Source organism: Odocoileus virginianus, chromosome 9 (assembly GCF_023699985.2).
Source record: "Odocoileus virginianus isolate 20LAN1187 ecotype Illinois chromosome 9, Ovbor_1.2, whole genome shotgun sequence".
NCBI classification, from domain to species: Eukaryota; Metazoa; Chordata; class Mammalia; order Artiodactyla; family Cervidae; genus Odocoileus; species Odocoileus virginianus.
In genome coordinates, this window is record NC_069682.1 from 43934203 (window position 1) to 44006291 (window position 72089).

At 40.9% G+C, this 72089-nt stretch overlaps 1 protein-coding gene and 1 pseudogene across 1 annotated transcript; both read right to left on the reverse strand.

Annotated features, from left to right (window-relative positions):
* Window positions 1–2840: 2840 nt before the first annotated feature.
* On the reverse strand, window positions 2841–15083 carry PROKR2 (prokineticin receptor 2). The gene is made up of 3 exons (XM_020883697.2): window positions 14994–15083; window positions 12208–12808; window positions 2841–5988 (listed from the first exon to the last, which is right to left on the reverse strand). Exons 2-3 carry the CDS (start codon window positions 12663–12665, stop codon window positions 5292–5294), a joined length of 1155 nt encoding a protein of 384 aa, XP_020739356.1. The 5' UTR covers window positions 12666–12808; window positions 14994–15083; the 3' UTR covers window positions 2841–5291.
* Window positions 15084–59802: 44719 nt separating this feature from the next.
* On the reverse strand, window positions 59803–60231 carry LOC139036497 (large ribosomal subunit protein P1 pseudogene; annotated as a pseudogene).
* Window positions 60232–72089: the final 11858 nt, after the last annotated feature.

The window sequence follows — 72089 nt, forward strand, 5'->3', positions numbered from 1 at the left end:
CGGTCCCATCACTTCATGGAAAATAGATGGAGAAAGAATGGAAACAGTTGAGAGACTTTATTTTCTTGGGCTCAAAAATCATGGCAGATGGTGACTGCAGCCATGAAATTAAAAGATTCTTGCTCTTTGGAAGAAAAGCTATGACAAACCTAGACAGTGTATTTAAAAGCAGTGACATTACTTTGCCGACAAAGGTCTGTCTAATCAAAGCTATGGTTTTTCCAGTAGTCATGTATGGGTGTGAGAGTTGGACTATAAAGAAAGCTGAGCAGTGAAGAATTGATGCTTTTGAACTGTGGTGTTGGAGAAGACTCCTGAGAGTACCTTGGCCTGCAAGGGGATCCAGCCAGTCAATCCTAAAGGAAATCAGTCCTGAATATTCATTGGAGGGACTGATGCTGAAGCTGAAGCTTCAGTACTTTGGCCACCTGATGAGAAGAACTGACTCATTTTAAAAGACCCCGATGCTGGGAAAGATTGAGGGCAGGAGGAGAAGGGGATGACAGAGGATGAGATGGTTGGATGGTATCACCGACTCAATGCACATGAGTTTGAGCAAGCTCCAGGATCGTAATGGACAGGGAAGCCTGGCATGCTGGAGTTCATGGTGTCACAAAGAGATGGAGACCACTGAGTGACTGAACTGAACTGAACTGAGGTGTTATTTAAGATATATATTTAATCCACATATAATCTTATGTTGCAAGTACTATGATCATTCCCATTTTACAAGTAAAAAGGTAAGAAGTAAAGTGAAAGTTATTAAATAAGCATTACTATTTGAATATAATTCTTATTGTGAATCCAAGTCTCTTTCAGTACACCTCTTTTTTCATCCTGCTCTTTATCCTGCTGCCAGTGTTTGTTCTCCCCTAAACATCTATATTCTGTATGTCTGTCAAATCAAACTATTTGTTGTTCCACTTATATTCTATCTCATTTCCTCTCTTTTATGTCTTTGCTCTTTCTATTCTCTTTGTCTAGAATACCCTCTCCCCACCATTCTCCATCTTCCAGAACTCTGCCTAACAACGTCTATACTCCAAACCTTTTCTGATTCCCATGGTTGGAAGGAATCTGTCTTCTAAATCCTCTCCATTTTTGTGCTTACAGTGTCTCTGCTTCAACATAGAATTAATCATGTATCATTTTGAGAGTCACTCTCAGATGTAGACTTGCACCCACACCTTTGTTCCTACACAGCAGTCAGCACAGAGACTAAATAAGTGAGTGGGTGGAAGATCTTCTGCACACAGTGGACCATTCCTGCTGCAGAAGTCAGTCAAAGAATTGTATCAGGAACTTGCCTGGATCCAGAGCTGGAAACCTACAAACAGCATTACATGAGATCCTGGAGATGACCTCTTTCATCTCAGACTGTGACTTACATGTGGAAATTCAGTACAAGGAATCAACAAAGGACTGGAAGGACCTTGTGTCTATATGACCTTCTGTTTCAAAACTGACTTCCTCACTTCCTGGAGGCAACCCCCCTGCCTACTTTCCTCTATCTGACGATTATTCTTTTCAAGTTCCAATGAATCTCTCACCTCCTGCCAATTTGTTATAGCTGAAGCAAGTGCCGAACACATTTTACCCCCACACCTCTTTATCGCTTAGAAAAATTGTCCTGTATTTGGAGCTCTTTGAGCATCTGTAAAGGAGTAATTGGTTCAAGCGACTCTAGGAGGTGATGTGTGGCCTGGGAGGTGTACCTCAGGAGAGAGGCTGAGCTGGTGACCAGAGGCATTTGGTTCCTGGGAGGCATAAAGAATGACCACTGCTCACCACTTGTGTGATGATTACACACTCTGGCCCTGGACTGCTTTGTCTTCCAATCCGAGAAAGCCCTTTTCCCCACCACCTACTTTTCCTGTGGCCAAGGCCTCTTCTCATCATCATCTGCTTTCCCACATGGCTCCAGCACCACATCCAAATAGCTCCATGTACATTCAAGCTAAATGTGCTCAGACATCTCCCAAAGAGGGCACTTCTCCCACTAGGAGAAATGAAAGGCAGGAGCACTAAAGTCGTCCTGGGGTAATTCCAGTTTCTCTGGAACCCTGGAGTCTAGATGATGAAATCTGTTGGATGGGATGCACTCTGCTTGGCAGAGGAAAGGAAGGTATCTTTTGTGCAGTTTAAGATTCTCTCAGGAGGTCAGGAACCATTTTAAATGGCCCTCTAAACATTCTTAGAGGAAGTCCTCTCCTTTGGATTCAGAAGGGCAGTTACTGGACCAGACTGAGACCTTGGGGCACTATTTTGGCTCCAGCAAGTGTTAGCTGTGCATCCTTAAGCAAATCACTTCCTCCTTTGGAATTCATATCTTCTCATCTAAGACACTAGTGAGTTGAATTACATGCCCCCAAAGGCCTTTTCCTGCTTTGACGTCCTGTTGAGGGGGGTGTGTGTGTGTGGGTGTGTGTGATCTTGAGTTCAAGGGAGAGATAATGGTTAGACTGAGGAGATATGATTCAAAGCCGACACTTCCCCCTAGAGATAGAACTCACTTTAAGTTTTATAATCACTTCCGATGTGTAACTTTTTCCTTCATAAGTCTGGAATTGGTTTTTACCCCTGAAAGGCCTGAAGCTATTTTTTAATTTCTTAAATTTGAGAATCAACTTATTATTGATGTTGGATGCTAAAAGAAAAATCTCTAATAGCTTCATCACAAAGCCATCCTTCTTTTACTCTGGCCAAGGAAATGGATCTGTCTTGCTACACGAGATTAAATTTTCAATAGCCCCAAATATAAAATTATATATAAATATTTCTATATCTCAGCACATTAAAATATCTTAAGCTTAGCATTAATTAGTCTCGAGAAGAAAAGGGTAAACACAAGTGCTATTCATTTATTACCTTAACTCCAGTTAGATCAATGAACAGTCTCCATGTAAACAGCATTATTCATTAAACAAACAAGATGATTTTAAAATGAATGTTTTTTTTTAAATTTTTTTATTTTTAAAGAATGAAATAAAGGGGGAGCGTGAATGTGAATGTGAATGTGAACATGGAGTAGTGGTTCTCTGACTGATTTGCATGCATGAGTACTCTCGTGGGCTGCCAGCTTGAGAGATGTGACCAAGATGAGACAGGTTGCTGGTGTGAGCTACTATTGTTCTAAAAATGCTTTTAAGAACTTCCTTCTCTGTTTCAAGGTTTAACTGTTTAAATGGCTATTACTTCACTGATATCTAAATATACTAACACGTAGAAGATTAGCAGGGAAAATGCTTTAATAGTGTGGTTAAGATTCCATATGTTAATTATTTCATATGATAACAATGTAACACTTTCATTCACTGGAAACTCACAAATCACACTGATATTTACAAAAGTTGTTTCCATTAAATTGAAACAAAGAAAGTTTAGTATGTTTTAATATAAAAAGGAAAAAGGGGGCTGAATTCTCTTCACAGACACAATTGTTAACAGTCTATTGTTAAAGAATCATATTATTAGGAGAAGAGTCAGGATAGGAATAATAAATAAAAATGCAGTTATTACATTTGTGAAAATGCAGATAACCCCAAATATTTACTTGCTTGGCTTTAGAATAAATCATGTAGTTTTTTAAAACCAGAATTTATAAACAGTTTGGCTAGCCTAATGTTAAAGTGAGTTTACATTTTCGGAGGGTACAATAATTGGGCTGAAAGTGAGTCTGCTGTGTGGTGATAGAGGAAAATGTTGGTTGAAACATCACTGTTGGATAAAACACCAATGACTAATTAAACACACATACACACATAAGCAAACAATTAAATAACACTTTAACTACAGAAAGCGGGAACTGTCCAAATGTGGGTCATTTGAGTCAATCCCAAATCAGTTCCCATTTGTATAGTCTCTGCTTCAAAATGAATCCAGAAGAAATGAGGATAAATATATACAATTACCACAGATATGTGATAATACAAACAGATTTAGGCAACTCTGGGGCATGTTGTTTGGCAACGTTCAGGGAAGATTGTCAAAACACTTCTATGATCACAGGGATACTGAAAGTCAGGGGAGGGGGTTACCGAGATTCTGAGGTCGAATCTTCCTGATTATAACCCAGGACAAGGATACTTTTTTTTCTCCTGATGTAGAGTTCAGAGATCTGCAAAGAGTTCAGGGCTCACTGGTTCATAGAATAAGGACGAAAAAGTGGGAGTGTTTCTTCATAATAAGCCACAGTGGATGGGGTCCAAACAAACTGCCCAATGTCAGTTATCCATTCTCGTCACTTGTATAGCTGAAAATCACTTTCATAAACTATGACTTCAGTGGTCTCTCCCAACAGTCTTGTAAGGTAGTCTTGTTTTATTGAACAAAACTGAGATGCAGAGAGAATAAACACCTAGGTCACGTGATTTAGAACTTGAACCCAGGCCTTTGAATTCCAAGTAGAGCTCATCTTTGAAAAAGACAGTGTGTTCTAGAAAAATGGCTCAGGCCTTAGCAAAATGGCCACACAGATCACATTTGTTGCCAGTGGCAAACTGCACCCCTTTGTCCTTGATACTGGAGTTTCTGACATCACTTACTTTAAGGTGTCAGGAACTGGATGTGTTCCTCATTTCAGGATTGTCTGTCTTCACCCAAAAGAATGATGAACTTTCAAGGATCAGAGGAAAAGAAATTTTTTGGTTCTTTTCTTTGAAATGACACCATTATAGATAAATAATGACCTGATTATGAGAAAAATTCTTTTCTGGCAACCAGAGTCCAAGAGAATGTTCTAAGGAAATCATAAGATCTGAGTGAAAAAGCTCATTGGGATGGCGTGAACTGTCTCCCCATGAGGCTGTAAACCCCACACTGTAACTCATGCTTTTATCTCCATTGTTCTATATTCTGTTGGCTTTTGACTCTCCTGCACTGACTGGATACAGAATGAGGTAAGATGAAGTATGAATCTAGAAGACCAACTGCGGCCTCTGACACCTAAATATCTAGATATAACTCAATGACTCCAATGACTTCTGCCAATTCATTTTGCTATTTAAATATTTTTACACATAGTAGGTAATCAGTCAGTGTCGGCTCCTGTTGCTCTTTAATCTCGCTGGTGTCCTTGTGTACAGTACGTTGAGCAGGTATCAGTAAATGTTAGCTGCTGTGGTTTGTGTCAAGCCGCACTGCATTTTATGACTGCAGAAGCATCCAGATCCTTGAGAGCAGCGAAGTGTGAAAACAGTTGCCCTTTCCCCATGCAGCCTGTGAACTTGGTTATTGATAAACTGTGCTCCAAGTACTGGCTTTTGGATTTTCAATTGTGAAATACCAGTGGGTCACTTCAGCCTGATACAATCCACCTCCTCCGTGGCCGGCAGGCGACTGGTTTTGAGGTCGAGGTCAGCACTGGACTTACTCCCATGGTGGGAGGGCCGCCGGTGGAGCAGCAGCATTTTCTTGAAGTACTTCATGGTGGTGTTCTTCACTGTCACGAAGCACACGGTGTTGATCATGCTGTTGCTCATGGCGATGCACTCCACAACGTAAAAGGCTGTGAGGTAATGCTTTTCCTTCACGAACACAGTGGGGAAGAAGTCGCGCACGATTGTGAAGCCATAGAAGGGCGCCCAGCACAGAACATAGGCCGTGAGGATACACATGAGTACCAGTACCGTCTTCCGGCGGCAGCGCAGCCGCTTCCGGATCTGTTCAGTCTGGACACCCGGGACTGCTTTGAACCAGAGCTCCTGGGAGATCCTGGCATAGCACAGGGTCATGGTGACCACGGGGCCCAGGAATTCGATGCCAAAGACAAAGAGGAAGTAGGATTTATAGTAGAGCTGCTGGTCCACTGGCCAGACCTGGCCGCAGAAGATCTTTTTCTGGTTTTTGACAATGAAGAGGACGGTTTCCTTTGTGAAGTAGGCTGATGGGATGGAGATGAGAATGGATACCATCCAGACCAAAGCGATCAGGAAGGAGGCTGTTTGATAATTCATTCGTGGTTTCAAGGGGTGAACGATAGCGAGATATCTGGTGGGGGAGGGAAGCATCAGTAGCAATGATGTATGCTGATATATGCTTGTAATTATTATTAGTTTTAGCTAACCCAAACACCCACAGTAGCAGACAAAATGGCACAATGACTCCCCACGTACCTATTTTCCAGTGTCAACATACTTCATTTTATTTTAGCAACATCATTTGGCATTTGGAAGAGAGGAGAGGTTTAGTGGGAATAGCACAGGATTTGGGTCAAACAGAGAATAAATCCTGGCTTTTAACCTGATTGGCTTTGGGGGTCTAGAGTGAATCAGTCTCTCTGAGATTCCTTTCCTCAAATGCAACATGGGATAAAATGACACCTACCTTGCAGGGCTGCTGTGAATATTAAATGTTACAATGTTTGTGAAATGCTTGGCATGTACTAGATATTCAGTAAATACATGCAGTCTATCATGATTATAAATCCTATTGATACCAACTGACTTTTCAGCTTGCCATTCTGCCTAAGAATATAATTCTTTCAAAACTTTTCAATTCACATATCTCCTGGTGTAGAGGCAAAAGGTCTGTGGACTAGGACTTTCTTTCTGCTGACACCCTCAGGTGTCATTCTGCATTACAGAGCTGGAGGGTAGGGGTGGTTTAGGGTGGAATCTGAGCAATCTAGTGAGATGTAAATGACTTGCCCAAGCTCAGTTGGTGCAGGGAATGGAATGTAGGCTCCTGATACAATTTACTCCCACCTCCATGGGCTGTCTCAAGCTCAGATTAGAAGGTATGTAAAGTTGCCTTGACATCATCAAGCAGCATATAGCATAAGGCTTTTATCCTCATTCCAATCAGCAACACTGCCTGGGAAAGAGGTTGGAGCCCTTAGTGGGAAATGAGCCCAGTTGTGTAGGTTGAACACCTCCTTTCTAGAGAAACCTAATAACACCTATTTAGATAATTTAGTGCCTTGGAATCATTCTTGTGCATTTTATGGGTCAAGAGGAAGAGGTGGTGGAGGAAGATAGAGGAAGAAAAGAGGCATGAGGGGTTGGGAAGAAGCAATTCAGTCTTGGAGATGAACATATACCTCATACCTGGAGCTTGAGTCAGGTTCTGACCAACAGCAGGAAGACACCCATAGATTTCTATCTAGCCTTCCCTGGTGGCTCAGATGGTAAAGCGTCTGCCTATAATGCGGGAGACCCAGGTTGGATCCCTGGATCAGGAAGAGTGTCTGGAGAAGGAAATGGCAACCCACTCCAGTATTCTTGCCTGGAAAATCCCATGGATGGAGGAGCCTGGTAGGCTACAGTCCCTGGGTCACAGAGAGTTGGACACTGAGTAACTTCACTTTCACTTTACACTTTTTGGTAACTAGACCCTTTGGTCACCTTTCCAAGTTTCTGACTTGACCAAGAAGGCCTTCTGGAGTTCTATTTTTGTCTGTCCCTGGCAATAATCTGTCATGAGGTTGTTTTACCTGTTTTTGCCTTCCCCTTGCCCACCGGCAGCTCTGACCTTAGACTTCGATTAGGAGATCTCATGGCAGCCTGGTTCACCCCAGGTTGCAGCTTTCTGAAGACCTGAGATAAAACTGGATCTCATCCCAACCACTGGCTGCACCCTAGCTATATAAATTAATGAGCAGTGCGTGCTAGATTTCTTCATCCATGGGTCCCAGTTTTTCCAAGTTAACCTGCATGAATTGCCTGGATAGTAGAAGGCTCACAGGGCTGGAGATTGGGACAAGTGGGTTAGCTCATTCTTCACTGGGGCAGGGACATCTCACAATCATTGTCTCTCTGTGATGCCAAGTGTATCAGTTCCCTATTGCTGCTACAACAAATTACTACAAACTCAGTGGCTTAAACAAATTTATTATCTTATAGTTTTGAAGTCTTAAGTCTGACATGTATCTTACTGGGCTAACATCAAGGTGTTGGTAGGCCTGTGTTCCTTTCTGGAGGCTCTTAGGGAAAAATCTCATTGTTTTTCCTTTAGGGCTGCCTGCATTACTTGGCTTATGGCCCCCTTATATGTTCAAAGCCATCAATGATCAGTCAAGCCGTTCCCACAACACATCACCCTGACACTGACTTTTCTGCCTCCCTCTTGCCCATTTAAGGACTGTTGTGATTACACTGAGCCCACCCAGATAATCCAGTATAATGTCCTTATTTTATGATCAGCTAATTAGCAACCTTAATTCCTCTTAGGCATAACATGTTCTGGGGATTAAGATGTGGATATCTTGGGGGTCATTATTCTGCCTCCCATAGTGAGTTCAAAGTCCTTACATAATGCAGAACTAGTTCAGGACTTAATAACTCTCCCAATCTGATTCCAGCATGAAAAGTATCTTAGTAACCAATGCTAAAGAGAATTTCTACAGCCCTGCTTACTCTGCTGTCAACTCTTAAATTCTAATTCCTTTTCACTCAGTAACTTCTTCCTTATCCTATAGGATGCTCCAAAATTTAGAGCTTTATTTTATGATTTATTGTCATCAACTAAATAAAATAAAGAACACTGCCTAGGCATTATTCAGAAGCCCTGAATTTTAGCTCTGTACCTAAATCCTCAGATAAATCACTTATGCCCCTGGGGCTTAGTTTCTTCATCTGTGAAAGGTAGACAAAAATAACTACAAATAACCTTTTTGAAAGGTTCCATTTGAGAAGGTAAATGTACATAAAGCATGCTGGAAGCTATAATACTTTGTTTAAACTCATCTTTTCCTATGACCCTTTCATTGGCAAGAGGGACATCTGTAAAGTCTTTGTTGCCATCTATCTGCTTGGCTATTTCTTGAGATCAACACTCTCCTTCTGGGGTCTCTGTGACTTCAAATAGCATCTCTTCTAGGCCCTCTGCACATGAACATTGCTCTTCTCCTGCTGTTGGTGTCAGGGTTTGTTGAGTATGATGTAGTCCCCATGCCTACAGATACAAGCCAATTATTTAATATTAATGTCACCTCAACAAAAATAAGAGTTTGGCCATCATCTATCTTTCTTATTATTTTGCCTTATTTTTCAGTTGGTTTGAAACTGAGTAAGAAAGAGGGATGCTATTTGTTAGAGTCATGAATTTTAAGAGTTGAAATTCCATATGTGCTTTGATATCTATAAAAAGTTTAGTGGTGAGTTCCTCTGTTTTCACCAGATGTATCCCTCCTCCTGGTGGGAAAGGCTCCTGTCCTGCTAGTTTCTCTATCAGTGGGAATAAGTGAACCCCCAACCCACAACAGGTTTCACTTCCCTGCCAGTTGGCAAAATCATTCAGACAAGCCAATCACATCCTCCCATGGGAGCTAAGGTCACCTCAGCCTCTTGTCACTGTAAAGCCTGCTGTCCACAGCCCCTGCTGGTTCATTCTATTCCTGAGTGCAACTCCCACATGGCACACATGGCCCTGCCTGGGGTGCAGCCATCTCCTCCCTCGGGCTGGGAGTATACGAGACCAACCAACTGCGGTCAGCCTCACTGTTCTAGCTTCAAGGGTTGTGTGTTCAGTCATCTACTACTATTGGAGCTATAGAGTCTTGCCTTGATCAGTGGAGTATAGGAGGTGGTCAGAATAGCACACTCAAATTACCACAACTTCCTCATGAAGTGTTCCCAGACTGCATCACCAACATAATCATCGTGTCTTCCTCTGAGTTACTCTTAACTTATCAATAGATTATCCTAGTTTTTGTGTGGAAGTAAAGCTCCCAGAGGTCAAAGACTGTGTCTTCTACTACTTTATGTTTCCACACACATAGGCTGGGCATAAAAATACAGTAGGATTCAGCAACCTGTGGATCTACCAGGTTGAAGCAGATACTTTTGATGCCCCCCTATATCCCTCGGCTTTTATGACTTCAGTGCATACCTGTCCACTCCCACCAGCTAACACCGGCATTTCTTTGTCAGAAGGTCTTCTCTGGCTTCCAGAGTACTCTTGGTAACCTGAACAGAATTTCCAGAGGCCCTCACAAATGACTTATGAGGTTTGGTATATAAATAGCTCCGTTCCTTCACCCACCTCCCACTCCTGGGAGAACTCTGAGGTGTGATCTACACCAGCTCCAAGAGTTCTGTGGCAAGAATAAGCATCAGTTTCCCACAGTGGAAATTTGTTCAGTGACACAGTTTTATTGGCTGCCTTCCCTTGCCACATTTCCCATCTCCCTGTAGGTGCTTCCTGGGTGCTACCTGCACATGAATCCTTGTCTCAGGGTCTATTTTGGGAGTAAACCAAACTAAGGCACAGGTTTGAGGCTCTTTGCTAAGCACAAAGGAAACATAAAGATAGAAGGTGTGGTTATTGTGCTCAAAATACAGTGTCCTTTGGAAAAGACTGTGTCCCCATACATGAGACTGAAAGACAGATTGGCATCAGACTATAAAGACTACATACAAGGTGCTAGGCTCAGGATTTGGCAAGTGTTCTATAGGCATTGAAACTTTTGGAGGTTTTGTAAGAAACGAAATATATTAGAAAGACTCTTCAATGGTGATATTCTGATGCTTATTGTGGATGAGTATGGATTTCAGGGGGCAGTCAGGATCTCCTGTAGGGGAAGAGACAAGTTAGAGAAGCATAGTGATGGTCCAGCCATGACTTGCCAAGAGATGAGGCTGGAGGGACTAGTGCCAGGACCTGGTGTAGGGCTGCATCTGCCAAAGGGGGTGTGTGGGTGGGGGTAGAATGGGGAGAAAAGCAAAGGATGATGGTAGTATTACCTGCTTGTATGATTGGGAGATGGTGGAACTGCTGACAGAGCTGGAAGCTGACTGAGGCAGAGCTAGTTTGGGGTGGAAAAGGAACCACTCCTGTATTGTAACAGGATGGTTACTTCCTGAGAATCTCCAATATTAAAAAAAAGAAAGAAAAGCCCCACAACTACATTATAAAGACAAAGATTTCAACGGAACAAAGGGGATGAGGACAGTGGTAACTCCCACTTGAGCAGACAACAGAGTCACTCAGGGAATTGGGTAAAAATGCAGATGCTTAGGCTCTAGCCAGGGGATTCCCATTCAGTAGGGCCCCAAGAATCTGACTTTGTATCATTGTATCAAATATATTTCCCCTGGGGTATTTTGTGTAGTTGGTTGATAGGTAAGTTTCATAAACACTGGGTTCAGGGCTTGAGAGCCTCACAGCTGTGATAACAAAATTGTTTTTTTCCTACAGGAATTAAGTTATAAAAAGGAAGATGCCTCTTATATCTGCATGTGTATTATATTATCATAAGTGAAAAAATCAATAGGTTGATTAAAAAGGACAATGGACCTAAATAGCTCTAAGAACTGGGAAAAACAAGTTGAAAGGTGATAAAAAGGAAAGAGATGATTAAAAATACATCATCAAAATAAAAAAAAATGCATCATGAAAATGAGTTTCAGCATAACTCACAATGATGAACCAAAAAGATGTGACACAAATTGACTTCTTAAAAAGAGCCACTGGTGGTTCAGTGCTGGCCTACTACTGTTTACATAAATAAAACATGTGTCAAATTTGTCTGAAGCTGTAATTATAAATTTTTCTTTATAAATTTACAACAGATCAAGGACTTCCAGAACATATCATGCAAATATATGCAAATAAGCAGAGGGATGTATGCAAAAAAGAAAGGCAAAAATGTCCTTCTCTCTTTTTTACAAGCAAACCAGGCAATAAACCCACTGTAAAATCAGCTTTGCATCAAAGTCACCAGAAACCAGAGTGCCTACTGTATTATTCCATTTTTGTGAAGTTAAAAAGTGGATAAAATGAAACTATGACACTAGAAATCAGATTGATGGTTGCCTGGGGTGGGAGGATTGACTGACTGGTAAGGAGCACAAGGAAGCTTTCTAGGGGATGAAGATGTTCTATATCTTGATTTGGGTTGTGGTTACAAGAAAAACTTTGCACATGCTGCCTTGGCTGGAAGCTGCCTTGTCTATAATGTAGCTAAGTAGTAACTTGCTTAAACCTGATGCTTTTGCTTGTGTGTTGGAGAGGCTCATGGTTATATGACATGACTGTATCTGAAGCAGATGTGGTATGTGGCGGCATGGCCTAGAGCTAGGGGTTCAGGAGACTCACTCTTGCCTACATTTGGGAGAATATGAGCCACAACTGAAGAAACCAACCCTCTTTTGCCTCGATAGATCGGCAAACATTTGAATCTGGAGTAAAGCCAGCTGTTAGAGCTGAAGTGAGAAAAGAGGAGACCTGGGCCACCTCCGTCATGTTTCCCGTGCCTGACATCCTCACCTGTCAATAGCAATGGCCAGCAGGGCGTTGGTGGAGACGTAGAGTGAGACGGTACGCAGGTAGTTGATAGAGGCACATAGCACATGGCCATGCTCCCAGGAGAGCTGATGCACCACATAGTAGTCCATCTCAAAGGGGCAGCAGATGATGGCTACCAGGAAGTCGGAGATGGCCAGGTTAGCAATAAGCAGGTTGGTGAGGTTGCGCAGCTTTTTATAGCGGGTGAGGGCAGTGATAAAGACAAAGTTGCCAATACCACAAGTCAGCATGATACCCACAAGTGCCACCCCAATAACAATCTTGGCTGCAAAGAAGGTCTGAGTCTTGGTCATATCCTCATCCTCATCCAGAGGGAGGTCATAATCACCATAACTGAAGTTGAAGGGGAGGGAGGAGGCATGTTCTTGGGGTATACTGAAGTTGGTTGGAAAACTAGCATTTCCATTCTGGGCTGCCATGGTGAAGCTTGCCAGTGAGCGGTGTGTGGGAGACTCCAGGGTCTGCAGACTCTGAGCTAGGGTCCAGACCTTCTGCTCTCATGAGGTCAGAGATTCTAGCACCCTGCCCACATCCTTGGGGATTCAACATGCCATCCTCGATCCTGGAAGGAGACACAGCCAGTTGATAAGATACAGGTGAACACCTGGTAGCATCTTCTCAGAGTCCCCCCAGGTGTAGGCAAACCAGATCCAGTGTCTACCCTCAGGCAGAACTGCCCATGGTACAGTGGGGAGGACACATGATACCTGGAAATTGGGAAACCCCCTACTGACTGGCTGTCAGGAGGGATTTGGGCATGGCTTGGTTTGGACTCCCCAGAGACACCCAAGAAGAATGTGTATCTTTGCTTTTTGCCCAGGGGCCAAGACCAGTTTGACTGCCCAGTCACCCTCCCCTGCCCCCCAGGAAGCCCCCACAAGGGTCTTCCAGAAGTTTTCCCCAGCTGCTCAGGCAGCTGGCTCAGGACTCTATGGGAGTCACAATGTTATGCCAGCTGTGACCAGGGACAATGAAGCCAGAAGATGTGGATACAGTAGGGTCTTTCCTCCAAAGCGGGGACTGCTTCCTCTCTGGGCCAGTTCACAGACTTGAAAATCACCACTTTCACATGGACAGGCTGAGTCATCTTGGGCCAGTGATATATGCTCTCTGAATTCCAGTTTTCCTATAAACCAAAATCCTGATGCTTAGCCCAGGGCCTGGCACAGAGGAGGGGCTGTTGAAGGAATGAATGAAGATCCCAACCAAGATTCTGCAGGTGGAGAAGCCTGTGGGTGGGAGGGAACTCTCCTGCTGTTTCCTGAGGCCATTTTTGAAAAAACCTGCTGTCTGCTTCCCTTCCCTGCCTCCATTCTTTTGATCTGCCCCCTCACCAGGCCCCCAGTTTCCCCTTCCAGCCTTGACTGGGAGGCACCACATCTCCTTAAGGAGTCTGTGTCCTCTGAAAGTGGTGGCAGCTCCAAGATATTGCTTAACTGAAAACAGCCCCCCAAGGGGGTGGGGGTGTGGGAGTGGGGGAGGGGGTGTCAGTGAGGATCCAGGAGGGCTTGAGGGCTGACATGTCCCTTATGGCCTAAGTTCTCTACATTCTTGGTGCCTCCAGATGCCCATAGGGGAGGAAATAAAGTCTCTGAAGTACTGAGCCCTCGGAAGATAGGTACGGTACCGTTGGGTTCGAGATGTCCGAGGCACTAGGAAAAGAATCCAGACCCAGCACCCACGGAATACCACCCCTCATCTGCCACCCCTCCGCCCCGCTCCCCGCGCTCATCCACCTTCCCCCACCTCCTAGCACACTGGGAAGGACTCCCAAGAGTGGGAGCCACGGGATGCTGGAGGCAAGAAGAGGAACAAACTGGACAGTAGGTTTGGTTTGGTCCAGCCCTGTGAGAAGATGGGGAGAAAGAAGGACAGAAACTGCTCCCCCCCGCCCACCATCTCCACGCCCGACCCCCAGCACGGACAGCAGTCGCAGGATGGCTAGTACACTCCAACCTGCGGCGCGGCAGCCTGCTGTGTACCTGGGGAGGTTCAAGACCCGCAGCTAAAGATAGCTTCGTTTTGGATCGCCTCTGTGTCTCACCCAGCCCTCCGCAGGCTTTACTAAGGCGGCGACCGGGAAGCTGGACTCGCGCTCTCTCGGATTCTACTTTCGGCTGCTCTTTGGTTCCGGTCCCGGGACCCGCGAGGAGACGGAAGGCTCCCAGGCTGGAGCCGGTCCACTCCCCATTACCTCGGGATGCTCTCCCTGCCCTTGACCAACACACTCCTGGAGCCTGGTCCTTCGTCTCCCTTATTAACCACTGTCTCTCTTTAACCACAGTCGCCGGAGGCGCTGCCCTGGCAGGGGCTGGAATCAAGTCAGAAATTCAGGCTCGAGAAGCAAAGCCTGTGAGGCCTCCAGGCGGGAAGAAAACTGGGAGTGGAGAGAGGAGATGCAGAGCGGGGGTTTTCCCAGAGACACTTCCCCTTTCCTGCTCACCTTCCCGAAGGCGCTCCCTGCCCACGCCCTCCTCTGCGGTTTGGTGCTCGCCCCGCGGCCCAGCTACCCAGTGGCTCCCTCCGTCCGCGGCTGCCCTGCCTAGCCCCAGCCTACCGCCCCCTGCCTGGTCATCTGCCGGCACCCACTCCTCTACTGCGAGCCAGCCAGGGCGCATTCGCAAGGCGGCAGCAGGCAAAGCGGCCCGAAACTCCCTGAGGAAGAAGCGGGCGTCTGAGCCCTCAGCCAGAGCGACGCCCCGCAACCCGCCACCGGAGCCCGCGACTGCGCCAAGCTCTGCACTTACCCGCTTCCGAGCTCTCCCCACCAGCGGTCTCGGGAAGCCGGACTTGCGCTTCGAAGGAGGTGTCCCTATTCCTTCTCACCCAGCGCCCTTCCCAGGCGCGTCGTGGTCCCCGGGTTCCAGCCCGCGTTCAGCCCGCGCAGCATTCCCTGGCTTCTGGGGCCCGGCTGGGTGCGCCAGCTCCGCTCTGGGCTCCGCCCCAGGGTCCCCGCCTGTCTCAGCGTGGAGGCGGAGGGTGGCCTCTCGCCTCGCGCACCTGGTGCTCCCAGGATTCGGGACGCACGAAGTTCTAGTCGCCTTGGCGGGGTCGGTCCCTCGAGAGGATTTCCGAGCCCTCGTACCCCAGTGTGAATGGGACTTCAGTAGCCGTTTAGATATGCGCAAGTCTGGGGAACCCACAAGGCCCTCTGTATCCCTGCGAGGCGCCCCACAGGGATCCTGTCTTCCTGGAGCCCAGTAACAGCATTCGCTCCTGCTGCATACACTGATTACGTCTGGAGGAGCCCAGGGTGCATTCTATCGTTCGTTCTGGAAGCTGTGTGCTGGGGACACTGTCGAGTGCAGAATAGAGCTTTGGGGTTGTGGGGGAGGAGATTCCTCTGGAGGAAGCTGGAGACTCTAGGAGGCTTGCCCTGCTCAAAGCACCGACCCGAAGAACTCACTAAAAACTGCGATGCCCACAACTACCAGAGACCTTGGTCATTCAAAACCATCCCAGTTGGGGCCCTCCTGTCTTTAAGGAGTCTCTTGAGTTCCTCACTTTGTTTACAACAGGTTCTGATTTTAGGCAACTCCTATGGTTTCTCTGGTCTTTGGTTTCCTTACACAATGAACGAAGGGATTAAACTCTCAGGACCTGCAACTGATGGCTGGTAGCTGCAGCCATCAGAGGGAAGCTCTAGCTTTACAGAATTAGAACTGGAAGCTGTGGCAGGAGACTGAAGGATTGAAGGTATTTCCTGCTGTTAAATCCTAGCCAATGATTACTGACAGTTTGGAATATGGACAGGTCAGGTCTTCCCATCTTTTCACGGAGTCTGGGGTTTCAGGACTTTATAAATAGTCTCTTGGGTTAGTTAAAACAAAACAAAAGCCCTGTGTTGTCCAAAGAGAACATATTTCATAATGGATATAGTCCAATGTGATGCCAATTTCAAATTCCTGAATGGATGATTAAGAAAACTTTTGAGTTGTGACATTATGTGATTCTGCCTCTCACCTTATATAGAACTAACCCTACCCTCCTTCTTTTCTTTAATATTTTTTACTTTATTTTTTCAAATTTATTAGAGTTGATATATAACATTGTGTAAGTTTAAGGTATACAGTGTGATGGTTTGATACATGCATACGTTGTGAAATGATTACCAAAATAATGTTAATTAACACATCCATCACCTCACATAATTTGTTTTGTTTGTTTTTTTTTTGGTGGTGAGACAGTTTAAAGTGGTCAACTTTCAACTCATCACCTTTCAAGTATATAATACAGTACTGTTAACTATAATCACCATGCTGTAATTAGATATCCAGAACTTATATTGATATTATAACTGCAAGTTTGTACCCTTCAACTAACAGCTCCCCATTACCTCTCCAGCCCCTGGCAACCACCATTCTACAATATTCCATCATATGTATCTCATCTGTTTATACATTCATGGACACTTAGCTTGTTTCCATGTCTAGGCTATTGTGAATAACACTGCAAAGAACATGCAGGGGGGGGTGAAGATATCTCTTCAAGGTAGTGGTTTTATATTCTTCTGATATATACCCAGAAGTGGGATTGCTGGATCATATGGTAGTTCTATTTTTAATTTTTTGAGGAACTTTCACAACTTTTTTCATAGTGTGGTGAAATTTACATTCCACCTAACACTGCACAGGGTTCTCTTTTCTCGATAACCTTGCCAAAACTTGCTATCTTTTGTCTTTTTGATAATAGCCATCCTAACAGGTTTGAGGTAATATCTTACTGTGGTTTTGATTTTCATTTCCCTGATGATTAGTGATATTGAAGCATCTTTTCATGTACTTGTTGTCCATTTGTATGTCTTCTTTGAAAAAAAATGCCTCATCAGCCCTCGGACCATTAAAAAATCAGCTTATTATTATTGCTATTGAGTTGTATGAATTCCTTATACATTTTGGATAATAACCCCTTATTTGGAAGATGGTTTGCAAATATTTTCTCCTATCCCATTAGGATGTTTCTTCATTCTGTTGACTGTTTCTGTTGATATGCAGAAGCTTTTTAGTTTGATATAACCCCACTTGTTTATTTTGTTTTTATTGAGCATGGTTTTAAGGTTATATTTTAAAAATGGTCACCAAGACCAATGTCATGGAAAATTTTCCCTGTTTTCCTCTGGGAGTTTGACAATTTCAGGCCTTACATTCAAGTCTTTAAAATATTTCAAGTTAATTTTTGTGAGTGACGTATCTAGGGATCCAATTTCATCCTCTTGTTTGTGAATATCCAGTTTTCCCAACACCATTTATTGAAATGACTATCTTTTCCCCATTGAGTATTATTGGCTACCTTGTCAAATATGAGTTAAGTGTATGTACATGGGTTTAATTATGGGCTCTGCATTCTATTCCATTAGACCGTGTGTCTGCTTTTATGCTAGTACTATACTATTTTGTTTATTATGCTATGCTAAGTCACTTCATTGTGTCTGACTCTTTGCGACCCCTCGGACTGCAGCGCACCAGGCTCCTCTGTCCATGGGATTCTCCAGGCAAGAATACTGGTGTGGGTTGCCATTTCCTTCTGCATGTTTATTATGGCTTTGCAGTATTATTCAAAACCAAGAAGTATCATGCCTCCAGCTTTTTTCTTCTTTTTTCAGGATTTATTTGGCTATTCCAGGTCTTTTGTAATTCCATATGAATTTTAGGATTTAAAAACAATTCTTCTTTAAATTTGTAGTAGAATTCACCAGCAAAAGCATCCTGTCCTGAACTTTTCTTTGGTGGAAAGCTTTTGATTATTATTTCAATCTCCTTAGTCACTATGATCTGCTCAGTTTGTCTATTTCTTTATGACTGAATCTTGGTAGATTGTATGTATGTTTCTATAAATTTATCAGTTTCTTCTATTAATGGATTATCCAATTCATTGCTATAGTAACCTTAGGGTTCTTTGTATTTCCATGGTACCAGTTGTAATGTCTCTTCTACCATTTACACCTTTATGAGTCCTCTCTTCTTTTCCTTGCTTAGACTAACTAAAGTTTTCTCAGTTTTTTATCTTTTCAAAAAGTCAAATCTTAGTTTTATTGATTTTATTTGTCTTTCTAATCTTTATTTTATTTATTTCTCATATAATCTTTATTATTTTCTCCTTTCTGCTAATGTTGAGCTTCTAACTTTTTTTTTCTAATTCCTTGAGGTATAAATTCAAGTTGCTTATCTGAGATCTTTCTTTTTCTTAATGTACAAATTTATTGTTATAAACTTCCATGTTAACACTGCTTTTGATATATCCCATAAGTTTTGGTAGTTGTGACTTCATTTTTGCTTGTCTCAAAGAATTTTAGATTTTTCTCTTGATTTCTTCTTCAACTTGTTGGTTATTTAGGAGTGTGTTGTTTAATTTCCACATAATTGTAAAATTTGCAGTTTTTTCCTGTTGCTGATTTCTGGTTTCATACCAGTGAAGTTGGAAGAGACACTAAATGTGATTTCAATCTCCTTAAATCATTTAAGCTTGCTTTGTGACCCAATATACAATGTCCTGGAGAATATTTTGTGTGTGCTTGAGAAAACTGTGTATTTTGTTGCTGCTGTATGGAATGTTCTGTATGTGTCCGTTAGGTCCATTTGGTCTATAGTGTTATTCAGGTGTGCTTTTTATTAATTTTCTGTCTGGATAATGCATTCAATGTTAAATGTGGAGTATTGATGTCTCCTACTACTATTGTATTGCTATCTATCTCTCTCTTCAGCTTATTAATATTTGCTTAAAATACTTATGTACTCCTGTGTTGGGTGCATATGTATTTACAATTGTTGTATACTCTTGATGAACTGATCCCTTTACCACTATATAGTAACTTTCTTTTTCTCTGGTGACCAATTTTGACTGAAAGTTCATTTTATGTGATACTCCATTTCTATCACTCATTTTCAAGCTGTGTGCATCTTTAAAGCTAATGTGAATCTTATAGGTAGCATACTGTTGGATCTTTTCTTCTTTAACCCATTCAACCACTTTGTGTCTTTTGATTAGAGAATTTAGTCCATTTACATTTAAGCAAGAAAGTGTGTTTGTCATTCACTCGCATCCCACCCTTTGTGACCCCATGGACTGTAATCTGCCAGACTCCAAGTAATTACTAATGGGTAATAATAGTAAGGACTATTACTATTTAATAGTAAGTAATAGTAAATAAGTAATATGTATTACTATATAATGGGCTTCCCTAGTGGCTCAGAGGTTAAAGCGTCTGCCTTCAGTGCAGGAGACCTGGGCTCGATCCCTGAGTCAGGAAGATCCCCTGTAGAAGGAAATGGCAACCCACTCCAGTATTCTTGCCTGGAGAATCCCATGGAGGGAGGAGCCTAGTAGGCTACAGTCCATGGGCTCGCAATAAGTCGGACACTACTGAGCGATTTCACTTTCACTTTTCATTACTATGTAATAGTAAGGACTATTACTAATAGTAAGGACATACTATTGCCATTTTGTTAATTGTTTTTTAGTTTTTTTTAGTTCCTTAGTTGATTTTTTCCTGTCTTTCTTGTCTTTATTTGTGATTTTTATTTATTTTTTAGTAGTAATATGCTTTAATTTCTTTCCCTTTAACTTTTGGATAACTACTATAGCTTTTTTCTTTATGGCTACTGTGAGTTTTACATAAAACCTCATAGAGTCTTACATAAAGTTTTCTAGATATAACATTTTTTTAAAAGCTGATCATAGCTTACCGTAAACTGCATATAAAAATGCTATAATTTTACTTCTCCCTGCACATTTTATGCTACTGATGTCATACTTCATACATTTTTATATTGCACATTCACTAACATGCTATTGTAGCTATAGTTACTTTTAATATTATTTAAAAATTTTTCTACTTGAGAGATGAAAATGATTTATACACCACCATTACAGTATTGACTTCCCTGGTGGCTCAGACAGTAAAGAATCTACCTGCAGTACAGGAGAAGTGGGTTAAATCCCTGGGTCAGGAAGATCCCCTGGAGTAGGAAATGGCAACTCACTCCAGTATTCTTGCCTGGAGAATCCCATGGACAGAGGAGCCTGGTGGGCTATAGTCATGGGGTCACAAAGAGTCAGACAGGACTGAGTGACTAACACTTTTGCTTTCACTTTCATTACAGTATTAGAGTATTCTGAACTTGAGTATATATTTACTGTTCAGTTCAGTTGCTTAGTCACATCCGAGTTTTATATGTTTATATGTTTTCATGTCATTAGCATCCTTTTGTTTCAATTTGAAGAAATTTCTTTAGCTTTTCTTGTAAGGCAGGTCTAGTGATGATGAACTTGTATACATTAAGCAGTTAAAAAGAAAGAGAAATCATGTAATGTCTACTCTCAGATCACAATAGTATTAAACTGTAAATCATTATCAGAAAGATAGTTGGAAAATCTCAAAATATTTGGAAATAAAGTAATACACTTCTAAATAATACATCAGTCAAAGGAAAAATCTTGAGAAAATTTAAAAATATTTCAACTAAATGAAAATGCAGCTCATAAAAATTTGTAGGATACAATAAAAACAGAGGTTTGAAGAAAATTGAGAAACATAGAATGTATACATTAGAAAAGAGGAAAGATCTAAAATAAATCATTTAACCTCTACTTTAGGAAACTAGAACAAGAACAAATTAATCCAAACTAAGCAGAAGAAAATAAATAAGAGAAATCAGAACAGAAATTAAAGAGATTGAAAATAGAAAATTAATAGAGAAAAATCAATGAGACCAAAAACTGGTTTTTTGAAAAGATTAATAAAATTGATGGGCTTCTAGTCAGGCTAAGAAAAAAAAAGAGAGAGGACACAAATTGCTAACACCAAAAGTGAAAGTGGGGATGTTACTGCCAATATATTAAAAGAATAATTAAGGAATACTTTGAACAACTCTATGCCCCAAAATTAGATAACCTAGATTAAAAATGACTGACTTTTTGAAAGACACAACCTGCCAAAGCTCACATAAGAAGAAATAATCTAAATAGGTATACATATATTAAAGAAATTGAATCAATAATTAATAACCTTCCAAAACAGAAAACATGCTCAGATGAGTTCACTGGTGAATTCTAACAGACATTTAAGGAAAAAATTATACCAGTTCCCTGCAATTTCTTTCAGAAGATAAAAGCAGAAGCAATAACTCCTCACTCATTCTATGAGGCCAGTATTATCCTAATCCCCAAATCAGACAATGACATTGTAAGGGAACTACAGACCAATATCTCTCATAAACATAGATGTGAAACTATTCAGCAAAATACTATCAAGTTGAATCCAACAAAATAGAAAAAAGAATTATATACTGCAACAATGTGGGATTTATCCCAGGTATAAAAGGCTGGTCCAACATTTGAAAATCAATTAATGTAATCTGTTACATCAATAGGCCAGCGAAGAAAGATCACATGATCATATTAATAGATACAGAAAAAGCATTTAACAATATCCAACACTTATTCAGGTGAAAAAAAAAAAAAACCCTCAGTAAACTAAGAACAGAGTTGAACTTCCTCAGCCTGATAAAGAATACCTACAGAAAACCTAACCAAAATCTTTCCCACTAAGATGAGGAACAAGGCAAGGATGTCATATCTGCTTTCACCACTGCTTTCAATATCATACTGAAAGTCCTAACTAATGCAATAATAAAGGAAAGGAAATAAAAGAAATACAGATTAGAAACAGAGAAATAAAACAATCTGTGTTGCAGATGGCATGATTGTCTATATGAATTGTCTAAAATAATCAATAAAAAACTTTCTCCAACTAACAAGTGAATACAGAAAGGTTGCAAGATAGAAGGTTAATATACAAAAGTCAAATGCTAACAAGGAACAAGTGGAATTTGAAATAAAAAGTGCAATACCATTTACATTAGCTTCCCCACAAAACAGAACACTAACAAAATAGGACAAGATTTATATGAGAAAAACTACAAAACTCTAATGATAGAGATCAAAGCATAACTAAATCCTATATTCACAGATAGGAAGATTTAATATTGTCAAGACGTCAGTTTTTCCCAACTTGATCTGTAGATTTAACACAATCCCTGTTAAAATACAGCAAGGTACTTTGTGTCTATTGAAAAACAGATTTTAAAGTTTGTATGGGGAGGCAAAAGACTCAGAATAGCCAACACAATACTGAAAGAAAAGAACAAATTGGAGTGCTGACACAGCCAATTTCAAGCCTTACTATAAAGCTATAGCAATCAATACAGTGTGGTATTGGTGAGAGAACAGACAAATAGATCGATGGAATGGAATAGAGAGCCCAGAAATAGATCCACATAAATATAGCCAATTGATATTTGACAAAGGAGAAAAAGCAGAACTATGGAGGAAAATTCCAACAGATGGTGTTGAAGCAACTAGACATCCACATTAAAAAAAAAAAAAAGAATCTAAGGCTTTACAGCTTCACAAAAATTAACTCAAAATGGATCACATACCCTCCTTATATAGAACAAACTAGTGGTTACCAGTAGTGGGGAGAGGGAAGAGGAGAGGGGAAGTAAAAGTGTAGAGGATTAAGAGGTACAAGCTATAACATATAAAATAAGCATCAAGGATATATTGTACAACATGGGAAATATAGCCAATATTTTATAATAACTACAAATGAAGTATAATATTTAAAAGTTTTAAATATTTAAAATATTTAAAATTGTGAATCACTGTATTTTATATCTGTAACTTATGTAATATTGTATATCAACTATACTTCAATAAAAATAAAGAGAAATTAAAAACCCCAAACCCAAGAAAAATGGATCACATACCCAAATGTAAAGTGCAAACTTATAAAATTCCTAGTAGACAGCATAAGAGAAAATTTAGATAACCTTGAGTTTGGTGATGACTTTTTAGATACAATACCAAAGGCATGATCTTTGAAAGAAAGAATTAATAAGCTAAATTTCATTAAAATTATAAACTTCTCTGCAAAAGACACTGTCAATAGAATGAAAAGATAAACTACTAGCTTGGGGAGAAAATATTTGCAAAAGATATATCTGATAAATATTTCCTAAAATATGCAAAGAATTCTTAAAACTCTTAAATATAAAAACAAATAGCCCAATTAAAAAGTAAACCAAAGACCTTAACAGATACCTCGCTGAAGAAGGGGCTTCCCTGGTGGCTCAGATGGTAAAGAATCTGCCTGCAGTGCAGGAGACCTGGGTTCAATCCCTGGGTTGGGAAGATCCCCTGGAGAAGGGAATAGCAACCCACCCCAGTACCTTTGCTGGAGAATTCCATGGACAGAAGAGCCTGAGGACTACAGTCCACGGGGTCACAAAGAGTCAGATAGGACTGAGAGACTAACACTTTCACTTTCACCAAAAAAGATTATACAGGTGGCAAATAGCAAATGAAAAGATGCTCCACATCAGATGTCATCAGGGAAATGCAAATTAAAACAACTATGAGATACCATTAGTAAGAATGGCCAAGACCCAGAACACTGACAACACCAAATGTTGGTGAGGGTGTAGAGCAACAGGAGCGCTCATCCATTTCTAGTGGGAATGCAAGATGGTACAGCCACTTTGGAAACAACTTTGTGGTTGCTTCGAAACTAAACATATACTTACCTTAAGATCCAGTAATCATGCTCCTTGGTATCTACTCAAAGGAGCTTAAAACTTATGTCCACACAAAAACCTTCACATGGATGTTTACAGCAGTTTTATTCATAACCACCCAAATTTGGAAGGAACAAAGATATCCTTGAGTAGGTAAATGGATAAATAAGTACATCCAGACAGTGGCATATTATTCAGTGCTAAAGAGAAACGAGCTGTCTAATCAAGCTATGAAAAGACCTAGAAGAATCCTAAATGCTTATTATTGAGTAAAAGAGGCCAATCCAATCTACATACAGTATAACTCCAACTATATGACATTCTGGAAAAGGCAAAACTACAGAGTCAGTAAAAAGATCAGTGGTTGCCAGAGGTTAGCAAGGAGGTAGGGATGAAAAAGTGGAACACAGAGAATTTTTAGGGCAGTGAAACTACTTTGTGTGTGTGTGTGTGTGTGTGTGTGTGTGTGTGTGTGTGTGCGTGCGCACGCGCGCGCACGCTCAGTCATGTCCGAATCCTTGTGATCCCTGTGGACTCAGCCCAACAGGCTCCTTGATCCATGGATTTTTCCAGGCAAGAATATTGGAGCAGATTGGCATTTCCTACACCAGGGGATCTTCCTGAATCCAGGGATCTAACCTGAGTCACCTGCATCTCCTGCACTGGCAGGTGGATTCTTTATCATTGAGCCGCCTGAGATACAGGTTTTTATACTTTTGTCCAAACCCATAGAATGTTCACTATAATAATGAATGGACACTAATGTAAACTATGAACTTTGGTTGATAATGCTGTGTCAATGTAGGTTGATCAGTTGCAACAAATGTATCACTCTGGTGAGAGATGTTGAGAATAGGAGAGGGTGAGAGATGTTGATAATAGGAGAGGGTTTTTCCAGTAATCATGTATGGATGTGAGAGTTGAACTATAAAGAAAGCTGAGCACTGAAGAATTGATGCTTTTGAACTGTGGTGTTGGAGAAGACTCTGGAGAGCCCCTTGGACTGCAAGGAGATCAAACCAGTCCATTCTAAAGGAAATCAGTCCTGAATATTCATTGGAAGGACTGATGTTGAAGCTGAAACTCCAATCCTTTAGCCACCTGATGAGAACTGACTTTTGAAAAGACCCTGATGCTGTGAAAGATTGAAAGTGGGAAGAGAAGGGGACGACAGAGGATGAAATGGTTGGATGGCATCATTGACTCAATGGACATGAGTTTGAGTAAACTTTGGGAGTTGGTGATGGACAGGGAGGCCTAGCATGCTACAGTCCATGGGGTTGCAAAGAGTAGGGCATGACTGAGTGACTGAACTGAACTGAACATATATGTGGGGGCAGAGAATATAGAAGAAATCTCTGTATCTTCCTCTCAATTTTGCTGTGAACCTAAAACTGCTCTAAAAAGTAAAGTCCATAAAATATGGGCTAAATGGGAATTAAATTGAAAAAAGAGTAGATATATGTATATGTGTAACTGATTCACATTGCTATATAGCAGAAACTAATACAACATTGTAAAGAGACTATACTCCAATGAAAAGTTTAAAAAATGGGTATAGATTTTCTGGAGCTTGATTTATCAAAGTATATGAAAAACCTGGAAACTTTTACATGGTTTAATGTAGAAATTATATTTTTGTAAGTTTGTCCTATGGAAATAATGAGTGAAGCAGATAAAGATTTCACTACAAATATGATTTTTTAAACTTTAATTTTGTAGTAGGGTATAGCCTATTAACAATGTTGTGATAGTGTCAAGTGAACAACAACAAAGGGACACAACCATTCATATACAAGTATTCATCCTCCCCCAAAGCCCCTCCCATCCAGGCTACCACATAACATTGAGCAGAGTTATATCCCATGTGCTATACAGTAGGTCCTTGTTGGTTATCCATTTTAAATATAGCAGTGAAGACTTCACTACAAATATGTTAATAGCTCTAGTATTCTTGCCTGGAGAATTCCATGGACAGAGAAGCCTGGTAGGCCCCAGTCCATGGGGTCGCAAAGAATGGGACATGACAATGACTTTCACTCACTCATATTAATAGCAGCATTGTTTAGTATAACAAGGAATTGGAAACAACCTCAACCTGAATTTCCCACAATTCGATTAGAGCATGGTAAAAGTGTCTTTTATGAAATATCATGTAATCATTACATTTTTGTACCAATAATAAACTCACATGATTCAAAAAACATACACAGAATTTTACATCAAGAAATAGCATGCTTACTTTGTCCCCATCTATTGTGTTCCCCTTGTTCCCTCTCATTTGTTTTCTTTTTGCAAATATTTCTCATATATTCCCCTTTTAGAAGTTTTCACATCAAAATATGGAGAGTTTCTTCTTTCCTCCTTTTGCATTATACAGTTGTCTACTGTGCAGACATACCACAGTTTTTTAAAGCTCCCTACTGCTGGATTTTGGTTTAATATTTTCAAATTATGTCTGTCAAATTACAAATTGGATTAATTCCCAATTTTTAGCTATTTAGTGCTATATGTAGTGTTATAATATGAAATTAAAATGCTTCAATGAATAACTTTGTACATAATATCTTTTTGTATATGTGCAAATACAATTTGGATGATAAATTCCTAGAAGTGGTATTGGTGAGTCAAAGTGTGAAATCATTTGTAAGTTTGCTATATACTGTCACATCAAACTCCATAGAGGTCTCACCATTTTGCAGTCTCATGGTGAACTGTCTTTGGTAAAGATGAGTGCCAGGGGCTGCACCTGAACAAATAATCAAATATCTGTTGAGGCTGAAAAAGGTAATATTCAAAAGCATGATTTCTTGACAATGCCATTCTATCACACCTGTCCTCAGTTCCAAATGCAGTCATTCAAAGTATAGTATAGTCATTCAAAGTATAGGGAGGGGAACTGTTCCTGAGAAAATTATTTCAGGTTATTTTTTATGTGTTTGTATGCAATGTTGGGCAAGATTGAAGGCAGGAGGAGAAGGGGACAACAGAGGATGAGATGGTTAGATGGCATCACTGACTCAATGGACATGAGTTTGGGTGGGCTCCGGGAGTTGGTGATGGACAGGGAGGCCTGGTGTGCTGGGGTTCATGGGGTCGCAAAGAGTTGGACACAACTGAGCGACTGGACTGAACTGATGTCTTTCATAAAGTAACTAATAATCAAACTAAGAATGTGCTGTTGTTTTGACTTGTAGACACATTAGGTAAACTACTTAATTACTTTGAAAGTAACTGTATTTAAGTTCTGTAAATTACAGTTGGAAAAGGTGGAGAATAATTAATTGTTCAAGGTACATTGGCACTGGCATCCACCTTTCATTCAATCCACCTGGCTCCCATTTGCTGGTTGACTCACCTGCCCCAGGTAGAGTGTTGTTTTCTCCCTGGTTTCCACCTGCTTCCTGTGCAGTACCAGGAAGATGATAGCAGTGAGATGAGGAAGCAGGATCTGTGCCTGCCAGGCATGGTCCATGTCTACCATAGCTTACAGATGTTTGGTCCAAAATTTGAGATTGTTTTTAAACCGTTTCTGAAGTTTCTCAGAACACTTAGGAGAAAGTGGCAGGAAGAGAGTGGGTTGAGTGGACCGAGTCCTTCCAAGAATTAGGTCATCAACAGCATTTAAGCTGGACTCACTGAGAATTCAGTTAATGAAATCCTCTTGGTGATGATCCTGCTCTCTGAAGATTCAGATGAATGAGAGGATTATAGAGTAGCCTGTAATAAAGATGAAAGGCTTTTGAGTCAAGAGCTATGTTTGGTTGAGTTTGGAGAGGATTTAGTTTTATAAGAAAGTACTAGGTATTTATGTTGACCCTCAGTTTCTTTGGTGTTTCCTCCTGCAGGTGAAGCCTATGTAACCAGATGCTAATCTAACATTTACCTGAACTCAGTAAAGAATTGAAAAACTCCCCTCTCAGATATCATCTGAGGCAGACTTTGGGTACATTCATGTGATAAAAATCTACATAATGTAGAAATGTAGAAACCCAAAATCTAAATCTTTCCTCTGCCCTGTTTCCACTATCCAGTCTCTTAGTGGTGACCCTTATTCCTAGATTTTATTATATACATACTGACTTTGGAAATGCTTGGGATCACTATGGGAGGAGTCAGGAAGGGGATGAAGTACATTTTCACTATAGTAACATGGGGCTCTGAGTTAACTTGAGTATAAAAAAGAATGTGACCTTGGTTTTTTTTATTGAGTCTAATCTTGTACTGCTTGCCACATGATGGGCCAATAAATTGAGAGTCAAGTTGTTAGAGCAAAGAATAGTGGCTTTATTTGGAAAACTAGAAGACCAAGCTAGTTGGTGGACTAATGTCCCAAAGAGCCATCTTGCCTCAGTTAGAATTCAGGTTTCTTTTATACTAAAAGGGGAGGAAGTAAAGTCACAGATATCCTGGTTCTGGTTAGCCTCTGGAGGTGATATGTTAATTTCTTCCTTCCTGCAGTTATTCACATATGGGCCTGGTCAGGATGTTTCCTATGAGCTAAACAAAGGTATTTAAACTTAACACTCATTACTAGGAGGCAGGGTTCCCATGGATAAGCCATTATGCATAATCTAAATTTATAGGCAACATCTCTTTAGTGATTGACTTAGAATATAAAGGTTCTTCCCTATAACAGTTTGTGCCCCAAATGAAAGTAGACTGTCTTAGTTTGGATTTCCATAAAAGCAGATCCTGAGACAAAGATTTGAGTGCATTGAGTTTACTGGGGAGGTAATCCCAAGAAATAATGTTAAGGGAGTAGAAAAGTAAGACAAGGATGGAAAGGTAGCAAATAAAGTATGTGAAATCATGCAAGTTCCCCTATGGGCAAATGGAACTGTGAATTCAGCTGTGTCTCTGGGACAGTGTGGAACAAGCAACCTAGCGTTCTGCCAGCAGAGGGCATGAGAGAGATCACGATCAACCGTGGAGGACTACTCGTGGAGGTTGTTGATTTCCAAGTTTGTCCTGTCTGCCCAACCTGTGGGTAGAGCAGAATTCTGCAGTCAGAAAAAGTCCTCAGGTAAAGAGGTGCCTGGGCTGTTAGCTGGAAGACATGCACTGAAATAGAGAGTATGTGTGTTTGTGAGCACCCAGAACATTTGCCATATGAGTGTTACTTTGCATGGGTATGCTATCATTCTTGGCTTTCACTTTTCTTCATGTCTCATCCTCCAACAGGTTTGTCTGAGGACATCCTTCTCATGAGGATGGCGGAGGTGCAAGAACAAGCAAATCTCAATGGATGAAGCCATTTCAAGCCTCTCCTTGCATCACATCTGCTCACTCATGGGCTGAAATGAGTCATATGGCTGAGTCCAGAGTTATTGTTTCCCACCTCTTATGGAAGGGTATTGCAAAGTTATATGGCAAAAGGGCATAAATGAAGGGAGGAGTGAAGGATCGGTGCCAAACAATACAATGCATTGCATTTATCTCCTGTGTCTTGGATCCCAGAGCTACCTGCCTTGTCCCTTCAGCAGCTGTTTTGATTTTGTGAGGCACTTCCTTGTCTCAGTAATTTCCCTTTTTGGAATCCTCCTACACTGTTGGTGACAATGTAAATTGAGGCAGCCACTACGGAAAACAGTGTGACGGTGATGATTTAGTCACTAAATTGTGTCTGACTCTTGCAACCCCATGGACTGTAGCCCGCCAGGCTCCTCTGTCCATGGGATTTCCCAGGTAAGAATACTGGAGTGGGTTGCCATTTCCTTCTCAGGGGATGAGCCCGACCTAGGATCAAACCTGTGGCTCCATACATTGCAGGCAGCTACTTTACTGCTGAGTCAGTGGGGAAGCCCATGGAATACAGTATGGAGGCTTCTTAAAAAACTAAAAATAGAGCTACCATATGATCTATAATCCACTCCTGGACATATATCTGGAAAAGATGAAAACTCTAATTTGAAAAGGTACATGCATCCCAATGTTCATAGTAGCACTACTTACAATAGTCAAAACATGGAAAAACCCAACTACAGATGAATGGGTTAAGAATATGTAGTCTATATAAAGTGGTGGTAGTTTAGTCACTAAGTTGTGTCCGACTCTTGCAACCCCATGGACTGTAGCCCACAAGGACCCTCTGTCCGTGAGATTTCCCAGGCAAGAACAATTTCACTCTCCAGAGGTTCTCCCCAGCCCAGGGAGTGAACCTGTGTCTCCTGCATTGGCAGGTGTTTTCACCACTATAAGTCAGCCATAAAAAGAAAGAGAGATTTGCAGGATCATGAATGGACTTAGAGATGATCATACCAAGTAAAGTAAGTCAGAGAAAGACATATATCATATGATATCACTTATATGTAGAATCTATAGTACAAATCTATATAGTACAAATGAATCTATATATGAAACAGAAGCGGATTCACAGACAAAACAAACTTCTGATTACCAAATGGGAAAGGGAGGGATGTGCGTGCATAGGCATGTTCAGTCATATTTGACTCTCTGTGACCCCATAGACTGTGGCCTGCCAGGCTCCTCTGTCCATGGAGTTTTCCAGGCAAAAATGCTGGAGTGAGTTGCCGTTTCCTACTCCAGGGGATCTTCCCAATTCAGGGATTGAACCATATCTCCTGTGTTTCATGCATTGGCAGCTGGATTCTCTACCCCTGTACCTCTGGGTAAAGGAGGGGGCAGGTAAATTAGGAGCACGGTATTGCTAACTGTATGTTAATTATTATTTGTATTGTTAATTGCATTATTAACCTGTTAGATCCAAACTATTATACATAAAATAGATAAACAACAAGGATTTACTGTATAACACCGGGAGCAATACTCAGTATCTTGTAATAGCCTGTAATGGAAAATAATCTGCAAAAAATAACCAAATCACTTTGCTGTACACCCAAAACCAACAATATGTAAGTTTCCCTTTTGGGCTTAATTTACCTAAAATTGGACTGTTGTTTGCTATCAAGCACTCCTTACAGTTTCAGGTATTTTTCATGCAGGAAAGAATAGACTTGGAGAGGTTCAGCTGAAAAAGTTACACACTTCATGGGCGCTAGAGTTGAGATTCAAATGAGGCTTCAAATCCCAGACTTTCCCCATAGCACTCACTTGAGAACTGTGGTTTCCCTAGTGCAAGGGAAAGGCGGCTGGGGTCAGGATGTATCACACCGGCTTTTGTTCTAGTGAACTCTGCCTGCCTCAAAGGGAGTATGGTATTGAAGCAAGAGCTGAACAAAACAGGATAATAATGATCAAGATTCCCAAGACCCATGTTTGACTCTGGGGGCTCTGCAGACCAGACTGGCCATGTTGGCAATTCTCTTAGTGGAGTGTGTACCTAGAACTTTTTCAGAATACACACACCTGGGCCCAATGCTGGTAGATTTTTATGCTATATATCAATAAGATTTTCCTGGCTTCTTCAGAAAAGTGTTCATTCTTCACCAGGGTTTCCACAAAAAACAACATGAAAACTTAAAATACTCTCATATAAATCATTGACTGTAAGAGGTGGCCCTTAATGCTCTCAGAATCAAAACAGCAGAGCATCTTCCTAGCGGAATGGTATTTTGTTTTCTTAACTGTAATCTCGCACATCAGCCAAGGTTGTGTGAATACTTTTCTTTTTTTAATTAAAAATTTAGCTTTGGGCCTTTTCTTTTTTTTTTTTCATTTATTTTTATTAGTTGGAGACTAATTACTTCACAACATTTCAGTGGGTTTTGTCATACATTGACATGAATCAGCCATGGAGTTACATGTATTCCCCATCCCGATATCCCCTCCCACCTCCCTCTCCACCCGATTCCTCTGGGTCTTCCCAGTGCACCAGGCCCGAGCACTTGTCTCATGCATCCAACCTGGGCTGGTGATCTGTTTCACTATAAATAATATACATGCTGTTCTTTCGAAACATCCCACCCTCGCCTTCTCCCACAGAGTCCAAAAGTCTATTCTGTACATCTGTGTCTCTTTTTCTGTTTTGCATATAGGGTTATCATTACCATCTTTCTAAATTCCATATATATGTGTTAGTATGCTGTAATGTTCTTTATCTTTCTGGCTTACTTCATTCTGTATAATGGGCTCCAGTTTCATCCATCTCATTAGAACTGATTCAAATGAATTCTTTTTAACGGCTGAGTAATATTCCATGGTGTATATGTACCACAGCTTCCTCATCCATTCGTCTGCTGATGGGCATCTAGGTTGCTTCCATGTCCTGGCTATTATAAACAGTGCTGCGATGAACATTGGGGTGCACGTGTCTCTTTCAGATCTGGTTTCCTCGGTGTGTATGCCCAGAAGTGGGATTGCTGGGTCATATGGCAGTTCTATTTCCATTTTTTAAAGAAATCTCCACACTGTTTTCCATAGTGGCTGTACTAGTTTGCATTCCCACCAACAGTGTAAGAGGGTTCCCTTTTCTCCACACTCTCTCCAGCATTTATTGCTTGTAGACTTTTGGATAGCAGCCATCCTGACTGGCGTATAATGGTACCTCATTGTGGTTTTGATTTGCATTTCTCTGATAATGAGTGATGTTGAGCATCTTTTCATGTGTTTGTTAGCCATCTGTATGTCTTCCTTGGAGAAATGTCTGTTGAGTTCTTTGGCCCATTTTTTGATTGGGTCATTTACTTTTCTGGAATTGAGCTTCAGGAGTTGCTTGTATATTTTTGCGATTAATCCTTTGTTGCTTCATTTGCTATTATTTTCTCCCAATCTTGAGGGCTATCTTTTCACCTTACTTATAGTTTCCTTTGTTGTGCAAAAGCTTTTAAGTTTCATTAGGTCCCATTTGTTTATTTTTACTTTTATTTCCAATATTCTGGGAGGTGGGTCATAGAGGATCCTGCTGTGATTTATGTCGGAGAGTGTTTTGCCTATGTTCTCCTCTAGGAGTTTCATAGTTTCTGGTCTTACATTTAGATCTTTAATCCATTTTGAGTTTATTTTTGTGTACGGTGTTAGAAAGTGTTCTAGTTTCATTCTTTTACAAGTGGTTGACCAGTTTTGCCAGCACCACTTGTTAAAGAGGTTGTCTTTTTTCCATTGTATATCCTTGCCTCTTTGTCGAAGATAAGGTGTCCATAGGTTCGTGGATTTATCTCTGGGCTTTCTATTCTGTTCCATTGATCTATATTTCTGTCTTTGTGCCAGTACCATACTGTCTTGATGACTGTGGCTTTGTAGTAGAGTCTGAAGTCAGGCAGGTTGATTCCTCCAGTTCCATTCTTCTTTCTCAAGATTACTTTGGCTATTTGAGGTTTTTTGTATTTCCACACAAATTGTGAAATTATTTGTTCTGGTTCTGTGAAAAATCCTGTTGGTAGCTTGATAGGGATTGCATTGAATCTATAGATTGCTTTGGGTAGAATAGCCATTTTGACAATATTGATTCTTCCAATCCATGAACACGGTATGTTTCTCCATCTGCTTGTGTCCTCTTTGATTTCCTTCATCAGTGTTTTATAGTTCTCTATGTATAGGTCTTTTGTTTCTTTAAGTAGATATACTCCTAAGTATTTTATTCTTTTTGTTGCAATGGTGAATGGCATTGTTTCCTTAATTTCTCTTTCTGTTTTCTCATTGTTAGTGTATAGGAATGCAAGGGATTTCTGTGTGTTAATTTTATATCCTGCAACTTTACTATATTCATTGATTAGCTCTAGTAATTTTCTGGAAGAGTCTTTAGGGTTTTCTACGTAGAGGATCATGTCATCTGCAAACAGCAGGAGTTTCACTTCTTCTTTTCCTATCTGGATTCCTTTTACTTCTTTTTCTGCTCTGATTGCTGTGGCCAAAAGTTCCAACACTATGTTGAATAGTAGTGGTGAGAGTGGGCACCCTTGTCTTGTTCCTGATTATATTTAATTCAATCTAGATACTTTTGACCTTTACTAGTTGAAAATGTCACTTAAAAAACACACAGTAACTGGAAAGAGAAAGTTAAAATCAGTAATAAGTTGACATGGTTGTTTGAGTACCAGCTCTATGTACCACACTTGCTTGTCAGTGTAAGGCTTTGGAAAGTGAAGTGTGGAGTGCCTCTGAGCTGGAGCAAAAATGGAAAAACAAAAAATACCAGATTATCCAAAGGTACAACTTGTTCAGGGAACTAGAAGTAGATTTTGAGAAACCATGTACCCAATAAATGGCCTGAATCATGTGCACTTGTCTCTTTTTAAATAGAAGGCAACTAACATTTAAGTCCAGAAAAGCTTTCATAAGGACAAGGGCTGGAGCCTTATCCTCCAGAAGTCTGCACAGTCCAGGTAGTGGCACATTTTTGCCCTTTGTATCACTTTGGGCACAAGTTGGGAATTAAGAAGCCAAATCTTACTGCCCTCATTATAAACATTCTTAGTAGAAGACCTAGAAGGTGTCCCTTAAAAGGCATCCAAGGGCTCAGAATACTGGCATTTTTGCCTTTGATTTTGAGGGAAAAGTGGGTGAGGTTTGGTGGGGAAAGGCCAGGCCAGTAGGAAATGCATACCTGCTTGTAGCTCTATCTTAGGATACCTGTACTCTCTTCACCACTCAATGCTGTCCCTGTCTCACTAGGGACCCTTTGTAGGGAATGGAGACTAGAGTGCAGACAGGACCTACAGAGGGCACTGGGCTTCCACAAGGCAAAATTGGGGTAAGGGCTGAAGGAGAACCCATGCAGACACGCCATCTCCCAGTCCCCCAGTTGGAGATGAAGTTGGAGTAAAAGAAAGAGAGGAAAAAGCAGACAAGAGACAGCTACAATGTGGTATCATAAATGTTCACTTTTACACTTGTCTTGAAAGTTAAGAAGTGAAGCAGTCTTTGAAAATAAACGTGGTTACCAAAGGGGAAAGGAAGGAGGGATAAATTAGGAGTTTGGGATTAACATACACACACTATCATATATAAAATAGATAACCAATGAGGAACTGCAGTATATACCACAGGGAGCTCTACTCAGTATTCTGTAATGACCTATATGGGGAAAGAATCTGAAAAAGAATGAATATATGTATATGTATAACTGAATCATCTTGTTGTATGCCTGAAACTAATACAACATTGTAAATTAACTATAGTATAAAATAAAATTTTAAAAAACAAGTAAGGGAGTGAGCCCACCATTGACATCATCCATGTATGAAGGCCCAGAAGGTGCCATGCTCTTTCTTCTATTTCCCCCAGTTTCCATTTTGTTTTTTATGGCAAGGGAAAGTGGAAAAGTGAAAGTGTAAGTCACTCAGTTGTGTCCAACTCTTTGGGACCCCATGGACTGTAGCCCGCCAGGCTCCATGGTATTCTCCAGGCAAGAATATTAAAGTGGGTTGCCATTCCCTTCTCCAGCGGATTTTCCTGACCCAGGAATTGAACCTGGATCTTCTGAATTGCAGGCAGATCCCCTACTGTCTGAGCCACCAAAAAGGCTATCCCTAATATTCATTATTTCCCCATGGAGGGACCATTCCCATAGAATGACTCTTGCTTTGTGATCTGCAAAATGAGTTCAGTCTGCAACTTTCCTGCTATTTAAGGCCAACAAATTCAACCTGCTTCACTGGATATTGAATTTCAGTGAGTTCAGAAGTCAGCATCTCCCCATTTACTTCTGTGTACCTTCCAAAACCAGCTAGCACCCTGACCTACCAGAAGCCCATCTGGTGGGCTCTAGCTTGAGAGAGCTAGAGACTGACTTCTACCTCATGCCTTGAATTAGTGGTTGTTGCTACTTTTATTGAGGTAGAAAGCTATTTGATGGGACTACTACCATTTTCCACTTTTCCTTTTGCAGGCAGCACTTATCATTCTAAGGTGAGTTCATTTTGCAGTTGGACTGGTTTAGAAAGAAGTGTGGCAACTCTCAGAACTAGCAAATGATAGTCTATCACCTTTTATATGTATATATTTTATTGTAGTGAAAAACACAACATTACCTTTATCTTCTAAACCATTTTGAAATGTACAGTTCAGTAGTGTTCTGTGATATATCTATAGAATTTTCCATCTTGCAAAACTGAAACTCTGTATCCACTGAACTCTAGTACCCCCTTCCCCTTCTCCCTAGCCTTTTAAAACCACTTTTCTACTGTCATCAGCAGTGAAACATTCGGGAAAGTTATACTGACTGGGCAGAGGAATCAGATGATTTATCTCAAAGGCACCTGGGGAGCAGCGCAGCTTTTCACAAGGTCTTTGCCTCAACCAAGCAACACTAGTTGCAACCGCCAGACGTGCACCCAAACCAGCCCATGTCAAGGAGTGAAATCTAAGTGAGAGAGCCAGGAACCCAAGTCAGAACACTTGGGTCCAGAAACCCAGCTGGAGATCATTATGAAGCTTGTATCTCCACATTCTGTGAGGTCTCTGCCTGGTTTTCCACACCTTCTCCTCTGTGTGTTTGCTCTCTCTCCATGTTCTCAGACCCAGTTGCATCTACATCTGCATTTATAGTTTTAAAGCCCAGGAATCCTATTTGCTTTGGGAGAAAAAGCATTTAACTCACCCAGCTTGGATAAGGCATCTGGGGTGCATTAGTGTTACTTGGAAAAGGCATCCTTCCTTCAGGCAGGCAGATAGAGCCCTGAGCCAGGGTTTCACTTGAGCCCAGCCACTCCCTTTCTTTGTGCAGGGTGGAAGACAACTGCATGGAAGCCCTTATCCACCTCTGGTCCAATCATCTATGGCTGGGTGGGGGCAAGCAGAATTATATGGACTCCCCCAAGCAGGTGAGGGGGGAGACAGCACTCTCCCCTCTCGCCTCCACCTCCATAACAAAAACAGCTCTAGAATTTTCTACTCTCCCTCTTTCAGGCAGATGATGTTACAGTGGGGCTGAAGGTACTTTGTGCTGGCATATTCCACAAAGAAACTATAAACCTTTGTTTATATGTATAAAGAACTTGATTAAATCCAAGTTGATGTATGTATCACTATGTATAGGTAAAAAAAAGAAAAAATCACCTGGGCTCACTCTATACCATCAAATAACTGAGTAAAATATACGATAGCTTCTGAGCCTCACCACCAAGAAACAAATAATTTACTAAAGAAAGTAATAGTTCTCCTTTAGGAGGCTTTCATTCTAGAGACTGAAAGCATCTGGGATAGTATAGAAGTGGTGAGGCAGGATCTAGAGTGCTTCTTCTGGCCCTGCTGAATGGACCAAGAGACCAGGCTCAGAGAAAGCAATCAGATCTTTCCTTTTAAAACTCTGTTTGAACCCACTCCTATAAATCAACTCAGTTTCATGAAATCTGTTTGTAATTGTCAACCTTTTCCCCATATTAGACATAAAAACCCATCTGTATTTCAGGAAAGCCGCTGACTTTCTACATCTGTTTTCCCTCCCCATTCTCCACCCTCTCCCATGTTTGACAAGACTCAGGCTGCATTAGGAGCCCCTTCTTCCCTTTCCTCCCTGTAAAGCAGGCTCTCCTGATCAGTCACTCAGGCTTCACTTCTAGGCTTTTCTGATGACATGGAATTTCCCAGTTTCCTTTGAATGCAACAGCCCCTGATCCTTGCTCATCATCCTTTTAGACCCATACAGCTGGGCACACATTTCAAAATGTTATTCTCTTGTGAAATGACAAGTCATTGACCACCTTTTGTAGTTGGAGGTCAGTATATTTATAGTTGACCTTAGAATATTCTTTGAGACTTTGGACTGTTTGTAGTTTCTCTGTATCATATTTTATTGTCTATTTCTGCCACACAATAACCCTAACTTGATTCAAGATGTTCAATACCAACTCTGAGTTGGGTGGGGAAATCATGACAGGAGATACTGATGATTGTATTTACAACTTAATTGGTTGAATTGGCTATGTCTGGGAAAGGGAGTTTGTGTAATCTCTGAATCTCTTCTAGCCCATCATCCGGTGTATTATCTTTTTGTTCAGAGAATATTGTTATACAACATGTCTTATGTTGTAGGTATGATGAAATTTAGACAACTAACTGTTCAGTGATGTCTTGGAGGATTTAAAAAATCTAGGAAGAAAACCAGTTTGGCTCATTTTAGAGATCTGTGGCTAAACAAGCTGCAGAGGATTTGTAGGAACCAGGTTGTAAAATGTAGACAAAATCCCTGAGCAGCAAAAGACCCTTATGGAAAGCTCACAATGTAGATGCAATGACTTATCATGCACATGGTTTAGGGGTCCTGGGGTTGAGTCATAAAGCAGTTAGGATATAATGGCTAAGGAACTCAGAATAGCAAGCCAAGAGTAGTTTTCAAAAGAAATTTAAAAGTATTTTCTGCCAGACAAGCAGTTAGAGAATAGGGAATCCTCAGAGTTCAGAGGTCTATTGAGACAATTATTACATTATTTAATTCTAAAATTAAGCAACTGAATTATTTTGGTAAGTTTCCAGGGTTCAGGATACACTCTGGAAGAGAAAAAAAAATAGTTTTGGATAATTGTGAAGTTTGGTTGTCAGATCTTTTTATATTACCTAAAATATGAAATTGTTATGGGTAGAAATTAGAGATGAACACACCTTTTGATGCTTTTGTGAAGGGTTGCTCTAACATGTATATTAGTGAGTAGATCACACGCTGTATTTTTGCTTCTGTTACTGAAACTACAGAATCAATGACTTACATCTGTTGATACATTTATATACAGGCACATTTGGTGGGTCTGGTTCTCAGGCTTAGCTCTGCATTAGAATGGCCCAAGGAGCTATCAAAAAATGCTGATACCTGGGGACTACTCCAAGGGATTCTGACATAATTGGTTTGGAGTGTGGCCTGGGTATCGGGATTTTTAAAAGCTTCTCCAGATGATTTTAATGCACAGGAAAGTTTGAGCTTTCCTCTATGGGATTTTCATACTGCTTTAAACTCTTTACAACAAAGTTATGATTTAAGGTCAAATTGATTTGTCTTCATTGAGGCTTGGTGTTTCTATTGAACAGTGTGTTTATGTTAATAACCCAACTAAAGAACATTGGAATGTTCCAATATATTCTGTACATAGCTATCTTATACTAAAATAAACATATATGTAGAAAGTCACAAGACATTGGTTTTGAGTTCAATTGAATTTAGAATTTGCTGAAACCATGTTAAGTTTTTTTTGAAAACCCTCATAAAGTTTCAGTATAAATTTTATTTTGAAAAAGATGATAACCTATGAAGAGGGATATTATTTTTTAAAAACCAGGTAACAGTTTTTATATCTTGAATCAAAGTTTGTGAATGAAAGTAGTTCCTAAGTGTATCAGTTTGTTTTTGCTGCATAATATTAATTAGTAGATCTTTCCCACACTTAGTAACTTAAGAATTATTAATCATTTCTCATGAGTCTATGGGTCAGCTGGGCTGTTCTGCCAACAAGACCAGGCTTGGTTGATCTCAGTGCTGTTTCCTCAAGTATCTGAGGTCAGCTTGAAAGGTGTATGTGGACTAGTTGGTCTTAGATGGCTTCACTCATTTGTCTGCTGACTTTTGTCGTAGACTGTGATGAGAGGAATGCCGGGGCCCTGTGGTCTCTCAATGCCCAGCAGGCTAGCTGGGTCACTCAAATGGTAGTCTCAAGGTCCAAGAGCAGAAGTAGAGCAAATCCTAATGTGCACTTTTTTGACCTCTGGTGCGGCTGATGCTGCTGAGTCTCTTCAGTCATGTCCGACTCTGTGCGACCCCATAGATGGCAGTCCACCAGGCTCCCCCGTCCCTGGGATTCTCCAGGCAAGAACACTGGAGTGGGTTGCCATTTCCTTCTCCAATGCATGAAAGTGAAAAGTGAAAAGAAGTTGCTCAGTTGTGTCTGACACTTAGCAACCCCATGGACTGCAGCCTACCAGGCTCCTCCATCCAGGGATTTTCCAGGCAAGAGTACTGGAGTGGGGTGCCATTGCCTTCTCTGTTTTGATCTCTACTTGTGTCATTTGCTACTGTCCCATTGACAAAAGCAAGTCATATGACCAGGTTTAGAGGCCATGTGAGAAGGCACTATCAAAGAGCATGGATTGAAGGGCAAGGACAAATTGGGTTCATTACTGCAAACAATCTACAAGAGTGCCTGACACCTCAAGAGATACCAATTCTTCCAACAGCCTAGGTTACTTTTTCTTTAGTTTGAAATGGAACAGCTCAAACTCTCATCCCATACATGTTGGGTTTACCATTATCTTCTTCCCAGCATCTCCAGGGATCCTTAGATTGTGTCAGTGTGTGTGCATGAAAGGGAAGTGGTGTGGGAGGGAGCACTTACTTTCCTTTCTAATAGTCTTGCATTTTCTTCTTTCCCAGAATTATTGATGGATCATGGTTTTTACTCCACCTCCAGTAATTGATCTTTCAGACCTCAGCCTTGAAGCATGAGCCCTGAGATTACTTGTTAATTATAAAATAGGAAAGGTAGTTTTACAAGGGAATTATCTAGAAGGTTTCACTTTAGGAAAGGGGTCAAACTTAACATTCCAAGTCATGGGACAAAATGATATCATGTGACCTCTGATGTGATGTTGCACTGAGAAGGGCACAACCTCACATTAGCAGTGTTCCTAATAAAAATACATAAGCCAAATCTTGTTATAAGGAAAATAGCCTCACAAATACAGTTGAAGTACATTGCACAAAATAACTGGTTTGGACACTTCAGAAAGCTAGTATTATATGCAAAAATGAGCAGAATAGCTATTCTAGATGAAAGAAGATTAAAGAGCCATGAAAATCAAATGTAGTAAGTGATCCTAGAATGGATCTTCAATTGAAAAAGAAACTATTAAAAAAAGAGTATTATTGGGATGATCTGGAAAACTTTGAGTATGGACTGTATGTTTGATATTATTTCATTGACATTAACCTTCTAAGGTATACTCATAATACTGTGGCTGTGTGGGAGAATACTCTTAGAAGACACATACTTAAATATTTCAATGTTAACTGTCATGATGTGTGACACTTTCTTTTTTTTTTATTGTATTTTTAAATTGAAGTGTAGTTGATTTACAATGTTGTGCCAATCTCTGCTGTACGGCAAAGTGGCTCAGTTATACACATATAGACATTCTTTTTTAAAAAAACAAACAAACTTATTTTGTATTGAGGTATAGCTGATTAACAATGTTATGATAGTTTCAGGTGAATGGTGAAGGGATTCAGCCATGCATATTCATGTATCCATTCTCCCAAACTCCCCTCCCATCCAGTCTGCCACAGAATACTGAGCAGAGTTCCATCTGCTATATACCATACAATAGGTCCTTATTGGTTATCCATTTTAAGTATAGCAGTGTATACGTGTCCATCCCAAACTCCCCAACTATCCCTTCCCTCCATCCTTCCCTGCCGGCATCTGTAAGTTCATTCTCTAAGTCTGTGAGTCTCTTTATGTTTTGTAAGTAAGCTCATTTGTCTCCCATTCCCTTACTTTCAGTTTGCAAGTGTCTCTATGTCTGAGGTGGGTTTCTTGTCTTGTTTTTGTATCCACTCAGTCAGTCTATGTCTTTTGGTTGATGCACTCAATCTATTTACATTTAAGGTAATTATTTATATGTATGACCCTATTACCATTTTCTTAATTATTTTGGGTTTACTTTTTGTAGGTCTTTTCCTTCTTGTGTGTTTTCTGCCTAGAGAAGTGCTATTAGCATTTTTTATAAAGCTGATTTGGTGTTGCTGAATTCTCTTAACTTTTGATTCTCTGGAAGGCTTTTGATTTCTCTGTCAAATCTGAACTAAAGTCTTACCATATTCTTGATTGTATAGAGTATTCTTGATTGTAGGTTCTTCCCTTTCATCACTTTATATTGTGCCATTCCCTTCTGGCTTTTAGAGTTGAGAAATCAGCTGATAACCTTCTGGGAGTATGCTTGTATGTTACTTATCATTTTTCCCTTGTTGCTTTTAATATTTTATCTTTGTCTTTAATTTTTTTAATTAATTAATTTTTATTGAAGAATAATTGCTTTACAGAATTTTAATTAACTTACAGGGCAGCAATGGAGGAACAGACATAGAGAATATCTTTGTCTTTAATTTTTATCAGTTTGATTACTCTGTGTCTTGGTATGTTACTCCTTGAGTTTATCCTGCCTGTGACTCTCTGCACTTCCTGGACTTGATTGACTATTTCCTTTCCCATGTTAGGGAAGTTTTCAGCTATTATTTCTTCAAATATTTTCTCAGGTCCTTTCTCTCTTCTCCTTCTGTGACTCCTGTAGTGTGAATGTTGGTACATTTAATGTTGTCCCAAAGATCTTTTAGGCTGTCTTTATTTCTTTAAATTCTTTTTTCTATATTCTGTTTTGTGGCAGTGATTTCCACCATCCACTCTTCCAGGTCATTTATCAGTTCTTCTGCCTATCTCCACTTCATTTATTTGTTTTTCTGGGGTTTTATCTTGTTCCTTCATCTGGGACATAGTCCTCTGCCTTTTCATTTTGATTAACTTTCTGTGAATGTGGTTTTCATTCTAGAGGCTGTAGGATTTTAATTCTTGCTTCTTCTGTCTGCCTCTGGTGGATGAGGCTTGTGTAAGCTTCCTGATGGGATGAAGTGGCATGAGAAAAACTGGGTTTTTCTCTGATGGGCAGGGCTGTGCTCAGTAAAACTTTAATCCAATTGTTTGCTGATGAGTGGATCTGTGCTCCGTCCCTGTTAGTCTTTTGGCCTGAGGTGACCCTGGTCTCAGGCTCTACAGTAGGGTTAATGGTGAGCTTGAAGAGGGTTTATGCCCAAGGGGCACATCCCAGGACTGTTGCTGCCAGAACCCCCATCCCCATGGCAAGCCACTGCTGACCCACACCTCTTTTCCATTATGATTCATTATAGGATATTGAATATAGTCCCCTGTGCTGTACAATAGGACCTTGTTGTTTATCCATCCTATATACAAGAGTTCACATTTGCTACTCCCAAACCTTTCCTCCCTCCATCCCTGCCCCCTGGGGAAAGTTTGTTCCCTATGTCTGTGAGTCTGTTTCTTTTTTGTAGCTAGGTTCATTTGCACCATATTTTATATTCCACATATAAGTGAGTATATGTCTTTCTATTTCTGGCTTACTTCATTTAGTATGATAAAATCTAGTTGTATCAATGCTGCTGTAAATGACATTATTTCATTCCTTTTGATGGCTGGATAGTATTCCATAGTATATATGGACCACATCTTCCTTATCCATTCATCTGTTGCTGGACACTTAGATTGTTTCCATGTTTTGGCTATCATGAATAGTGTTGCTATGAACTTTGAACTTACGGGTACATGTATGTTTTTGAATTATAGTTTTGTCTAGGTATATGTCCAGGAGTGAAATTACTGGATCATATGGTAATATCTAATCATATGGTTAGGTCCAAGGTAAGAGAAACCCAAGTAAGATGGTAGGCACTGAGAGAGGGCATCAGAGGGCAGACAGACTGAAACCATAATCACAGACAACCAGCCAATCTGACCACACAAACCACAGCTTGTCTAACTCAATGAAACTAAGCCATGCTGTGTGGGGCCACCCAAGATGGATGGGTCATGGTGGAGAGGTCTGACAGAATGTGGTCCACTGGAGAAGGGAATGGCAAACCACTTCAGTATTGTTGCCTTGAGAACCCCGTGAACAGTATGAAAGGCAAAAAGATATGACACTGAAAGATGAACTCCCCAGATTGGTAGATGCCCAATATGTTACTGGAGACCAGTGCAGAAATAACTCCAGAAAGAATGAAGGGATGGGGCCAAAGAAAAAACAACACTCAGATGTGGATGTGACTTGTGATAGAAGCAAGGTTCGATACTGTAAAGAGCAATATTGCATAGGAACCTGGAATGTTAGGTCCATGAATCAAGGCAAACTGGAAGTAGTCAAACAGGAGATGGCAAGAGTGAACACTGACATTCTAGGAATCAGCAAACTAAGATGGACTGGAATGGGTGAATTTAACTCAGATGACCATTATATCTACTACTGTGGGCAGAATTCCTTAGAAGAAATGGAATAGCCATTACGGTCAACAAAAGAGTCTGAAATGCAGTACTTGGATGCAATCTCAAAATTGAGATGGTTGGATGGCATCACTGACTCAATGGGCATGAATTTGGGTAAACTCCAGGAGTTGATGATGGACAGAGGAAGGTCTGGTGTGCTGCAGTTCATGAGGTTGCAAAGAGTCAGATATGACTGAGTGACTGAACTGAACTGATGGTAATTCTATTTTTAGTTTTCTAAGAAATCTCCATACTGTTTTCTATAGTGACTGCATCAACTTACATTCCTACAAACACTGTAAGAGGGTACCCTTTTCCCCCCAGACTCTTTTCAGTATTTGTTATTTGTGGACTTCCTAATGATAGCCATTCTGACCAGTGAGATGTAGTTTTGATTTGCATTTTTCTAATGATTAGAGAATGCCGAGCGTCTTTCGCATACCTACTGACCATCTATTTGTATGTTTTCTTTGACAAAATGTCTATTAATGTCTTCTGCCCATTTTTTGATTGGGTTGTTTGGTTTTTTTTTGTTGTTGTTGAATTGTATGAGCTGTTTGTATATTTTGGAGATTCAGCCCTTGTCTGAGGCATCATTTGCAAAATATGTTCTCCCATTCCATAGGTTGTATTTTTGGTTTTTAAAAATAGTTTTCTTTGCTATGCAAAAGCTTGTGTTTGATTAGGTCCACTTTGTTTATTTTTGCTTTTATTTATGTTGTCTTGGCAGATTGACTTAAGAAAACATTGGTATAATTTATGTCAGAGTTTTGATTTGCATTTCTCTAATAATTAGCAGTGTTGAACATCTTTTCATGTGTCTCTTGGTCATCTATATGTCTTCTTTGGAGAAATATCTATTTATGTCTTCTTCCCACTTTTTGAATGGGTTGTTTCTTTCAATGTTATTAAGTGTCATGAGATGTTTGTAAATTTTGGAGATTGATCCCTTATTTGTCACATTATTTGCAAGTATTTTCTTCCAAACTGTGGGTTGTCTTTTTGTTTTCTTTATTGTTCCTTTTCTGTGCAAAAGCTTTTGAGTTTAAGTTCAGTGGAGTTCAGTTCAGTCGCTCAGTCATGTCCGACTCTCTGCTACCCCATGAACCAGAGCACACCAGGCCTCCCTGTCCATCACCAGCTCCGAGTTTACCCAAACTCATGTCCATTGAGTCAGTGATGCCATCCAACCATCTCATCCTCTGTCATCCCCTGCCCTCAATCTTTCCCAGCATCAGGGTCTTTTCAAATGAGTCAACTCTTCGCATGAGGTGGCCAAAGTATTGGGAGTTTCAGCTTCAACGTCAGTCCTTCCAGTGAACACCCAGGACTGATCTCCTTTAGGATGGACTGGCTGGACCTCCTTGCAGTCCAAGGGACTCTCAAGAGTCTTCTCCAACACCACAGTTCAAAAGCATCAATCCTTCTGTGCTCAGCTTTCTTCACAGTCCAGCTCTCACATCCATACATAACTACTGGAAAAACCAGAGCTTGATTAGACGGACCTTTGTTGGCAAAGTAAAGTCTCTGCTTTTTAATATGCTATCTAGGTTGGTCATAACTTTCCTTCCAAGGAGCAAGCATCTTTTAATTTCATGGCTGCAATCACCACCTGCAGTGATTTTGGAGCCCAGAAAAATAAAGTCAGCCACTGTTTCCACTGTTTCCCCATCTATTTGCCATGAAGTGATGGGACTGGATGCCATGATCTTAGTTTTCTGAATGTTGAGCTTTAAGCCAATTTTTTTCACTCTCCTCTTTCACTTTCATCAAGAGGCTCTTTAGTTCTTCTTCACTTTCTGCCATAAGGGTAGGGTTGTCTGCATATCTGAGGTTATTGATATTTCTCCCGGCAATCTTGATTCCAACTTGTGCTTCCTCCAGCCCAATGTTTCTCATGATGTACTCTGCATGTAAGTTAAATAAGCAGGGTGACAATATACAGCCTTGACGTAATCCTTTTCCTATTTGGAACCAGTCTGTTGTTCCATGTCCATTTTTAACTGTTGCTTCCTAACCTGCATACATGTTTCTCAAGAGGCAGGTCAGGTGGTCTGGTATTCCTATCTCTTTCAGAATTTTCCACAGTGTATTGTGAGCCACACAGTCAAAGGCTTTGGCATAGTCAATAGAGCAGAAATAGATGTTTTCTGGAAGTCTCTTGCTTTTTCAATGAGCCAACATATGTTGGCAATTTGATCTTTGGTTCCTCTGTCTTTTCTAGGACCAGCTTGAACGTCTGGAAGTTCACGGTTCACATATTGCTGAAGCCTGGCTTGGAGAACTTTGAGCATTTCTGTTGTTTATTCTGTTGTATATTAGATCACCATAAATTGTTCATCTTATAAATTGGTGTTTATACCTTTTGACTCTGTCAGTCTGACATTTCACTTACCACAATGCCCTCAAGTTCCATCCATATTGTTGAAATGGCAGAATTTTCTTTTTTTTAAATGGCTGAACAATATTCTATCATGAGTGTGTGTGTGTGTGTGTACATGTCATTGTACACATACCATACATTCATCTATGGATGGACTCATAATATGGACCTATTTCCATGTTATGGCTATTGTGAATAAATCTACAGTGAACATGAGGATGCAGATATGTCTTCAAGATAATGATTACAGGTGGGAGGAACCAAGATGGCGGAGGAATAGGACGGGGAGACCACTTTCTCCCCCGCAAATTCATCGAAAAGAACATTTGAACGCTGAGCAAATTTCACAAAACAACTTCTGATCGCTAGCAGAGGACATCAGGCGCCCAGAAAAGCAGCCCATTGTCTTCGAAGGGAGGTAGGACAAAATATAAAAGATAAAAAGGGAGTCAAAAGAGCTACGGACGGAGACCCGTCCCGGGAAGGGAGTCTTAATAGAGGAAGTTTCCAATCACCAGGAAACCCTCGCACTGGTGGGACTGGGGGAAGTTTTCGGCAATCTAACTGGGAGGAAAAATTAAACAAGGCCCACAGATTACGCGCCTAAAAGCAACTCCCAGCAGAAAAGTACCCTAGACGCCCGTACCCGCCAGCAACAAGCGGGGGCAGAACGGAGAGGAGCGGGCGGCATTGCTTAGGGTAAGGACTGGGCCCGAAGACCCTGAGAGCAATCGGAGGGAGCTTTTTAAAACTGTGGGATAGCAAGGGACAAAATTAACCGGCCCGAACACACTGCCGGCGGTTCGCAAAACAAAGGGACTGAGAAATTCCAGAGAAGAGCCGGCCCATCTCCGCTGGAGGTAGGAGGCAGTGGGGAGGGGAAAAGGGCAAACTCAACCCCTGAGAAGCCACCCCCTCCCACACTGCAAACAGGCCCCCGGTTCCTATCGAAAGACTTCCTGAGACCCGACTGGCGGCGCGCGCTGGGGTCGCGGAGGGAAAAAGCACGCCGTACCCGGGGAGAGTGTGCCCAAGCCTCTGGCTGCCTGAGCCGCTCGACGCGGAAGGAAAAGGCGCGCTGCACCTGGGGAGGGTATGCCCAAGCCCCTGGCTGCCTGAACCGCTCAGGCCGGGGAAGGCACAAAACGCAGGTGCAACCGAATCCGCGCTTTTGTGGAGTACCTGAAAACTGGAACCGCACTCAACGCAGGGCCTGCTCCATATAGAGCAGCCGGGAGCCTGAGCAGTGTAGATGGGGAAAGCACTGACACCCGTGAGCGGGGCAAACCCAGTGTGGCCGGAACACGGTGAGTGCTATCCACACAGAGCGGTATCTGTCTGCAGCGCCCCGCCCTCCCCGTAGCAGGACTGAACTGAACTGAACTAGCGAACCTAAATAAGAGATCACCTCCGCCTGCCTGTGTCAGGGCAGAAATTAGACACCGAAGAGACGGCAAACAGAAGCCAAATAAACAAAGGGAACCGCTTCAGAAAGGACTGGTGCAACAGATTAAAATCCTTGAAGGTAACACCGACTACACCGGAAGGGGCCTATAGATATCGAGAAGTGTAAGCTGGAAAGAGGGGCTATCTGAAATTGAACTGAACCTACACTGACTGCAACAACTCCAGAGAAATTCCTAGATATATATGTATATATATTTTTTAATTAAAAAAATATTTTTTCTTTCTTTTTTTATTATTTTTTATTTTTTCTCTTTTATTTTCTTTTAAAATTCCCTATTACTCCCCCATTACTCCTCAACTTTCATTTTCATATATTTTTATGATTTTTTTTAATTAGGGAAAAAATTTTTTTTTTCTTTTTCTTGTTTTTCTCTCCTATTTCCTTTTAAAGTCCTCTAATATTCCTTTATTATTCCTTAATTTTCATTTTCATTTCACTATAATCTTGCCAAAAAAAAAAGAGAGAGAGAGAAACCCTATTTTTAAACTGAACTTCATATACATTTCTAAATTTTTTGTGTGTTTTTGTTTTTGTTTTTAAATATTGTATTTCAAAGAGTCTAACCTCTACACTAGATTTTTAATCTTAGTTTTACAGTATGTGATATAAATTTTGGACATTTAAGAATCCAATATTCAGTTCCCATTTCTATTCAGGAGTGTGGTGATTACTCTCCCACTTTTGACTCTCTGTTTTCTACCTCAGAACACCTCTATTTCCTCCTTTCCTCTTCTCTTCCCAATCCAATTCTGTGAATCTCGGTGGGTGTCTGGGCTACGGAGAACACTTTGGGAACAGATAACTGCGTAGATCTGTCTCTCTCCTCTTGAGTCCCCCTTTTCTCCTCCTGCTCACCTCTATCTCCTTCCTCCCTCTCCTATTCTTCATGTAATTCTGGGAACCTCTCTGGTTGTCTCTCACGGTGGAGAATCTTTTCACCATTAACCTAGAAGTTTTATTATCAGTGCTGTATAGTTGGAGAAGTCTTGAGACTATTGGAAGAATAAAACTGAAATCCAGAGGCAGGAGACTTAAGCCCAAAACCTGAGAAAACCAGAAAACTCCTGGCTACACAGAACATTAAGGAATAAGAGACCATCCAAAAGCCTCCATACCTACACCAAAACCAACCACCACCCAAGAGCCAATAAGCTCCAGTACAAGACATACCACGCAAATTCTTTAGCAATGCAGGAACATAGACCGGAGTGTCAACATACAGGCTCTCCAAAGTCACACCTAACACAGAGACCTATCGCAAAACTCATTACTGGACACTCCATTGCACTCCAGAGAGAAGAAATCCAATTCCATGCACCAGAACGCTGACACAAGCTTCCCTAACCAGGAAACCTTGACAAACCAATCGTCCAACCCCACCCACTGGGTGAAACCTCCACAATAAAAAGGAACCACAGACCACAAGAATACAGAAAGCCCACTCCAGACACAGCAATCTAAACAAGATGAAAAGGCAGAGAAATACCCAACAGCTAAAGGAACATGAAAAAAGCCCACCAAGTCAAACGAAAGAGGAGGAAATAGGGAATCTACTTGAAAAAGAATTTAGAATAATGATAATAAAAATAATCCAAAATCTTGAAAACAAAATGGAGTTACAAATAAATAGCCTGGAGACAAAGATTGAGAAGATGCAAGAAATGTTTAACAAGGACCTAGAAGAAATTAAAAAAAGTCAATTAAAAATTAATAATGAAATAAATGAGATCAAAAACACTCTGGAGGGAACCCTGAGTAGAATAACAGAGACAGAAGATAGGATAAGTGAGTTAGAAGATAAAATGGTGGAAATAAATGAAGCAGAGAGGAAAAAAGAAAAAAGAATCAAAAGAAATGAGGACAACCTCAGGGACCTCTGGGACAATGTGAAACGCCCCAACATTCGAATCATAGGAGTCCCAGAAGAAGAAGACAAAAAGAAAGGCCATGAGAAGATACTCGAGGAGATAATAGCTGAAAACTTCCCTAAAATGGGGAAGGAAATAGCCACCCAAGTCCAAGAAACCAAGAGAGTCCCAAACAGGATAAACCCAAGGTGAAACACCCCAAGACACATATTAATCAAATTAACAAAGATCAAACACAAAGAGCAAATATTAAAAGCAGCAAGGGAGAAACAACAAATAACACACAAAGGGATTCCCATAAGGATAACAGCTGATCTATCAATAGAAACCCTTCAGGCCAGAAGGGAATGGCAGGACATACTTAAAGTAATGAAAGAGAATAACCTACAACCTAGATTACTCTACCCAGCAAGGATCTCATTCAGATATGAAGGAGAACTCGAAAGCTTTACAGACAAGCAAAAGCTGAGAGAATTCACCACCACCAAACCAGCTCTTCAACAAATACTAAAGGATCTTCTCTAGACAGGAAACACAGAAAGGTGGTATAAACGTGAACCCCAAACAACAAAATAAATGGCAATGGGACCATACCTATCAATAATTACCTTAAATGTAAATGGGTTGAATGCCCCAACCAAAAGACAAAGGCTGGCTGAATGGATACAAAAGCAAGACCCCTATATATGCTGTCTACAAGAGACCCACCTCAAAACAAGGGACACATATAGACTAAAAGTGAAGGGCTGGAAAAAAAATATTCCACGCAAACGGAGACCAAAAGAAAGCAGGAGTCGCAATACTCATATCAGATAAAATAGACTTTCAAATAAAGGCTGTGAAAAGAGACAAAGATGGACACTAATAATCATCAAAGGATCAATCCAAGAAGAAGATATAACAATTACAAATATATATGCACCCAACATAGGAGCACCGCAATATGTAAGGCAAACGCTAACGAGTATGAAAGAGGAAATTAATAGTAACACAATAATAGTAGGAGACTTTAATACCCCACTCACAACTATGGATAGATCCACTAAACAGAAAATGAACAAGGAAACACAAACTTTAACGGACACAATGGACCAGCTAGACCTAATTGACATCTATAGGACGTTTCACCCCAAAACAATCAACTTCACCTTTTTCTCAAGTGCACACGGAACCTTCTCCAGAATAGATCACATCCTGGGCCATAAATCTAGTCTTGATAAATTCAAAAAGATTGAAATCATTCCAGTCATCTTTTCTGACCACAGTGCAGTAAGATTAGATCTCAATTACAGGAAAAAAATTATTAAAAATTCAAACATATGGAGGCTAAACAACACGCTTCTGAATAACCAACAAATCATAGAAGAAATCAAAAAAGAAATCAAAATATGCATAGAAATGAATGAAAATGAAAACACAACAACCCAAAACCTATGGGACACTGTAAAAGCAGTGCTAAGGGGAAGATTCATAGCATTACAGGCCTACCTCAGGAAACGAGAAAAAAGTCAAATAAATAACCTAACTCTACACCTAAAGCAACTAGAGGAAGAAGAAATGAAGAACCCCAGGGTTAGTAGAAGGAAAGAAATCTTAAAAATTAGGGCAGAAATAAATGCAAAAGAAACTAAAGAGACCATAGCAAAAATCAACAAAGCTAAAAGCTGGTTCTTTGAAAAAATAAACAAAATTGACAAACCATTAGCAAGACTCATTAAGAAACAAAGAGAGAAGAACCAAATTAACAAAATTAGAAATGAAAATGGAGAGATCACAACAGAAAACACTGAAATACAAAGGATCATAAGAGACTACTACCAGCAGCTCTATGCCAATAAAATGGACAACTTGGAAGAAATGGACAAGTTCTTAGAGAAGTATAACTTTCCAAAACTGAACCAGGAAGAGATAGAAGATCTTAACAAACCCATCACAAGCAAGCAAATCGAAACTGTAATCAGAAATCTTCCAGCAAACAAAAGCCCAGGACCAGATGGCTTCACAGCTGAATTCTACCAAAAATTTAGAGAAGAGCTAACACCTATCTTACTCAAACTCTTCCAGAAAATTGCAGAAGGTAAACTTCCAAACTCATTCTTTGAGGCCACCATCACCCTAATTCCAAAACCAGATAAAGATGCCACAAAAAAAGAAAACTACAGGCCAATATCACTGATGAACATAGATGCAAAAATCCTTAACAAAATTCTAGCAAACAGAATCCAACAACATATTAAAAAAATCATACACCATGACCAAGTAGGCTTTATCCCAGGAATGCAAGGATTCTTTAATATCCGCAAATCAATCAATGTAATACACCACATTAACAAATTGAAAGATAAAAACCATATGATTATCTCAATAGATGCAGAAAAAGCCTTTGACAAAATTCAACATCCATTTATGATTAAAACTCTCCAGAAAGCAAGAATAGAAGGAACATACCTCAACATAATAAAAGCTATATATGACAAACCCACAGCAAGCATCACCCTCAATGGTGAAAAATTGACAGCATTTCCCCTGAAATCAGGAACAAGACAAGGGTGCCCACTCTCACCACTCCTATTCAACATAGTTTTGGAAGTGTTGGCCACAGCAATCAGGGCAGAAAAAGAAGTAAAAGGAATCCAGATAGGAAAAGAAGAAGTGAAACTCTCTCTGTTTGCAGATGACATGATCCTCTACATAGAAAACCCTAAAGACTCTACCAGAAAATTACTAGAGCTAATCAACAAATACAGTAAAGTTGCAGGATATAAAATTAACACACAGAAATCTCTTGCATTCCTATACACTAACAATGAGAAAACAGAAAGAGAAATTAAGGAAACAATACCATTCACCATTGCAACAAAAAGAATAAAATACTTAGGAGTATATCTACCTAAAGAAACAAAAGACCTATACATAGAAAACTATAAAACACTGATGAAAGAAATCAAAGAGGACACAAACAGATGGAGAAATATACCGTGTTCATGGATTGGAAGAATCAATATTGTCAAAATGGCTACACTACCCAAAGCAGTCTATAGATTCAATGCAATCCCTATCAAACTACCAATGGTATTTTTCACAGAACTAGAGAAAATAATTTCACAATTTGTATGGAAATACAAAAAACCTCGAATAGCCAAAGTAACCTTGAGAAAGAAGAATGGAACTGGAGGAATCAACCTGCCTGACTTCAGACTCTACTACAAAGCCACAGTCATCAAGACAGTATGGTACTGGCACAAAGACAGAAATATAGATCAATGGAACAGAATAGAAAGCCCAGAGATAAATCCACGAACCTACGGACACCTTATCTTCGACAAAGGAGGCAAGGATATACAATGGAAAAAAGACAAACTCTTTAACAAGTGTTGCTGGGAAAACTGGTCAACCACCTGTAAAAGAATGAAACTAGAACACTTTCTAACACCATACACAAAAATAAACTCAAAATGGATTAAAGATCTAAATGTAAGACCAGAAACTATCAAACTCCTAGAGGAGAACATAGGTAAAACACTCTCCGACATAAATCACAGCAGGATCCTCTATGACCCACATCCCAGAATTTCAGAAATAAAAGCAAAAATAAACAAATGGGACCCAATGAAACTTAAAAGCTTTTGCACAACAAAGGAAACTATAAGCAAGGTGAAAAGACAGCCCTCAGATTGGGAGAAAATAATAGCAAACGAAGCAACAGACAAAGGATTAATCTCAAAAATATACAAGCAACTCCTCCAGCTCAACTCCAGAAAAATAAATGACCCAATCAAAAAATGAGCCAAAGAACTAAACAGAAATTTCTCCAAGGAAGACATACAGATGGCAAAAAAAAAAAAAAACAAAAAACAAAACACATGAAAAGATGCTCAACATCACTCATTATCAGAGAAATGCAAATCAAAACCACAATGAGGTACCATTATACGCCAGTCAGGATGGCTGCTATCCAAAAGTCTACAAGCAATAAATGCTGGAGAGGGTGTGGGGAAAAGGGAACCCTCTTACACTGTTGGTGGGAATGCAAATTAGTACAGCCACTATGGCAAACAGTGTGGAGATTTCTTAAAAATCTGGAAATAGAACTGCCGTATGACCCAGCAATCCCACTTCTGGGCATACGCACCAAGGAAACCAGATCTGAAAGAGACACATGCACCCCAGTGTTCATCGCAGCACTGTTTATAATAGCCAGGACATGGAAGCAACCTAGATGCCCATCAGCAGACGAATGGATGAGGAAGCTGTGGTACATATACACAATGGAATATTACTCAGCCATTAAAAAGAATTGATTTGAATCAGTTCTAATGAGATGGATGAAACTGGAGCCCATTATACAGAGTGAAGTAAGCCAGAAAGATAAAGAGCAATACAGTATACTAACGCATATGTATGGAATTTAGAAAGATGGTAACGATAACCCTATATGCAAAACAGAAAAAGAGACTCAGATGTACAGAACAGAATTTTGGACTCTGTGGGAGAAGGCGAGGGTGGGATGTTTCAAGAGAACAGCATTGAAACATGTATATGATCTAGGGTGAAACAGATCACCAGCCCAGGTTGGATGCATGAGACAAGTGCTCGGGCCTGGTGCACTGGGAAGACCCAGAGGGGTCGGGTGGAGAGGGAGGTGGGAGGGGGGACCGGGATGGGGAATACATGTAAATCCATGGCTAATTCATTTCAATGTATGACAAAAACCACTGCAATGTTGTAAAGTAATTAGCTTCCAACTAATAAAAATAAATGGAAAAAAAAATTAAAAAAATAAAGATAAAAAAAAGATAATGATTACATTTCCTTTTGGATATATGGCTGGATTCAGCTGGATGGCTAGATCATATGCTAGTTCTAGTTTTCAGCTAGATCATATACTAGTTCTAGTTTTAACTTTTTTAGGAACCTCCACACTGTTTTTCATACCATTGTTATACCAATTTTACAAGCCTACCAGCAGTACACAAGTGTTCCCTTTTCTCCACATCCTCACCAACACTTGTCTATTATCTTTCTGATAGCCATTCTAATAGGCCTAAGATGGTATCTCATTATGGTTTTGATTTGTGTTTCCCAAATGGTTAGTGATGTCAAGAACATTTTCATGTACGTGCTGGCTATTTGCATGATTTTTTTTGGTGGGGGAGGGGAATGTCTATTCACATCCTCTACCCATTTAAAAATTATATATTTTTTCTTGCTATTGAGTTGTTGGATCTCTTTTTTTCTGTTATATCAAAAAGAGAAAATGCAGAACTCTCAAAAGAAAAGCAATTGACTGTAAAAGGCAGAAGGAAGCTTTCTGAGATGATAGAAACGTTCTAAGTCTAAATGATCTGGGCAGTAGTGATGCAGGTGCAACTTATACATACAAAGTCATTGAGCTGTATGCTTAAGATGTATACACTTTATGTAAATTATACCTCAATATACCACAGTTAAGAACAGGCATGTTGGGGAAATTGTCATGTTCCCAATATTTTCAAAGCAGGGTATTGGTGAAGTCATGGTCCAATTTGTTACCATGAGATTGTTACCATGATGTTCATTTCTTCCCCAAGCATCCCAATAATCTGAAACCATTCTGTTTCATTTTGAATGGGGGATTGGTAGGCGTATGTTCCTTTGCAAAGTCCTCCTGCCCTGAAGGAAGAGGTACTTTGCAGATAAAAGCAAATATATAAAGGGCATTGGGAAAGTGCTTAGATGCTGGGAGCAAACAAATGAAACAGAAAACATACCTCTGATGAGTAAGGCAGACTCAGAACAAATACAGAATCATTTAAATCATATTGTGTGTACCTAAAATGAGTGGTCACCTTAATGCATAACAATTTCTTTGGCTTTGGGGTTCAACATTTTGAAGAACTGTCAAGGTATCAAGAATGCATCATCCTCCGGGAAGCCTCTAATATTTTAAAAACTCTCTTCTCATGTCCAGCAGCCCTTTAGTGTCTAGGCTCTTGGAGCCATTGCTCACCATAACTAAACTTGTTTTAGAGCAGTCCCAGGACATGACTTCTTATTTTGAAAGAGTTGTTAGCTTCTGACACCAGCTTGTTGGACTTTTCAATTTGGTGCCTGTAGTGTAAAGAACCTGCCTGCCGATGCAGGAGACATAAGAGGCTTGATCCCTGTATCAGAAAGATCCCCTGGAGGAGGGCATGGCAACCCATTCCAGTATTCTTGCCTGGAGAATCCCATGGACAGAGGAGCCTGGTAGGCTACAGCCCATAGGGTTGCAAAGTATTGAACATGACTGAACAACTTGGTACCTAGCAAACACACAGAACACCTACTGTTAATCCTCCTCTGTTTACATGGATTTGGGGGTAATTTTCTCCCCATGTCACCCATCTCCAATGTTCTTTATTTTGGGAAATTATCTTTACTGTCAATCTTCACCAAGTTCTAGTAAATAACAAAAGCAGCAAGGTTGTAAAAAAATCTTAATAAGAAATAAGTCAGGCTCTTTCTACCCAACTGTGGGCTTTCCATATGTGGACATGGCTAATTTTAATCTTTTCAAACCTTGTTATAGCAGCAAAGAATAGCCATCAGAACTTAGCCCTCTATGGTGACTGCCCTTTGCCCTATATAATAGAGAGGAGGGAGGCTTATGAGCCATTCACAATTTAGGATGGGGGAGAAGGAAAGCAATGAACAACATTCACAGGTTGGTCATTTAATGGAGTTTCAGCATTAGAACTTTCAAGAATACCTACCATCCTCATCTCCGCTGCTAACCCATTTTTAGGCTATTCTGTTATTTACTGATTTTGGCTCATTTAGTTGAGGTAGTTAACCAGGAATGCTAGTGAGGTCAAGATCATATGGTTATTATGCAGTATTGTTCAATCTTGACCAGTTGAGAGACAAATAGATGTAATGGCAGAAAGGTGGGTTCTAGAACCAGAAGATCCAGGTGTGAAATCCATGTCCCACTACATACTAAGATCTTGAACTGGTCAATTAATTTCTATGAGCCAGTTATGAATGACAAAATATAAATGATATCTCATTTTCAGGATTGTTGAGGGAGATTAAATTAGATGATATATATACCTGCCTGTCATTTATTAGGCCTTATATGCTTAGATATGCTTCTATTAGCTTAAAAAAAAGTTTCTAAAATCACAAACAGTATCATACTCTTTCTGACCAGTTGTCTTAACAAAGATTGAATCTCTAATGCATAGGCAGTGCTTGCCACATAGTATGATTTCAATACACATTTAAATAAATGAACTGTGTCCCACTGCCTTTAAGGACATGTCCATTTGTGGCATGTTCTGTGTATAGCAGAAAAGCCCCCTTACCCACCTTTTCTTCTCTGTGAAAGGAAAGAGAGAAGACAGCTCTAATGAGAGGAAAAGATGGGGACTAGGCCTACCAGATGATCTCAGTCACCCAATACACATTGGAACATTCTTTCCTGTCTGCCCTGAGCTCTCTCTAGAACAAGGGTCTGCCACTCTACTGGGTTGTCTGTCTCCACATAGGATATGGACCTTTCTTCCCCTCCCTCCACATATACTGTGAGGCTCTTACCATCTGGATGCCTGCCTTGCCCTAGTTTTCCACCATCTTGGGCCCACTTCTCAACTCTCTACAAGACAGATTCTTAGGATTAATGCTTCCTTCAGACTATCTCTGTGAGGGAAATTTTGTACTGAGAAAAAAACACTGAAAATAGAATACAAATTGAACAGAATAAGGACAATGGGGGCAAAAAAAGAGAAAGTCTAGATAAAAGTGGGGGGAATGAGTCAGTGGCATCTCTGAGATCATGTTTATGATCATGTCCCCAAAACAACAGAAGAGGGAGCTTGAGAGTTGTGATGTGACAAATATCAGGCCCAACTTTTCCTAAAAGTATAGACAAATTAATCATCCTTGATTAAGGGTGATTTAAGGAATAGATTGAATTTGATTCCTATGCAAAGTTACAAGAATAACTCTTTTACAAACAACGGAGGCATACAAGAAAGACATGCTCATAAAGAAGATAAAGACTATAACCCTTGCATTTTGAACAAGCTAAAATAAGTTAATGAACAGATAAAAACAATAAAAGCATAAATCAAAGGTAGAAAGATTGGGACTTCCCTGGTAGTCCATTGTTTAAGACTTCACCTTCCAATTCAGGGGGTGCAGGTTCCATTCCTGGTCGAGGAGCTAAGATCCCACATGCTCCATGGCCAAAAAAACCCCACATAAAATAGAAGCAAATATTGTAGCAAATTCAATAAAGACTTTAAAAATGGTCCACATCAAAAAAAAAAAAAACTTGAAAAAGTTAGAAAAATTCAGAAAGTAAGTGATATAACAAAAGGAAATTTTGAGAAGGGACAAAACACAGATATCTACAACTTAGATATTTAAAAAATTATTTCATAAGCTTTCATCAAAAAAGCAAGAGAGTTCCAGAAAAACATCTACTTCTGCTTTATTGACTACGCCAAAGCCTTTGACTATGTGGATCACATCAAACTGTGTACAATTCTTCAAGAGATGGGAATACCAAGGGCGGTCCTAAGATGGCGGAGAAATAGGATGGGGAGACCACTTTCTCCCCCACAAATTAATCAAAAGATCATTTGAATGCTGAGCAACTTCCACAAAATGACTTCTGAACGCTGGTGGAGGACACCAGGCACCCAGAAAGGGAGCCCATTCTCTTCAAAAGGAGGTAGGACAAAATATTTAAAACAAAAAGATGAAAGAGTTAGGGATGGAGACCCATCCTGGGGAGAGAGTCGTGAAGGAGAAGTTTCCAAACACCAGGAAACCCTCTCAATGGCAGATCTGTGGGGAGTTTTGGAATCTCAGAAGGCAACATAACCAGGAGGAAAAAAAAAAAACCCCACAGAATATGCATATAACTGCAACTCCCAGTGGAGAAGCCCAGATGTTTGTGTCCACCACCAGTGGGGGCTGAACAGGGAGGCGCAGGTTGCATGCTTAGGGCAAGGATGGGCCTGAATGCCCTGAGGACAATCTGAGGGAGCTAACGTGAGATAGCAATGCAAACTGGGATAGACAGAGAGAGAGAGAAAAAAAAAAGATAGAGAACTTTCCTGTGAAAAGCTCTAATCTAAGGCACAGCCTGGCCTGCTCACAGAACAAAGGATTGAGCAAATAACAAAGGAGAGCTAGCTGGCTGCAGACCAGCCCATCCCTCTGCCAGAGGCAGAGAGGCAGGCAGGCGACAGCCAGACCTGGAAGGCAAGGGGCAATCTCAGCCCCAGAGACAGCATCCTCCACCAAACTGTGAGCAGGCTCCCAGTTGCTAACCAAGTCTTCCTGGGATCCTGGATGGTTGACATCTGCCAGGAGGGTCGCAGACAGAGATCAGCTCCCCAGAGGAGACACATGGCACACCTGAGACGGCTCTCTTGCAGCACGCCCAGGAAACCAAGCAGCTTGGACTGGGGAGGTGATTGAGATGCACAGCTTGGGACAGTGTGCTCACCAAGCACCTGGTCGCCTGAGCTCCTTGGACCTGGGAAGGGCACAAAACGCATGCCCAGCTGAGTCTGTGCCTTTGTGGAGTACCTGAGAACCAAAACCTGAGAAACTTAGACCTGGGAAGTACACGAAACCCAGGGCCCACTTTGGACAGTTCCCCTGCAGAGCAACCTGGAGCCTGAGCAGTGTAGACCGGGAAAGCACACATGCAGTGAGCAGGGGCAAACCCACTGTGTTCCATACACTGTGAGCACTCCCCCACACATGCCAGTGATGTTTATTTGCAGTGTTCCTCCCTCCTCATAGCACAACTGAACAAGTGAGCCTAAATAAGTGACCACCTTTGCCCCCTTGTGTCAGGGCAGAAATTAGACACTGAAGAGACTTGCAAACAGTGGAAGCCAAAATAAACAAAGAAGAGGGAACCACTCTGGAAGTGACAGGTGCGACAGTTTAAAACCCTGTAGTTAAAATTGACTAAACATTGGAAGGGGCCTATAGACCTTGAGAAGAACTATAAGCTGGAACAAGGAAATATCTGAAACTGAACTGACCCCACACTGCCCTCAACAGCTCCAAGAAATTCCTAGACGTATTACTACTATTATCATTTTTTAATTAAAAAAATTTTTAAGTTCTTTATTACTCCTTTAATTTTCATTTTTTTACTAATGAAAAATGTTACCATTTATTGAATGACTGCCATGTCACATTATAAATTCTTTTTTTTTCTTTTTTTTAATTTTCATTTTTATAACCTACTATTACCTTGCAAAAAAAGATCTTATTTTTTAAAGCAAATTTCATATATATATTTTATAATTTTTGTGATTGATTTTGTTTTGTGTTTTTATTTTTTATTTATTTATTTATTTTTTTAAACAGCTCAGCTTTTTATTGCATGCGTTACTAAAGAGGTTTAGTCAAAAAGACCAAAGCCTATGTCATCATCAGACTCTTCAGATTCTTCTTTCTTTGCTTCTACTTTCTTCTCCTCAACTGGGGCAGCAGTGTTGGCTGGGGCAGGACCTCCTGCTGGTGCAGCACCAGCTGCTGGGGCAGGTCCACCAGCCCCCACATTGCAGACGAGGCTCCCGATGTTGACATTGGCCAAAGCCTTTGCAAACAAACCTGGCCAGAAAGGCTCAACATTTACACCGGCTGCTTTAATAAGGGCATTGATCTTATCCTCCATGACCGTCACCTCATCGTCGTTGCAGAATGAGGGCAGAGTAGATGCAAGCGAGCTCCGAGACAGAGGCCATGGGGCGGGCGAGTGCTAGGTGGGGGCTGCCGGGCGCGGTGCTAGTCGCCAGATGAAGTGAGGGCCTCAAGCCAAAACGGCCTTAGCTTCCTCGGAAGAACCGAGGACCTTAGCGGCAGTGGAGGAAAGAGCTGTTTTGTGTTTTTAATATTGTATTTTTGAGAGCCTAACCCCTACTCTAGATTTTTAATCTTTGCTTTTCGGCATTTGTTATCAATTTTGTACCTTTAATAATCTACTCTTCAGTACCCATTTTTACTTAGGGGTGTGATTACTGGCTTGATTGGTCCCTCCCCTTCTGACTCCCCCTCTTCTATTCCTGGTCACCTCTATCTCCCCCTTCCCTCTTCTCTTCTCTATGTAACTCCATGAACCTCTATGGGTGTTCCAGACTGTGGAGAGCACACAGGAAATTGATTACTGGCTAGACGGGTCTCTCCCCTTTTGACTCCCCCTCTTCTCCTCCTGGTCACCTCTACCTCCATCCTCCCTCTTCTCTTCTCCATGTAACTCTGTGAACCTCTCTGGGTGCCCCTCACTGTGGAGAATCTTTTCACCATTAACCTAGATGTTTTATCATCTGTGCTGTATGGATGGAGAAGTCTTGAGGCTACTGTAAGAATAAGACTGAAAGCCAGAGGCAGGAGGCTTAAATCCAAAACTTGAGAACACCAGAAAACTCCTGACTCCAGGGAACATTAATCAACAAGAGCTCATCCAAAAACCTCCATACCTACACTGAAACCAAGCTCCACTCAAAAGCCAACAATTTCCAGAGCAAGACATACCATGCTAATTCTCCAGCAACTCAGGAACATAGCCCTGAGCATTAAAATACAGGCTGCCCAAAGTCACACCAAACCCATAGACACCTCAAAACTCACTACTGGACATTTCATTGCACTCCAGAGAGAAGAGATCCAGCTCCACCCACCAGAACACTGACACAAGCTTCCCTAACCAGGAAACCTTGATGAGCCACTCATCCAACCCCATGCACAGGGAGCAACCTCTGCAATAAAGAGGAACCACAAACTTTCAGTATACAGAAAGGCCACCCCAAACACAGCAATCTAAACAAAATGAAAAGGCAGAGAAATATTCAGCAGGTAAAGGAACATGATAAATGCCCACCAAACCAAACAAAAGAGCAGGAGGTAGGTAGTCTACCTGAAAAAGAGTTCAGAAAAATGATAGTTAATATGATCCAAAATCTTGAAAACAAAATGGAGCTACAGATAAATAGACTAGAGACAAGGATTGAGAAGATGCAAGAAATGTTTAACAAGGACCTAGAAGAAATAAAAAAGAGTCAATCAATAATGAATAATGCAATAACTGAGATCAAAAGCACTCTGGATGGAAACAACAATAGAATAATGGAGGCAGAAGATAGGATAAGTGAAGTGGAAGCTCTCACTTCCAGGGCAGTTCCCCCTTCTTTGTTTATTTTGGCTTCCTCTGTTTGCTAGTCTCTTCGGTGTCTAGTTTCTGCCCTGACACAAGGGGGCCAAGATGGCCACTTATTCAGGCTCACTTGTTCAGTTGTGCTGTGGAGAGGAAGGGACACTGCAAACAAATACTGCTGGCATAAGTGGGGTGTGCTCGCAGTGGCTGGACCACACTGGGTTTGCCACAGCCCAGGGCGGCATGTACTTCCGGGGTCCACATTGCTCAGGCTCCAGGGTGCTCTGCTAGAGCTCTGTCCCAAATAGACCCTGCGTTTCATGTACTTCCAAGGTCTAAGTCGCTCAGGTTCTCGGGTGCTCTGCAAAGTCACCGACCCAGATGGGCTCTGCATTTTGTGCCTTCCCCAGGTACAAGCCATTCAGGGGACTGGGTAATTGGCAAGCACACTGTCCCAGGTGGGCCATGCATCTTATGCACCTCCCTGGTCCCAGCCGCTCAGTTTCCCGGGTGCACCGCAAGGGCACAGTCCTGGGTGTGCCATGTGTCTCCTCTGGGGAGCTGATCTCAGACTTTGACACTCCTGGCAGATGTCAGCCATCCAGGATCCCAGGAAGACGTGGTTAGCAACTGGCAACCTGCTCACACTTTGGTGGAATATGCGGTCTCTGGGGCCGAGATTGCCGCGGCCCTTTGCCTTCCTGCTCTGGCTGTCACACACCTGCCTCTCTGCCTCTGAGGAGGGAGGGCCCTAAAAAGCAGCCAGCTTTCTGTCCTTTGGTATCCACTAGGGCACAATCCTTTGTTCTGTGAGCATGCCAGGGGTCACCGTGCAGCTTTAGAGCCTTTCATGGGAAAGGTCCTTTTTTTTGGTCTCTCTGGTGATCCCACCCTTTGGGTTGCTATGTCACATTAGCGCCTTCAGATTGTCCTCAGGGCATTTAAGCTCAGCCCCTACCCTTAGGTCTGAATGCAGCCCACACCTCCCTGCCCAGCCCCCACTTGCTGTGGCAGATAGGTTGCAGTTAGTTGAAGTTAGGTGCATATTCTGTGGTGGTTTTTTTTTTTTTTTTTTTTGTTATGTTGCTCTCTGAGATTCCAAAGCTTCCCACTGACATGCCTGTAAGAGGGTTTCCTATTGTGTGGAAACTTTTCCTCCCTCACAGCTCCCTTCCCAGGACGGGTCTCCTTCCCTAAATCCTTTGTCTCTCTTTTCGTCTTTTACATTTTGTCCTACCTCTTTTCAAAGAGATCGGGCTGCCTTTCTGGATGTCTGGTGTCTTCTGCCAGTGTTCAGAAGTCGTTTTGTGGAAGTTGTTCAAATGATCTTTTGATGAATTTGTGGGGAAGAAAGTGATCTCTCCTTCCTATTCCTCTGCCATCTTGGGACCACTCCTCTAGTATTCTTGTGTGGAGAATTCCATGAACACAGAAGCCTGACAGGCTAGAATCCATGGGGTCACAAAGAGGTGGACACAACTGAGTAACTAGCATACACACACACACACACACACACAAAAGGAAAAAGAAAACAAATAAAACACTAAGAGTAGAAAATCTAATATACCTTGCTCAATTGCAAACAGATCATATGAGGGAAAAAAATCAGTTAGAATACAGAAAACTTATTCAGTGTAATAATCAAGTCGAACTTCTATATATCTAACTCTTAATCCCAATAATGGAAAATACACCTGTTCCACTGTGAAGATTGATCATTTCTTAAGCTAGAAAGAAAACTTCAATAAATTCTAAAGTATTGCATTCTGATAAAAATGCTATAAATTAATTACAAAATCAGACTACCTAATTGGAAATTTAAAAACCCACAATTAAACAAACTCTTGGGTCAAAGAAAAAATGCTGAATGAAATTGTAGAATTTCCTATAAACAATGATAAGCAGTAAATAGAAGAAAAAAGTGTACAACTATACCAATAAAAAGTGAAAAATAAGTGAATTAAAAAAACAAAGTTAAAAACTAGTAAAAGGGACTTCCCTGGTGGCACAGTGGATGGGAGCCTATCTGCCAATGCAGGGGACACAGTTTCGATCCCTTGTCTGGGAAGATTCCATATGCTGCCAAGCAGCTAAGCCCATGCACCACAACTTCAGAGCCCATATTCTAGAGCCTGTGAGCTGTAACTACTGAACCTGCATGCTCCAACTGCCAAAGCCAGTGCACCTAGAGCCTATGCTCCACAACAAGAGAAGCCACCTCCATAAGAAGCCCATGGACTGCAACAAAGACCCAATACAGCCAAAAATAAATAAATAAAATAAGATTAAAAAAAAAAACAGAAAAAGAACAAATAAGCTGGACAAAGCAGAAAGAAGAAATTAATAGAGATGGAAGCAAAATTTAATAAGAAAAGCTGGTTCTTTTTTTAAAAAACCAATAAAATAAACAAACTGCTAACTAGTTAGTAAAAAAAAGTGAGCAAACACACAAAGTTAGAAATGTTAAAAGAAAAAAACATAAAACAGGAAATCTTAAAAAATCATGAGGCTACTTTGTACAATTTTATGTAAAATCATTTGAAAATCTTGATGAAATTAATACATGTCTGAAAAAAATAGTCTACCAAATATAGGCCCCAATGAGAGATATTAAAAGCTTACCATATAATCTTCTATGATAGATAGTTACATAGAAAAGTGATCAAAATAAATTGCAGTAATATTCCTGGACACTGAGAAAACTCTTCTCCTAAAACATTATCCATCAGGACTATCATAGCAAATTAAAAAAGAAAAGCTGATGACCTTTTGTTTGTAATTCAAGGAAAATTTTTGTTTAGATGGATGAACTTGGCCTGGCATGTTCATGAGTCAGGACAAGAATTAATCCACACTCATAAGCACCAACATCCACAAGGACCTCAGGAAGTGAAAAACAGTCCCAGTTGTCTGCTGGCCCTTGGCTTTCTTAGACCCTTCTTATAAACTCTGGCACATGCCCAAATGCTGTGATAAGCAACTCCCAAATTCCTCTACTGAGGTGGCCTTGAGTCCTCAGTGTGCGTTCTCCTTTGCTGCAGCCAACTCCATAAGCCTAACTTTAACTTTGATTACAGAGGTGTCCATTCTTCTTTGACTGGTGGGCACCGACAGACGTACAAATTCTTCAACCCATGGGACAAGAAGTAAAATCTCTGAGTAAGGTCACATTCCAGGAATTAGATTCTAGTAACGAAAAATTAATTTTAAAAAGAAATTTAATCTGTGAGAAAGAAATCTAAATATATCACACATCCTAAAGTCTTTTTTCTCCTACTCATTGTCTTTACATGAACATTATTTTGGAGCACCTCTTCACTGAAGTTAAAGTGTCGGTCGCTCAGTCATGTCCGACTCTTTGTGACCCCATGTACCGTAGCCCACCAGGCTCCTCTGTTCATGGGGATTCTCCAGGCAAGAATACTGGAGTGGGTTGCCATGCTCTCCTCCAGGGGATCTTCCCAACCCAGGGATTGAACCTGGTCTCTTCATGGCAGGCAGATTCTTCACTGTCTGAGCCACCAGGGAAGCCCACCTCCTCAATTTCTCAATTTTCCTCTCCCCTAGCCCACCAAAAAAAACCAACCAAACAAACAAAACAACCCACTAAAACCAAAACCTCATTCCTCTTCCTAGGGAAGAGTCTTTCTTACTGGGAGAGGACTAAACTCATCTACATAATAAAGATATTGACATCCTCATTACCCCAGTCTCAACATCTTTTGACTACCCACTTTCCACTCCTTTATATGTAGATGCATTGCAGGACACCTGGGTTCAATTCCTGGGTTGGGAAGATCCCCTGGAGGAGGCCATGGCAACCCACTCCACACCTGGAGAATCCCGCTGGACAAAGGAGCCTGGCGGGCTACAGTCCATGGGGTTGCAAAGAATCGGACACAGCTTAGCAACTAAACAATAGCAACAACAAGGAAAGAAGATCCACACATGTCAAACCATTAGAATAGAACCTGAGCCCACAAATGCTCCAGCGCTAAGACTCTCAAGATGATAAAGGAAAGCAGAAATCTCTCTCCGGGGCTGAAGGTAACTACTATTCCCCCTGGCCCAGCACATCCCCTGAAACTGATTTTGCACCCTTGGTTCTCTGCTTTTCCATTAAATGCTGATCCTTCAGAGTGTCTTCCCTCCCACTGAACTTTTTAATGTAAGAGAAAGCCCAGTGCAATAAATCAGTGTAATTAGCCCTGAAATGCATATGATTGAGAAATTGGATTCCCAGAGAAAGAAAGAGGCTTTATCACACTGAAATTGTGAAGCCCAGGGCTTGACAACAACCCCTTTATGATGGGAAGCAAAGGACTCTCCAGGGGCAAATGTGCTGGCAATGACTAGGATTATTCTCCCATCTCAGAATTCGTTAATGAGGGCTTAGCTTCAAAGGCAGAAAACAAGCTAATCAAAAGGGGCAGAGAAGCTTGCAAATCATGCTGCTTAATGAGTTAGACTGGGGAGAGCAGGTGAGAAGTAGAACAGGTAGAGTGATGGGGGGGTGGTGTGGGGCTGTCTTCTTTGTCATGATGCTGGCTGACCACAGACTTTGAACCAAAGAATCAATAAGAAATCCCAGGACCAGAGTATTATTTAAAATCAGTAATGACATAACCCTTTTATGCCAGCCTCTTCCCTCAGTCTTCTTTGGCCCATCACCATCTCATTTTTCCAGTGACTGAGACCAGAAAGTCCTTGCCTACTGAGAATACTATCTGGGCCCAAGGCCAAATCATCTAGCTGAGCTGGGGTAGTAGGGGTTGGGGGCTGGGGGGTGATGGAGAAAAAGGAGACTTTTGAGAGGCTTCCTCTGCCCCAGATGCTATCTCAGAGAAAGCTCAAAATGCATTGTTTACACTCAAGAACTAAAGTTTTGCATTATGCTTGAAAATACATAATTGAGATTTATAAAACTAAATGTTGTTCTGCACTTGAGCTTGTAAGTTATGTAGGTTAGGAAAGAAAAAGCAAATGTAATGAAGGTATTACATTTGTCAGGTTTTCTTTCTCCCCATGGGAAATCCTTGATGCTTTCTGCCATGTAAGTACTGGTTTAAACATTTTCTGATGGTCAAACATTTTTTGATGGTACATCCTTAGAGTTTTGCTTCTATTCAAAGATGAAGGAGACCTGAAGTCTTACCCCAAATGTCATGTTTGTGGGTTTTCTGTGACTGAGAATCCCCTGTGAATAATTGAGCTTGAAAAAACAAAGCAAACAAACAAAACCAAGTTATCCCAATGAGAAAAATAAAACAAAACAAAACACAGAGCTTGGAACCAACTTGAGTATTGATATGCCACAAAATTGATCACCTTTATGGCTTCTTTCTTCCCAGGTATCTTCCTTCTGCCATTCCTCTGTTTTCCACCTGTCCCTCTCTTTTCATCCTTAACTCAAAATCTCCTCCTTTCATCATGAAAAACCATTAGCTGTCCAGTACCTTGACCGTCATGGATTGACCATGGAAACCCTGACTGGAGCTGTCCTAGGTTGTGGTGCTGAAAGCATAAATTTGACCATCTACTAATCAGAAATTTTGGGAAAACTGGAGACCCTAAACAATGAACTAGAACAGCTTTTGGGAAGGTCCTTTTTGGGATGTTCTTCAGGTCTCTCAAGCTTTACAGTCCAAAACAAAATTCATTTTATTACAGACACTCTGTTCTCCCTCTTACATTCCCTAAGCCCAGCCATCCCTCTTCTTAGTTTTTAAAACCATCTTCTCCTCTCCATTCCCACTGCCACTGGAATAATTTCCTATCTTGTTTTTCTCAAATATCTTGATACTCAGTGGCTTCCATTAATTCTCATCCCCAGTTCATATAGAATTCAATTCAAGTTTGTTAAAGTAGGGGTAGGTACAGCAAAGCACTCCAGAAATTCTGGCAATTAAATGGTAAATATCAACCCGCTGTAGATGAGAATGATATATACAAACATCGCCTTAGGGATAAAATAGCTCCAGGTCTAGAAAAAGAAAGAATAAACAAAGCCTGATTATGTGAGCCAGATCAATCCTAGGCAGAGTGAAGGCCATGTCCATATTCAAAGATGGTCAATAAAGAAAATATGTTGTTCACAAGGGGTGAGGGTACCACCTTCAAATGATAGGAGGGTGAGTTTGCAACAAGGAAGAACTGCAACTGTTTGTACTAGCACTGCTTAGGTGGCTGGTCTGCTCCTTGTCACAGACGCATCTCTGTTGGGTAAATAGGATGTGCCAGTTATTCTCAGTTGGCCCCTCTACCTGCTCTGGCTTTGGGAGGCTAGCCAGAATGGACTGCATCCATGTATTTCTTGCCCTCTGGCTTTGCATTGAAATTAGTTAATATAGAATGTAGCTAGGAGATCAGAGGGAGAGTGTGGTTGAATTATTGCTTCCTCCAGCTCCATCCCATGCTGGCTGTCTTGACTTATGGTCACAGCATCTGTACTGTGGCTTCTCCTACAGCAGCTCTCTCCCTCTGACTTGTGGTAGCCCCTCCGTTCTCTCATCCATGTTGGCCTGGCGGTAGTGATGTGGTACTGCACTGCCCATCAGTTACCCGCTTCAAGTGAGCCATTTTCTTCAGGACCTCTGATGAGGGCCTGAAATCATAAGCATTCAAATCCCAACTTCCTTGCCCCCATCTCATCATCACCAAGCTTTATTCTGTTAATAAATTGGCTTCACATGTAAATTCATCTACACAAAGAGAGTGTACTGGTCATGTTGATACAAGCATTCTTTATTTATTTATTTATAAAGCATTTATTTACTTATTTATCTTTCTTTCTTATTAGTATATATCCTTTATTTCTAAATTTTTTGGGGGTACAGTTGATTTACCTGGAGGAGGGCATGGAAACCCACTCCAGTATCCTTGGCTGGAGAGTCCCCATGGACAGAAGAGCCTATCGGGCTACAGTCCACAGGGTCACAAAGAGTTGAACACCACTGAGCAATGAAGCACACATAGTTGATTTGCAAAGTTGTGTTAGTTACTTCTATTCAGCAAAGTGAATCAGTTATATTTTACATATATATGCTATGTGTATCTATAACATATAGTTATATATGTAAAATATATGTTGTGTTTTACATTCTGCTTTTTGTTTTTTTTTTACATTCTGCTTCTGTATAGGTCATTACAGAGTACTGAGTGGAGTTTCCTGTGCTATACAGTAAGTCCTTATTAGTTACCTATTTTATATATAGTAATGTGTATATGTCAATCCCAATCTCCCAATTTATCCCTTCTCCCTTTTCCCCTGTAGTAACCATAACTTTTTTTTCTATATCTGTGACTCTATTTCTTTTTTGTAAATAGGATCATTTATACCATTTTTTTAGGTTTCACATATTGCTTTGCATTTATACTTCTCATTGTTAATTAAGAATTGGCATTCTAATTTTATATCTTCATATAAAACTATCTTTGTTAGTGCAATTTAGCCTACCTGGGATTAATGAATCTGATGTGCTGCCAAAACTGAAGGTCCAGACAGTCTCTGCTGGTTTGGGGCTGGGGAGCAGGATGTGGATTGTCTACAGGATAAAGCTGCTCTCCTTTGTAATTATTTTTGAGGGGGGGGGAAGCTGTTCTGATCTTTCTAAATTAAAAAGAAGCTTGGAATACATTAAAAAAAAAGAAAACATGAAGGCCTGGACTGAATTCTCCCAGATGATGTTATTCTTGGGGGGTCTCTGTGACCATCCATTCACATCCTGCCTGCCAAGCTACTTGGTACTTATGTTTTCTCTACTATGTCAAGTTTTCATGTTTCTGGGCTTTTATCCAGGATTTTCTCACTCTCTCTCTTTAGAATCCACCCTTTCATCCTTTATCACACCTATGATCCTCCAAATAACTCCTTAGGCATCACTTCCTCTATGGAGTCTTTATATTTTGTAGAAATAATCTATTTAGCAGCTATTTGTTGAACAGATTTGTACTAGGAACTCTAAGATGTCCTGGTGACATGGGAGTGACTCAGATAGTTCACACTTTGTAGTTTCATAGATGAGATAAAGTGATGTAACAAATCTCTAAATGAACAGGTAAGACATCTGACAGTGACCTGCATAGCATACAGTGGAGACTGAGGGTGGGGGCAATGGATGGGCAGGTGTCATGGGAGAAGTCTACCTGTAAGGGATGGTATTTGACTTTGTTCATGGATAAATGGGACAGGCAAAGGTTTGGGGGGAAAGTCTGTCTGGGGTCTTTCAAGCTTGTAACTGCCCTCTGAGTGGCAGCTTGAGCCTGGATACTGCATTCAGGAGATTGGCCTCCTACTTTGACCCCAGCTGACTGGAGCAGGACTCGGTACCAGATCAAAGGATAGCCACTCTATAGGCTGGACGGGGACATAGGAAGGAGCTAACATGAAAGCAGTGCTGCTGTATAAATGAGCCAAAGATGGTCTCTGTCTATTGGTTCCCAGTCGTTTATGTCTTTACAGGAGGCTTAGACTCACTAGCTCAAAAGTCCACAGACACCAGATTCAAATTTAACACATTCAATTATTTAAAAAATAGCCCAAACAAGCAAAATTTTAACCATTTAAGGCTTGCCTGTTTTGCATACCCTGTGAAACTACACCAATCTTATGCTGGCCATTGATTAGACAGAGCCTTGTGGTTAGAAGTTATAAGACCCTCCAAGTTGCCCCTGCCCCTTAGAGTTCTCTGACCCAGACAGGTAAGTCCCCTCCCCATCCCTGCTCTCTCTTGAGAGTTCCCTTCGCTCCTCTCCTGGATGATGGTGCCTGTGACATAAGCCTCTGGACTATCTCATGCTCTGAAGGACTTCCCTCTCATGCTTCTATGTCCAAGCAACACCCAATAAAGTTTTTTGTGTGCTATTGCTGTGGTCATATCTTTTTCCTTGATCAATTATTGGATTCCTCAGACCCTCTAGAAGCCCACACTGAATGCTGACTGGCTCAACCCATCAGAGCCCTTCTTTGGGAGAGTTTTAATCTGAGAGGGAGAAGTAACTAGCAGTTGACAGCAAGACCCGTGTGGCAAGACCAAATGATATGGTAGGTAGCATTCTGCCCCAAGAGGTCAACCCTTCTGGCCATGTCTGGCCATGGTCTCCCTTCTTGGGAGATCCATTCCCAAGTTCTGTTACCTCTAGGACAATGAGAGGATCAAATTTCTGAGCAGCTTGCCTGAGGGCCAACACCAAGGAAATGCTGCCTTTGTGCGGAGCTGTCTGAGAGGCCACAGACATGGTCATTCTTAGCAACTCTGCAACGTAAGGTGTAGCAGTGGGGTCAACCAGGCAGGTAACAGGAATTATAGCAAATTAACAGCAAAGAAAAGTCCAGACAAAGAGAGAAGCAGCCAAGAAATGACAATGGAAAACCACATGGACCAGGATGTCCCTGAGGCAGCAGATGTCCCAGTGGTTGAGGTCAGCATGGAAACCACTGAGTGTATCAGTGTAAGACTGAGCATTAAAAATATGAAGAAGGTTGAACTTTTAAAGGGACAGGAGCAAATTATTTGTTTTGAAGGGGTTAATCAAGTTCACTCTGTGATGTAGGGACAGTTGGTACAAGAAACACAGATGTAGCTGAGCTAATTTAAGTCAAAGGATGCCATTGTTAGAGACTGGGCGTCTCACAAAGTTCAGCAGCAAGCAGACAGTACACAAGGACAGAGAGAAGGGATATGAAACACCCCTGAAATGGAACTGGAGGAGGAAGGAGGCTGGGTAAACACACCCAAACCATTTCTTTATAAGTCCCTTGATACTTTTTGCTAACACTTGTGGGAGCAGGATGAAGCTAAAGCAGGATTAATTTGCTAACAGTCAATGACTCTTTACTAAAACTGAATTTTATACACAAATATGAAAGAATCATGAACATTTTCATAGACCACTGGAGAGCAGATTAGAATATCAAAATGTAACAGCAGAAAAAAGTTTAATTGAAAGATGAAAAACTTTACATGCATTAGTGCTATGGCAACCAGCCAATCACTCCAGTTATGTCCCTAATTGGTTCCATAAATAATTTATAATCCACCATTTGTGTCTGGAGCAAAAGATTTCTAACAGAAAACACTTAAGTAGCTATTAAGGCACCTAATGATTTCCGATTCATCAGAACTCCTCTGTGATTCCACAGTCCTCCTTGAAGTAAGTTGGTAGCTGTTGTCCACCACTCAATTATCTTCAGTGTCTGGCTGGAATAGATTGTCAGAGAAAGCAGTGAGTTCATCTCTCTTTGCTGTTAGCTTTGCCATTGACTTTCATATAAGGTCAAAAGGCAAATCCATGAAAATCAGAAATAAAACTGAAAGTGAAGTGTCCAGAGACCATATGATTAATGCTCAGAAACTGAGGCCAACTTCCTGCTGATAATATGTACTCATTTCTGGTGTTTGTGTGCTGTCTGTTGATTTTCACAGCTTCTATGTTCTTATTTTTCTTAAAAATTTTCAGTTGAAGTGAGTGAAATATGTATAGCACATATCATGGTTCACATATCATAA

Bases quoted from the DNA above. Each gene is read 5' to 3' on its own strand.
- PROKR2 (XM_020883697.2), bottom strand. From the start codon at position 12,665: ATGGCAGCCCAGAATGGAAATGCTAGTTTTCCAACCAACTTCAGTATA. The intron at 5,989-12,207 runs GTGAGGATGTCA...CTCCCCCACCAG, and splicing joins CTGGCCATTGCTATTGACAG to ATATCTCGCTATCGTTCACC.